Here is a 72,089-nt window from a genome sequence, read left to right on the forward strand (position 1 = left end):
GCTTTTAGGAGTTCTCTTGCCATTCTTTGGACCATTTTCCTGAATTGTATTATAGCTGTGAGAGGCTTTTTTATTTGTAATAACTATCTATTTGGAGGTATGATATACCTATTTTGGACATATTTTTAATAATTTGAAATTTTTTCATATAGTATTATATGACTTGAATGACAAGTGTTTCTTGATACTTTTGAGTATGTTTATTAGACTAGTTTATCATGCTTTAAATACGCTAATTTTTACATAGAATACAGGTTAACACCACAGAAGTGTTTATTTATATTTAACTTGGATAGATAATACAAATAACCATTTTTTCCATTTTTTATTTTTATTATAAATATTTAAGCATGATTTCTGCTCCAAAAAATAAGAGAGGACACGCGGAAATGGAAATGCATACCCTGCTCGTGGATTGGCAGGATTAACATCATCAAAATGGCAATACTCCCCAAGGCATTATACAGATTTAATGCCATCCCTCTAAAGATACCCATGACATTCTTCAAAGAAGTGGATCAGACACTTTTGAAATTCATTTGGAACAATAAACACCCAAAGCAATCATTGGGAAAAAGAATATGGGAGGAATTACTTTCCCCAACTTTAAACTGTACTACAAAGCAATAGTTATCAAAACAGCATGGTATTGGAATAAGGACAGGCCCTCCGATCAGTGGAATAGGCTTGAATACTCAGAAAATGTTCCCCAGACATACAATCACCTAATTTTTGATAAAGGAGCAAGAAATCCTAAATGGAGCAAAGAAAGCCTCTTCAACAAGTGGTGTTGGCACAATTGGATAGCTGCTTGCAAAAAATTGAACTTAGACCCCCAGCTATCATCAAGTACGAAGGTAAAATCCAAATGGATTAAAGACCTCGATATCAGCCCCAAAACCATAAGATATATAGAACAGCACATAGGCAAGACACTCCAGGACATTACAGGCATCTTCAAGGAGGAAACTGCACTCTCCAAGCAAGTGAAAGCAGAGATTAACAGATGGGAATATATTAAGCTGAGAAGCTTCTGCACCTCAAAGGAAATAGTGCCCAGGATACAAGAGCCACCCACTGAGTGGGAGAAACTATTCACCCAATACCCATCAGATAAGGGGCTAATCTCCAAAATATACAAGGCACTGACAGAACTTTACAAGAAAAAAACATCTAATCCCATCAAAAAATGGGGAGAAGAAATGAACAGACACTTCGACAAAAAAGAAATACAAATGGCCAAAAGACACATGAAAAAGTGCTCCACATCACTAATCATCAGGGAGATGCAAATCAAAACAACGATGAGATACCACCTCACACCACAGAGAATGGCACACATCACAAAGAATGAGAATAAACAGTGTTGGCGGGGATGTGCAGAGAAAGGAACTCTTATCCACTGCTGGTGGGAATGCCGTCTAGTTCAACCTTTATGGAAAGCAATATGGAGATTCCTCCAAAAACTTGAAATCGAGCTCCCATATGATCCAGCTATACCACTCCTAGGAATATACCCTAAGAACACAAAAATACAGTACAAAAACCCCTTCCTTACACCCATATTCATTGCAGCACTATTTACCATAGCAAGACTCTGGAAACAACCAAGATGCCCTTCAACAGATGAATGGCTAAAGAAACTGTGGTACATATACACAATGGAATATTATGCAGCTGTCAGGAGAGATGAAGTCATGAAATTTTCCTATACATGGATGTACACGGAATCTATTATGCTGAGTGAAATAAGTCAGAGAGAGAGAGAAAAACGCAGAATGGTCTCACTCATCTATGGGTTTTAAGAAAAATGAAAGACATTCTTGCAATAATAATTTTCAGACACTAAAGAGAAAAGAGCTGGAAGTTCCAGCTCACCTCAGGAAGCTCACCACAAAGAGTGATGAGTTTAGTTAGAGAAATAACTACATTCTGAACTTTCCTAATAATGAGAATATATGAGGGAAATGGAGAGCCTGTTTAGAGTACAGGCAGGGGTTAGGTGGGGAGGAGGGAGACTTGGGACATTGGTGGTGGGAATGTTGCACTGGTGATTGGTGGCGTTCTTTACATGACTGAAACCCAAACACAATCATGTATGTAATCAAGGTGTTTAAATAAAAAAAATTTAAGCATGATTTAAGCATGATTACAAGCATGTTTGTAGTTGGGTTTCAGTCATAAACAGGATACCCCCTTCACCAGTGTAACATTCCCACCTCCAATGCCCCACCCCCACACCTGTGCCTATATTCGCCAAAGCTTTCTACTTCTCTCATTTTTTAACATTGTCATGCTAGCATTTGGTGGTTATTTCCCTAAAAGCGTTCACCACTCTTTGTGGTTAGCTTCAAATTGTGAGCTAGTCCTTCCTGCATTTCCATCCCTTAACTCTATTGTCTCTAGACCTTATTACATTAATGTCTTTAATTTTTCTTAAAATACATAGATGAGTGAGAATATTCTGTGTCTATTTCTCTCCCTCTGACATATTTCACTCAACATAATAAAGTCCATATACATCCATCTATAGGAAAATTTCATGACATCATCTCTCCTGATGGCTGCATAGTATTCCATCATGTATATGTACCACAGTTTCTTTCGCCATTCATCTGTTGAAAGGCATCTTGGTTGTTACCAGAGTCTGGTTATTGTAAATAGAATGGCAATGAATATAGATGTGAGGAAGAGATATTTGTATTGTATTTTTGTGTTCCTAGGCTATATCCCTCGGAGTGGAATAGCTGGATTATATGGGAGCTCAATTTCCAGTTTTGTGAGGAATCTCCATATTGTTTTTTATAAAGGTTGGATTAAATGGCATTCCCACCAGCAGTGAATAAGAGTCCTTTTTCTCTGCATCCCCACCAGCACTGATTGTTCTTTTCTTTGTGATGTGTGCCAGTCTCTGTGGTGTGAAATGGCACCACATTGTAGTTTTGATTTGCATCTCCCTGATGATTAATGATGTGGAGCATTTTTTCATGTGTCTATTGGCCATTTGTATTTCTTCTTTGAGGAAGTGTCTGTTCATTTCTAACTTTACATTCTTTAGCTTTGAACATATACTTTATGAGTTTAAATGTAATTTGTATCTACAAAAACACAGGTGATAACAAAATTCCAGCATAAATAAATTATATAGAAAACAAGGAAACAATATAAGAGCTAATAAAACATGAAGTTATCTTGAAAGAGTAAACAATAGTAACATTCATTTGAGTCAGAAAAATGGACTTCTCATGTTAATAATAGCTGTTAATTATCTCATGTGTTCTATTTTGAAAATTATTCATGTTATTTTCTACTTTCTCTAGTAAAGTAAATAGCTAATTTGATCCATTTCTATCTTCAGCTGTGTATGTGTGAATAGCTATCAATGTTCTCCTTAGTATTACTTCTGCTATAACTCAAGTATATGGGAATGTATGTCTTTATTCTCTTTTTTTTTTTTGAGACATCTTTTGATTTCTGTGCTTTTCACTTTTATTCAACTGTCATTTAGTTGCATGTCCCTTAGTTTCCAAGTTTTTAATCATAGTTTCAGTTTCTTTTTATAGTTGATTGTATGTGTGTGTGTGTGTGTGTGTGTGTGTGTGTGTATGCTTTGTGGTTTGAGAAGTTCCTTGGTATGATTTCTATGTCTGAGAATTTTTATTTATGTTCTCATTATGTACAAGCAAGTTATGTGCAGTGGCTAATAATATGTGCTCAGTGTTTGGCAGGTCATGAATATGTCTATTAAACACATTTCTTCCAGTTCCTGATTTAGGTTTCACGCTTAATGATGTTTTGCATGGTGGATATATCTAACAGTGAGAGTGGAGTATTTAAGTTTTCTACCACTATTGTGTGGCTAATGATGTATTTCCTCAACAGTTATTTCCTTAATATTTATTTGATAAACTTTGCTGCCATTCATTTGGTTCATATATGTTGATCAGAGTTAAGTTCTCACGATGTATCTATATCAAATGCCCTTCCATATATTTTAATTATTTTTATTTTAATTTTATTTGAACTGAAACTAGGATGACTGTCTCAATCTATTTTAGCCTATATAAATGTTTTTCAATCACTGACCTTAAGCCTGTATTTATCATGAAGGTTAACTGTTTCTCCTGCAAACAACAAAAGTGTTGTTTTTTGTTTCCTGATGCATCCTGTTACTTTGTACATTATGGTGTAGTTAATTCCATTGCCATTTAGAAACTTATTAAAATGAAGTGTCATGTTTTCCTGTCTATATGTGTATTTTGGCTTCTTGTGCTATTTCCTTTGTATAAATTATTTACAGTACCTTTGACAGAATTAAATTCAAATATATCTTGAAATGCTGTTTCTTTGGGAATTTTTTTAGTCTGAATGACAATCTTACTGTGTAGAGGATTTTTGGTAGAAAAATGAATTTATTCATCTCTTTGTATATATTGTTCCATTCTTTATTTGCATGTACTACTTTGCTAGAGAAATCTACTGACAATCTGATGGTTTTCCCTTTACATGAGCATATTTACTCTGTATTGAGATTGTAAGGAATTTGTCCCTATTTTTGTTTCTTGTCATTTTAATTTTTTACAAACTGTCTTAGTGTACTCTGTGTTTGGGTTTACTGTGAATTATATTCTTTAGGCTTCAGGTTGGGAAATATCCCCAAATATCTTTTTAACTAGTTTTTTTCCCTCTCCCTTCTTCCTTTAAAATCCTTCTAAAATCCCTGTGATTAAAAGTTTTTAATTAACATTGTCAAAAATTTTATTATAGTTTCTTCATTTTATTTCTTTCTCTTTTCTATTTCCTCTTCTTTCTCGGTAGATTTGTTTATTATATCTTTGAGTATACTGATTCACTCTTTGGCTTCATCCATGTTGCATCTACTTTATTTTTATGTTTTATTAATTTAATTTGGGTGACATCTTTCACTGTTTCCAGTAAGATTGCTCAAGTTTAATGTTTCTTGGCTCCAAATGTCAGTTTTAGATCACTAAGCATAGTTGCATTTATAGTTCTAAAGGATTATTTGGTAATATTATCTAGGTTTTATGTCATTTGTGATTCCCCTTGACTTTTATAGCCTTCTTTTGCATCTCTGTATTCTTTTTTCCAAATATCTTTGATGTTAACACTCACCATAGGTGAGGGTTACACTGGGTCAGTTATGATTTATGATAGTTTTATGTTTATATGGTATTCCTTGCGTTGATGCTGGTAATAAACAATTGTGTGGAAGTTTCTAGAATCATTTTTCTACTCAGATTATGCTTATGTCTCACGTTTTTTTATTTTGATATCCTCATATTTTTAATAGTTTCTGGTATATTGTACATAGTATATATCTGAAAAAATGACCCTACGATTTAAGGGTTGTTTTTTATTTAGTAACTGCCCATATAAAAAATTTCCAAGTGATTCACTAAAGCTCTTAAATATAGTTGCAAACTGCATAGCTCAGAGAATGAGTATATTTTTAAAATAAAAATATAGTAATAAAAACAGTGTAGTACTTGACTAAAACAAGATTCTCAGACTAGGGAGTTGGAACAATAGAACAAAATGTCAATCACTTGTTTTAAATGTGACTGACCTAGGTTTTATCCCAGATATATAAGCCCTTGAGCTTTACAAAAGTGATCTCTGAATACAAAGATAGAAGTAAACCTTCAGAATCAGGGGTCTCAAACTCGCAGCCTGTGGGCTGTTTGAGGCCTTCCGTACAATATTTTGTGTTCCTGCCCTAGAGGAATCTTTTTTTGTTTTGTTTTATTTTAGTTGTTTGGGTCACACCCCCAAATGTTCAAGGCTTACAACTGACTTTGCACTCAAGGATCACCCCGACTTTGCCTCCTGTGGCCCCCAGGTAAATTGAGTTTGAGACCCCTGCACCCTCCAATTCAAAACAAAAATTATCAGACCAATGATCAGGGTTGAGAGTCTAAAATTTACCTCATATTAATATATAAAATATAATATATAGTATATATATGCACATGAATTTATGAGAAAGGATAAAGTTCATTTATAGGGTGAGGAAGTATAGCCTCATAGGAACCTCTTTTGTTGGGACCAGAGTGATAATAGAGGTACCATAATTCCTGGTATCAAGTACATAGAGCATGTCAGGAGTGTGTCCTATTTTAGACCTGGGGCAACCCATGTCTACTACTAGATGTGGCCACAAAATAAAACAAATCTTTATACTTTTATTTTAATTTTCTGCATACAAAATTTTTTTTATCATGGTTGAGTTTTTCATTCATTTTTATTTTCGTATTTGTTTTTGTTTTTTTGGGTCACCCCCGGCAGTGCTCAGGGGTTACTCCTGGCTCTATACTCAGAAATTGCTCCTGGCAGGCTCTAGGGACCATATGGGATGCCTTGATTAGAACCACCATTCCTCTGCATGCAAGGCAAATGCTCTACCTCCATGCTATTTCTCCAGCCCCCTTATTTTTATTTTCATTTCAAAAGAGTACTAGGATTGTTGTTGTTTATTTTTAATTCTTTACCAGACAGAAATAAAACTCTTTTTTGTTTTTGTATTTGTCTTCCCTGTGATAGTACATTCCTCTATATCTTCATGATGTATAAGTTTGGAATCTGCTATGTGGTTTAGCATTTACTGTGAAGAGAGATTTACTTTGTGAAAACCAGACAGATAAATGCCTGCGAAATTTTCTGGACTTTGGTAATCTTCTCAACAACAAGACTGGAAGTTTCTGAGTGGAGACCTTAGATTCATTACCTGTCAGTAACAATGATGTAAAAGACAACCATGTCTGATATTGATGTGGTTTTTTTTTTTTTATCATTATAGCTATTTGGTGTGGTCATGGCACCAAGTAGTCCTGGCCCTCAACTGGTACAGTTTCATATAAAAATAGCAATTGTGTTGCTGAGAAAAAAGGGGTATGTCTGAAAAGAGACAAAGTGCAAAGGTTGTACATGTCTAGAAAGATCTGTGCACCAAGTTTGAGTGGGTCTGTATTACAACTAAAATTTTAGTGTTGTGAGTAACTAACTTCTAGCATGTATCTGAAATTGTATGTCTACTTCTTGCACACATAAGCAATGATCAGATGTTGGAGATCTTAACTGTCTAAATATTACTTTTGCTCTATGTTCTAATGTTTCTGAATGGCATCAGGAGTTCAAAATTGTGACTTTCTCCAGACCTGTGAACCAAATTAAAAAATATTTATAATATTTCCAATGAGTACCCAAAAGTGCAAAGTGGCTGTGCACTGAGTTTTGAGAGTATGGGAAGTATCCAGCCATTCATACTTGGCAGTTTCTAGACTATCACAGTTAGGTAGATCTTGATAGTGAGGAAAATTAGTGTTGGGGAAGAATTAAAAGGAATTTGGAATATTTATCTTAGAGTATATTTTTATGTCTTATTTTATTATTTAGGTTTCTTCCTTTTATCTGTAAGCCTGGCTTACAATTTGATTATCTTATTTACTCTTTAAAAAAAAACCCAGCCTACTGATGACATCTTTACCTGCCACTGCTGCTGACATGAACCACCCACCCAAAAGAGATCTTGATGGCTCTACAATAGAGGTGAGCTTACCCTGCCCACAAAGAGAGGAACCTGACCCCTACTGTGTATATTTCCATACAGCTGCCATCATGACCAGCCACTACTGGTGCTGTGAACACCCCACCCAGAAAAGCTCCTGAAAAAACATTAACAAAGGTGAGCTGTCCCTCCCAGGAATGAAGAAACTAGGGAAGGCAGACCAATAGTAAATGAGCCCCAGGCACAACAAGTAGAAAACACAATATGACAAGCAGAACAATGGGGAAACAACTTAGGCATCCACCATCCATAAAGAATTAAGATGGCAGCTCTAATGACTTTAAAAGTGCCAAAAACTTAGTTAGCCTCATATAGGGACTTTAGGGATTTTAGAGAGGCAGTATGGGGGCATCATAAAATCAATGGAAATATGGAATGAGCTGAATGAATCACAAATAAGAATTAAAAAGGACATAAAAAGAGACATTATAAAACTACAAACTAAAATAACAGAAATGAAAAACTTGATAGGCAAAATGAAAGCCTCTCCAACAGAGTAACAGTGGCTGAGGACAGAATCAGTGAGCTGGTAGATGAGAGACATAGCAAGCCCATACAACAGAAGAGATTGGAAAAAAGCCTTAAAACAAACTATCAGGAAATGGAAAAACTACTCAAAGAATGTGAACAGATAAAAATAGAAGTCTTTAGTAAACAGAAACAAAATAAGAGTCATTGGAGTTCCAGAGACCAGGAGTAAAATACCAAAGAAGAATCAAAATTTAAGAACATGATGTTCTGAGAGCATAAAAACCGGCTAACCTTTGCAAAAGCTGGCTCCCTGTGTGTGACACCAGGCGGGGAAAATCCGCGAAAGTACACCGGCCCAGTGGGGCTCAGCTGTGAAAGACTGTGAGTGTGACCTGTCTATGTCTGTCTACTGTCCTCTTGCGTGAAACTCTTGCAAGTGGGGCAAAAAGAGCCTCCAGAAACCTCGATCGCCCAGACGCCATTTTCAGGGAGGGACTTCAGAGCATAAAAACCGGCTAACCTTTGCAAAAGCTGGCTCCCTGTGTGTGACACCAGGCGGGGAAAATCCGTGAAAGTACACCGGCCCAGTGGGGCTCAGCTGTGAAAGACTGTGAGTGTGACCTGTCTATGTCTGTCTACTGTCCTCTTGCGTGAAACTCTTGCGAGTGGGGCAAAAAGAGCCTCCAGAAACCTCGCTTGCCCAGACGCCATTTTCAGGGAGGGACTTCAGAGCATAAAAACCGGCTAACCTTTGCAAAAGCTGGCTCACTGTGTGTGACACCAGGCGGGGAAAATCCGCGAAAGTACACCGGCCCAGTGGGACTCAGCTGTGAAAGACTGTGAGTGTGACCTGTCTATGTCTGTCTACTGTCCTCTTGCGTGAAACTCTTGCGAGTGGGGCAAAAAGAGGCTCAGAGGAGCACGGCCGCTCCGCTTCGCTACGCGGCCGTGCACTCTTTCTAAGGAAAGAACTCCATTACAACAAGAAGGAAAAATCACACTAAGAACGGCGCTATATCACAGAAGCAAACATTTCTCTCTGGACTGTCTTCTCTGTTGCATGCTCGGGCCTAAGATTTGACCCAGTGTGAGGCCTCATCCACGGAGGACTCCCCTCCCTTAGAGGCAAGTCAGCCCATCCAGAAAGGGAGGAGCCAGAGGAGTGTGCTGCCTACATCATATAGACAATGAATACCACCACAACACGTAGAAAAACCCACAATACAAGTGTGACAATGGGGAAACAACGCAGGCCAGCATCAGACATAGAGAATGAAGATGACAATTCTGAGGACCAGATAATGACTGAACAACTAATCAACCTCTCAGATAAGGACTTTAGACTAGCAATATGGAAGGTGCTCAACAGACTCCAAGAAACCATGGATCGAGTTGAACAGAACACTAATAAGAACCAAGAAAATATGAAGGCAGAAATGACAAAACACCAAACTGAAATAACATGTCAACTAACAGGACTGAAAAAGTCAGTAAACGAAGTGAATGACAAAATGGATAAGCTCTGGGACAGGGTATCAGAAGCTGAGAATAGACTTGGTGCTGTGGAAGATGAGATACATAACAATTCCATACAGCAGGAGAGATTGGACAAAAAACTTAAAGCAAATGAGCAGACAATGGAAAAATTAGTCAAAGAATGGGAACAGACGAAAATAGAAGTCTATGATAAGATCAACAGAAACAACTTAAGAATCATTGGAGTCCCAGAGACCCAGGAAGAAAATTTCCAGGAAGAATCAATGGTCAAGAACATTATTAAAGAGAAACTTCCAGAGCTAAAGAATATATGTGATCAAATCCTGCATGCCCGAAGAGTACCAACCAAAAGAGACCCCAGAAAAACCACCCCAAGACACATCCTAGTCACAATGACAAATCCCACAGATAGAGACAGAATTCTGAAAACAGCAAGATCAAAAGGGGAAATCATGTTCAAGCAAGCTTCCCTGAGATTTACAGCAGACCTGTCACCAGAAACGTTCAATGCCAGAAAGCAGTGGTGGGATATTGTGACAAGACTGAATGAAATGAATGCTTCACCCAGAATACTATACCCAGCAAAACTCACTTTCCGGTTTGATGGAAGAATACATGGTTTCACAGACAAAAAACAGCTCAGAAACTTCACAGACACAAAACCAGTCTTAAGAGAAAAACTGAAAGACCTAATCTAAGACAAGACTACCCAAAAGACACACCAAATTTTGAAATAAAGATGGCGTTAAATCCCAGGACAATTCTTTCTCTCAACGTCAATGGACTAAATGCACCAGTTAAGAGACACAGAGTGGCTAAATGGATCAAAAAACTCAATCCAACCTTCTGCTGCCTACAAGAAACGCACCTGAATAGTCAGAACAAACATAGACTCAAAATAAAAGGCTGGAGAAAAGTTATCCAAGCAAAAACACCCATAAAAAAGCTGGAGTGGCCATACTAATATCAGATAATGCAAACTTTATACTCAGGAAGGTTGTAAGGGACAAAGACGGACATTTTATATTAATCAAGGGGTACGTAGAGCAGGAAGAATTCACTCTCCTAAACATATATGCACCGAATGAGGGGCCAGCAAAATATTTAATACAACTGTTGACAAATCTGAAAAATAATATCAACAACAACACAATAATTGTGGGGGACCTTAACACGGCTTTGTCAACACTGGACAGGTCAACCAGACTGAAATCCAACAAGAATATACTAGACCTGAGGAGAGAAATGGAAGAAAGAGGCCTAGTGGATATATATAGGACACTCCATCCCCAGAAACCTGGATACACATTCTTCTCCAATGTACATGGGACATTCTCCAGGATAGACTACATGCTGGCACATAAAACATACCTCCATAAGATCAAGAGGATAGAAATTTTGCAGACTACCTTCGCTGACCACAAGGCTCTGAAATTATTTGTGAACTCCAAAGGGACTCAGAAGAAACACTTTAACACCTGGAAGTTAAACAGCCTCATGCTCAATAACCAGTGGGTCCGAGATGAAATCAAGGAGGAAATCAAAAGGTTCCTGGAAACAAATGACAATAAAGACACAAACTCTCAGAACTTATGGGACACAGCAAAAGCAGTACTGAGAGGAAAATTTATAGCTTTGCAAGCACACATCAGGAAGGAAGAAGGAGCTTACCTGAGTAGCTTAATGACACAGCTAATAGAACTAGAAAATGCTCAACAAAAGGACCCAAGAATAGGAAGACAGAAGGAAATAACAAAGCTGAGAGCAGAAATCAACGAAGTGGAAACTCAAAAAACAATCCGAAAGATCAACGAAAGCAGAAGTTGGTTCTTTGAAAAAATAAACAAGATTGATAGACCATTGGCAAACCTAACAAAGAAAGAGAGAGAGAGAAACTTGATAACTCGTATCAGGAATGAAAAAGGAGAGATCACTACTGATATGACAGAGATTCAAAGGGTAATCAGAAACTACTTTGAAAAACTCTACGCCACTAAAAATGAGAACCTGGAAGAAATGGATAAATTCTTGGACTCTTATAATCTTCCACGGTTGAAGGAAGAGGATGTAGCATATCTAAACACCCCCATCACCATTGATGAAATTAAAACAGTAATCAAATGTCTGCCGAAAAACAAAAGCCCAGGTCCAGATGGATTCACTAATGAATTCTATCAAACTTTCCAAGAGGAACTACTGCCAATCTTGGCAAGACTCTTTCATGAAATTGAACAAACAGAAACACTTCCAAATAGCTTTTATGAAGCCAACATCACCTTGATACCTAAACCAGACAGAGACGCTACCAAAAAAGAAAATTACAGACCAATATCACTGATGAATGCAGATGCAAAGATCCTCAACAAAATCCTGGCAAATAGGATTCAATGCCTCGTTAAGAAGATCATCCACTACGATCAAGTAGGTTTCATCCCAGGAATGCAAGGCTGGTTTAACATCCGTAAATCTATCAACATAATACACAACATCAATAACAAGAAAAATAAAAACCACATGATCATATCAATAGATGCAGAGAAAGCATTTGATAAGGTCCAACACCCATTCTTGATCAAAACTCTCAGCAAGATGGGAATGGAGGGAACCTTTCTCAATATAGTGAAGGCCATCTACCACAAGCCAGTGGCAAATATTATCCTCAATGGAGAAAAACTGAAAGCCTTCCCTCTAAATTCTGGCACAAGACAAGGCTGTCCTCTCTCACCACTCCTATTCAACATAGCACTGGAAGTACTTGCTATAGCGATTAGGCAAGAAAAGGATATCAAGGGAATCCAGATAGGAAAGGAAGAAGTCAAGCTCTCACTATTTGCAGATGACATGATACTCTACTTAGAAAACCCTAAAGACTCTATCAAAAAGCTTCTAGAAACAATAGACTCATATAGCAAGGTGGCAGGCTACAAAATTAACACACAAAAATCAATGGCCTTTCTATATACCAATAGTAATAAGGATGAAATGGACATTAAGAAAACAACCCCATTCACAATAGTACCACACAAACTCAAATATCTTGGAATCAACTTGACTAAATATGTGAAGGACCTATACAAAGAAAACTATAAAACTCTGCTCCAAGAAATAAGAGAGGACACACGGAAATGGAAACACATACCCTGCTCATGGATTGGCAGGATTAACATCATCAAAATGTCAATACTCCCCAAGGCATTATACAGATTTAATGCCATCCCTCTAAAGATACCCATGACATTCTTCAAAGAAGTGGATCAGACACTTTTGAAATTCATTTGGAACAATAAACACCCTCGAATAGCTAAAGCAATCATTGGGAAAAAGAATATGGGAGGAATTACTTTTCCCAACTTTAAACTGTACTACAAAGCAACAGTTATCAAAACAGCATGGTATTGGAATAAGGATAGGTCCTCAGATCAGTGGAATAGGCTTGAATACTCAGAAAATGTTCCCCAGAGATACAACCATCTAATTTTTGATAAAGGAGCAGGAAATCCTAAATGGAGCAGGGAAAGCCTCTTCAACAAGTGGTGTTGGCACAATTGGATAGCCACTTGCAAAAAATTAAACTTAGACCCCCAGCTAACATCATGTACAAAGGTAAAATCCAAATGGATTAAAGACCTCGATATCAGCCCCCAAACCATAAGATATATAGAACAGCACATAGGCAAAACACTACAGGACATTACAGGCATCTTCAAGGAGGAAACTGCACTCTCCAAGCAAGTGAAAGCAGAGATTAACAGATGGGAATATATTAAGCTGAGAAGCTTCTGCACCTCAAAGGAAATAGTGCCCAGGATACAAGAGCCACCCACTGAGTGGGAGAAACTATTCACCCAATACCCATCAGATAAGGGGCTAATCTCCAAAATATACAAGGCACTGACAGAACTTTACAAGAAAAAAACATCTAACCTCATCAAAAAATGGGGAGAAGAAATGAACAGACACTTTGACAAAGAAGAAATACGCATGGCCAAAAGACACATGAAAAAATGTTCCACATCACTAATCATCAGGGAGATGCAAATCAAAACAACGAAGAGATACCACCTCACACCCCAGAGAATGGCACACATCACAAAGAATGAGAATAAACAGTGTTGGCGGGGATGTGGAGAGAAAGGAACTCTTATCCACTGCTGGTGGGAATGCTGTCTAGTTCAACCCTTATGGAAAGCGATATGGAGATTCCTCCAAAAACTGGAAATCGAGCTCCCATACGATCCAGCTATACCACTCCTAGGAATATACCCTAGGAACACAAAAATACAATACAAAAACCCCTTCCTTACACCTATATTCATTGCAGCTCTATTTACCATAGCAAGACTCTGGAAACAACCAAGATGCCCTTCGACAGACGAATGGCTAAAGAAACTGTGGTACATATACACAATGGAATATTATGCAGCTGTCAGGAGAGATGAAGTCATGAAATTTTCCTATACATGGATGTACATGGAATCTATTATGCTGAGTGAAATAAGTCAGAGAGAGAGAGAAAAACGCAGAATGGTCTCACTCATCTATGGGTTTTAAGAAAAATGAAAGACACCCTTGTAATAATAATTTTCAGACACAAAAGAGAAAAGAGCTGGAAGTTCCAGCTCACCTCAGGAAGCTCACCACAAAGAGTGATGAGTTTAGTTAGAGAAATAACTACATTTTGAACTGTCCTAATATTGAGAATGTATGAGGGAAATGAGCCTGTTTAGGGTACAGGCGGGGGTTGGGTGGGGAGGAGGGAGATTTGGGACATTGGTGATGGGAATGTTGCACTGGTGATGGGTGGTGTTCCTTTTATGACTGAAACCCAAACACAATCATGTATGTAATCAAGGTGTTTAAATAAAAAAAAAAAAAAAAAAAAGAACATGATGTTCTTAAATTTAAGTACAGAGTTTCTGCAGCAAAAGCCTGCATGCCAGAAGAGTACCCACAAAAGAAATCTGATAAAAAGCACCCCAAGACACAACTTGATCACAATGACAAATCCCACAGATAGGGATAGAATACTGAAAGCAGAAAATCAAAGAGGGAAATCACATTCAAAGGGCATCCTTAAGATTTATAGTAGATCTTTCACAAGAAACCCTCAATGCCTGGAGGGAGTTGTGGTATATAATGACAAAACTCAACAAATTGAGTGCTTTGCCTAGAATACTACATCTAGCTAAACTTACATTCAGGTTTGAATAAAAGACACATAGCTTCACAAATAAACAATAATTCAGCAACTTTACAGATTCAAAACAAGCCTTAAAAGTCTAACTAAAAAGCCCAACTTAAGACAAAACAGAACACAAGACATACCAAATTCCAACATAGATGACACTAAGTCCCATGACAATTTTCTTTATCAATATCAATGGACTAAATGCACTAGGTAAGAGACATAGTGACAAAATAGATCAAAAAACTGAATCCAACTTTTTGGTACCTAAAATAAACACATCTGAAGAGTGAAAAAAAACATACTCAAAATCAAAGGTTGGTGGACAAATATCCAAGCAACTAACTCCCTTAAAAGTGGCCATATTAAAAAAAAGTGGCCATATTAATATCTGATAACACAAACTTTAGATTATAGTTATAAGGGACAAAAACGGACTTTTCATAGTAATTAAATATATGTACAAGGGAGAGAAAACACACTCCTAAATATATATGCACCCAATTAGAGACTAGGAAAATATTTAATACTGAATGGGTCTTCTGGAAACATAAAGAAAGACTCTATCACAGGCTTCATCCTAAGATCAGTGCAATGCCCAGGACCACCAACTATAAAAGATTGATTAAAACGACAGTGAAAAAACAGAATTTCTAGAACTGTAAAGAAAGACTTCATTATAAGCTCCATTTCTTGACCTGTGCAGATACCAAGCTCTCTAGATACAGAGGTCTGATTTTATCACCCAAGATGGAGCAGAAGTCTTCCATACACCACAAAAGGACCTAGGGAAGAGTAAATAAACAAGCAAGGAGTGTGTAGTTATCCCCATGACAGTATACTTCAAGAGCCAAGGGAATTTCCTTTCTAATTTCCCAATATTTACTGTGCCTATGCAGAAAAAAAAAAAGAAGCAGCACCAAATAATCTTTTTTATTTATTTACTTATTTTTTGTTTTGTTATTGTTATTGTTTTCAATTTTTGTGCTGTTTTGTTTTTATTTCAGGATCAAGTTATTATGTGGTGCTTGTCTTTATTGCTGTAGGGCTCATAGGATTTTTTGTTTGATTTTTTTTGTATAGCTGTGGTGTTTCTCTTCCTTTTTCCCTTTCTTCTCTCAAACTGATGTTGCGAGCCTCTTAGGACTCTGCCCACTTTTGGCTTGTTTGATTTTTACCCCATTTCATTGCTTTTCTTTTCTTCAAACAGAATCACATAACTTGAACCACCTTGTTCTGCCTCTCAAATTGAGGCAGAAATAATGGAAGATACCAAGACCAAACAGTTGTAATAACACTAAGTAGTAACAAAAATGATTGGACTTAAACACCAAATCCAAAGCCAATGACAACAGAATCGATACCCAACCTACAACAAGCTAGACACAGAGGGGACCACTTATACTAGCACCCGGGGGGAGGGGGTGGCTAAAGGTGGGTGATATGGGATGCAAGCTTGGAATGGGGGTGGAGGGAGAACAACTTTGATGATGGGAATTCCCCTAATTCAATATTAATATGTACCTAAAATATTACTGTGTAAGATATGTAATTCACTTTGGTCAAAATAAAATGTGTTATTATAAAAAAGAAAAATATTTAATACAATTATTGACAAAATAAAGACATAAATAGCAATACAATAATAGTGGGAGACCTCAACATCTCCCTGTCACCTCTTGATAGAACAATTAGACTGAAACCCAACAGGAATGTACTAGCTAAAAGGAAGAAATGGAAGAAAGTGGCCTAGTAGATATATAGAACACTCCACTTCCAGGAAACTAGATACACATTCCTTTCCAATGCACCTGTGCTATTCTCCAGGAATGACCACATGCTGGAACACAAAACATACTTCCATAAAGTCAAGGAGATAGAAATTGTAGGGACTACCATCTCAGATCACAATGCCCTGAAATTAAAAGTGAAGTACAAATGTACACAGAGCAAAAACTTTAACATCTGGAAATCAAACAATCACTATGGAATAACCAGTGGGTCAAAGTTGAAATCAAAGAGGAAAAGAAAAGATTCCTAGAAGCAAATGAGAATGAAGAATATGCATATTATCAGAATTTGTGGTACACAGCAAAAACAGTATGATGAGAAAGATTTATAGTTTTGTAAGCACACATCAGAAATGAAGAAGGACCTACATAAATAGCTTAATGACACAGCTTATAAAATTAGAAAGTGTTCAACAAATTGAACCCAAAATAGGTAGGAAAAAGGAAATAACAAAGCTTAGAGCATAACTTATTAAAGTGGAAATTTAAAAGACAACCCAAATGATCAATGAAAGCAAAAGTTGCCTCATTAGAAAATACATTTTAAGTTTAATAATTGTAATTTGGGTCCCATATTTAGTAATGTTGTCTCTACTCTTATAGATGTATGCATAGTTTTTCCTCCATTGCTATATCCAAGGCTTCTGACATTTTCTGCTATGCTACATCCAGGTCATCTCTTCGCCCCCTTTATTTATCTCCCACTTTGGCCATGTGTGTAGCCTTGGTTCAAGGATTTGTACATCCTGACATCTTTCATTTTCCTAGATTAGTCTAAATACTACAGATACGTAATTTAACAGTTTTTCTTAAGAATATGTTTTACTGTGGATTTAGTTTAGTATTTATATCACTTACATGAGACATCAGAGTTCCAAAGTTAAATTCACACAATTAAATGAAGCCAAGAATTTTCTTTCTGCCCTTACCGATGCATAAGAATTTCAAACGTTACTTAAAATAGGGGTGGAGCGATAGTACAATTGGTAGGGCATTTATTTGCTATGCACGTGCTAACCCAGGTTTGATCCATGGCATCCCTTATGGTCCACTGAGCCTACCAGAAGCAATTTCTGAGTGCAAAGCCAAGAGTAACCCCTGAGCTCGGCTAAGTGTGGCCCCCAAACAAAACAAAATAGCTCTTTTGAGTGGGTAAGTACTTGCCTTGCAAGCAGTTGACCTGAATTTGATCCCTGGTATCCCATATGGTCTCCTGAACCTTTCAGGAGTTATTCCTGGTTGCAGAGACAGGAGTAATAGCAGAGTACTGCAGGGCGTGACTTTAAATTTTCCAAAATAGTTTGTTAGCAAGTTTGATCCTATTTTGCTTTCACCTTAAATTCTGTTCATATCCAGAGAAAGTGTTTTAATAAATTTACACTGCCTTTACTTTTTAGAAAACTAAGTCTATCCAGCTTCTCTCCCCTGATTTCACAATTCCTAAAAATGTATTTTAATCTGTAGACTATATAATCTATATAAGCCACAATTTAGCATAGGAAACTTATTTGTGGAATGAAAAGAATGAGGCAAAATAAAAGCTATTTACTTCCAATATTAGATTTTTACTTTTTCAGTTCTCTTAAATAGCAATAAAATGCATTATAAGAATAGTAAGAGGTAATCCATTTAAAACAATAGATAAAATATATTTTTTCTATTTTATGCATCCTTAGTTACAAACTATTAATAGGTTATAATTTTAAATTTACAAATATGAAAAGTATTTTAGATTTTTCCTATAAATAAGGGGATTAAAAATAACAAAGTAATCATAAATTAATTGAATTAAAAAGGATAAATTATTTTTTATAATTTCAAAATAAAATAATCTTTTAATCACTTTTGTTACTTGTACTAATGTGTCTAATTTATTTATTTTTTTATCTTGGAAGTTGCTACTTGCTAAAATTATAGGATATTGTGAAAAAGGATAGTAAATAATAAATGCCTTTATGTCCAGCCTGAAGTATCCCCACTAAATAAATAAAGACTATTTCACAGGAGGGCATCTCATGGTTATTCTTCCAAGACTAAATGCTGTATGCTTTCTTTTTATTGTCTTTTGAGATCCTGTTATTTACTTAAGGAATAGTAGCCCAACTGAAATGCTTAAAGGTGAAGGGTAAAATGGAATCACTATCCCTTTGATTCAATCATTAAACAGGTGTTTTAGTCACACTGGAAACTAAGAGACAAATTAATTTATTGAATTTTAAAATTGTAATATTTATGTCCAATTTACTTTTTCTTTATTTCATATATTACCGAATGATACCATGGCACTCAGAAACAATATTTCTTTCATGTTTCTATATTTTATGAAGTGGAAAAAGCTCACTGATGAATCTCCCAATATGATCAATTTCCCACTGCACAACACTGGTAAATTACAAAATGCATTTTTCAACAGATGAAATAATAGAAGGGAACTAATTTAAAAAAAAGATTAAATATTATCCTCTAGAATGCTCACATACATTTTCCAGGTTCACATTTATACACATTCATACTCAAAGGTATACTAAATCTAAAAGTAAATAAATAAGGCTGTCACATATACCCGGAAATATGCTGATTATATGAATGACAAGGACTTGGAAATTATGGTTTAGCTTCTGCAGAAGCATACACACATCATATAAACCATTGATTCTGAAGTTAATTATTTATTTAAAAGAGCAGGAGTTGCGAGTCTAGTTGTACAGCTAATTGAGATAAGGGTCATGCAGTCTGAACAAGACAGACATTTCTGTCCAATTCTTCAATTTTCTCTGAAAACTCAGAGGCTGACAAATTGTCCTCTCAGTTTTTATATCCATTATATTTAAATGAATAATGTATTGTACTGTTTTCTAAGTTACAAGCAAAGAACTCATTTTAAGACTGAAAATAAGGTCAGAAAATAATATAAAATTAGCCACCAGTAAGCAATTAGCTACTATATCTAAAAATATTATTACCAGTAACACTTTATTGTGTTCATAATCATTGTTTTCCTGCAAAGATTTATCATTTTAGGTTTTCTTCTATATCTAATAATAGCATGGACCATGGTCAATTCCTGAGCAGCTAAGCTGGGCAAATATAAATAATGAACCATAGGTGTAGCATACTGAACAACTTCCTGCAATTGTTTTATATCAAGTAAAGATAAAGTGAAAAGTACATTTTCTTGTACAGAATAGAGTATAAAACTTCTAAGAACATATAAGTAAATATTGGGAATGCTTTGTACACTCTTTCCCAATGTGCTTCCCATCTTTTTTTTAGTGGTTTTGCTTCAATAATAGCAAAGTTTAAAATGAGTTTTGTCTGGAACTTCACTTACATAGACTAAATGATTCACTGGATTTTTAAAGCATGCAAATTTGTAAATTACATAATATTCCTACCATATTTCTCTTATTCTTAAATTTAATTTATGAATTTCATAACAAACATTTAGTATATTAGGTATGAACATTTAAAAACAGTAAAAAAAAAAGAGGAGGCTTCTCAATTAACTGATAGTCTCAGCTGGCTAGAAAAATATATAAATACAGAAGAAATTAAAATTAAATAAAATAACTAGGAGTCCGAAGATAGCATGGATAAGGCATTTGCCTTGCATGCAGAAAGATGATGGTTCGAATTCCAGCATCCCATATGATCCCCAGTGACTGCCAGGGGTGATTTCTGAGCACAAAGCAAGAGTAACCCCTGAGCACTGCCAGGTATGATCCAAAAAAAAAAAAAAAAAAACAAAAAATAAAATAACTAAAGAACATTTAAAAATATAAATAAATTTTTATGTAATTGTGTAATCGTTGCTGAAGTTAATTAGTTAAGTAGGCTTAATCATTGAAACATAATGATAAAAATTTAGAGAAAAACGTTAGAATAAGTAAACAACATATGAAAACTTAAAATTGAGAACACAGTGTACACTACTTTCTTGGCTTTTTGTTTGTTTGTATGTTTTTGAGCAATAGACATGATCCTAAGGTTTTACTTTCAGCTCCTTACTCGGAGATCACTCTTGGTAGTGCTCAGAGAACTATATGAGGCATGGGAGATTTAAATGCAGGTTGGCTGCAATCAAGGCTAGCACATGTCCCCAGTACTGTTACTATTGGCCAGAATTTACATTTTTGAATAATAAATGACAGAACCCTTGGTAAATAGAGAGTATGTAATAATGCAAAAATATTAAAATATTAAGTCTAATAGAGGAAAAAATTAAGGTCCAATAGAGTTTGATGAACTTGAAGCACAGTTAAGATTCAAATATTGTGGGCAGAGAAATAGCACAGCAGCAGGGTGTTTGCCTTGCATGTTGCCAATCCTGGATGAAAGGTGGCTTGAATCTCTGCATCCTAGATGGTCCCTGTGCCTGCCATAAGCTATTTCGAGCACAGAGCCAGGAGTAACTACTGAGCACTGCAGGGTTGACCCCGCCAAAAAAGATTCGGATATTATGAATAGCAATAAATAAACTAAAACAAATAACAATAAAATAATTAAGTAACCAGTGAGTATGTCCAGTTTTCAGGTTGTGAACTATGTGTAAAAATTATTCAGCAGGTGAAGAGATGAATATTGGAAATTGTAAGCTGAAACTCAATCATGAAGAACGTTATCATTATGTAAATTATAGTTATTCAATTAAAATAATTATTAAAGTAAAACACAGAAAAAATACACAGTAAGACCAGATAAGTAGTACAATACATAAGGCACTGGCCTTCATTAGAGTGAATGCAGTTCACTTCCATATATTCACTTCACTTCCACATATTTACTTCCATATAGTGAAATCAATTCTACCTTCTGCATTGATATGATCCCCCAAGCTCTACCGGGAATGATCCCCTGAGCATAGAGTTAAGAGTAAACCAAAAGTAAACACTACCAGATGTGGCTCAAAAGCAAAATCAAATAAATAAATAAATAAATAAATAAATAAATAAATAAATACTCAAGTTGGCACCAGTTGTAAAAGAAACATAAAAATTCCAGAATAATCATTCACATAAATTACTACAATCTTGGACTGTTGAGTTTCTGAGTAGATTCTGCTCTTTCTACTCTTTAAGTTATTACAAGGGGTTGGAAACAGTATCCAGGTTCAATTTCTTTCACCACATATGCTTCCCTGATAACTTCGAAAATGATCCTTTAGCACAGAGCCATCAGCAATCACTGAGCTCAGTTAGCTCTGATATATCAAAGAAAATAAATAAAATTTTTAAAAATAATGGGAGTGAGTAAGAAATGGTTGACTGTGGGGACTGCTGGGTAAAGTGCTGATTGCTCCACCTGCAGAGTCTCTGCCATGCTGTGCTTCTTCTGAGGAAACTGAGGATCTAAAGAGAACCTTGTCCTGTGCTCCTCTCTCTTTCCTGAATCCTTCAAGCTCTCCTCAGAGCCCTGGGAAGCAAAACCCAAAAAAACTGCATTCTGAAGCTACCTAGCAAGCCCAGAAAAGGGGCCTGGAGAGATAGCACAGTGGCGTTTGCCTTGCAAGCAGCCGATCCAGGACCAAAGGTGGTTGGTTCAAATCCCGGTGTCCCATATGGTCCCCTGTGCCTGCCAGGAGCTATTTCTGAGCAGACATCCAGGAGTAACCCCTGAGCAATGCCAGGTGTGGCCCAAAAACCACAAAAAAAAAAATCCCAGAAAGGGAAATCCCATGAATTCTGCTGGAACTAAGATGCCAGCATCCCTGTCTGCCTGTCTTCTGTGCTGTGCCCCATTTTCGGCCTGATTTTATCCTGTGTGTGGCTCATCTGCAGACTGCTTGCCTTCCCTGGAGCCTTCTCTGGAGGTGAGCTTACACACCCAGAAAGGGGAAGCTGCTGAACTCTGCTGGAACTCAGATGCCAGCACTCCTATCTGCCTGTCTTCTGTGCTGTGCCCCATTTTGGGCCTGATTTCATTCTGTGTGTGGCTCATCTGTGGACAGCTTGCCTTCCCTGAAGCCTTCCCTGGAGGTGAGTTTATAATCCCAGAAAGGAGAAGCCACTGAACTCTGCTGGAACTCAGATGCCAGCACCCCTATCTTCCTCTCTTCTGTGCTGTGCTTCATCTTCAGCCTGATTTCATCCTATGTGTGGCCCATCTTCAGACGGCTCTCCTTCCCTGGAGCCTTCCCTGGAGGTGAGTTTACAAGCCCAGAAAGGGTGGAGCCAGAGAAGCAAGGCTGCTCCACTTCACTTTCCGGCTGTGCACATCATTTAGCCAATGAATACAACCAAAACACGTAGAAAAAAACAACAAAGTGTGACAATGCGGAAACAACACAGACCAGCGCCAGACATAGAGAATGACAATGGCAACTCTGATGACTTGAACATGACCAACCAGCTACTCAGTCTCTCAGGTAAGGAGTTTAGAATCACATTATGGAAGATGTTCAAAGAACTCAAAGAAAGTATAGAAGAGAACACTAATAAGAATCAAGAGAATATGAAAATAGAAATCAGAAAACTCCAAAGTGAAATTTCAGGTCAAATAACAGGTCTGAAAACCTCAGTAGATGAATTGAAGAAAACAGAAGAAATTGGAAAAAAAGCCTTAGCAAGCAATCAAACATGGAAAAATTACTCAAAGAATGGGAACAGATGAAAATAGAAGTCTATGATAAGCTCAACAGAAACAACGTAAGAATCATTGGAGTCCCAGAGACCCAGGAAGAAAATCTCCAGGAAGAATCAACAGTCAACAACATCATTAAAGAGAAACTACCAGAGATAATGAATACATGCGATCAAATCCTGCATGCCTGAAGAGTACCAACTAAAAGAGACCCCAGAAATAATACCCCAAGACACATCCTAGTTACAATGATGAATCCCACAGATAGAGACAGAATTCTGAAAGCAGCAAGATCAAAAAGAGAAATTACATTCAAGGGAACGTCATTGAGATTTACTGCAGACCTGTCACTGAAAACACTCAAGGCCAGAAGGCAGTGGTGGGACATAGTGACAAAACTCAATGAAATAAATGCTTCGCCTAGAATACTGCACCCAGAAAAACTCACTTTCAGGTTTGAATGAACAATATATGGCTTCACAGCAAACAACAGTTCAGAAACTTCACAGACTCAAAACCAGTCTTAAAAGAAAAACTGAAAGACCTACTTTAAGACAAGACTGACCAACAGACACACCAAACTTTGATATAAAGATGGCACTAACTCCCAGGACAATTCTTTCTCTCAATGTCAATGGACTAAATTCACCAGTTAAGAGACACAGAGTGGCTAAATGGATCAAAAAACTCAATCCAACCTTCTGCTGCCTACAAGAAATGCACTTGAATAGTCAGAACAAACATAGACTCAAAATAATAGGCTGGAGGAAAATCATCCAAGCAAACAATACCCTTATAAAAGCTGGAGTGGCCATACTAATATCAGATGATGCAAACTTTATACTTAGGAAAGTTTTAAGGGACAAAGATGGACATTTTGTATTAATCAAGGGGTATGTACAGCAGGAAGAAATCACTCTCCTAAACATATATGCACTGAATGAGGGGCCAGCAAAATATTTAATAAAATTGTTGACAAAACTGAAAAATAATATCAATAACAACACAATAATTGTGGGAGACCTCAATACGGCATTGTCAACACTTGACAGGTCAACCAGACTGAAACCCAACAAGAATATAATAGACCTAAAAAGAGAAATGGAAGAAAGAGGCCTAGTAGATGTAAACAGGACACTCTACCCCCAGAAGCCCGGATACACATTCTTCTCTAATGTACATGGGACATTCTCCAGGTTAGACTACATACTAGCAAATAAAACATACCTCCATAATATCAAGAGGATAGATATTTTGCAGGCTACGTTCACTGACCACAGTGCCCTGAAATTATATGTGAACGACAAAGGGACACAGAAGAAAAACTTTAATACCTGAAAGTTAAACAGCCTAATACTGAATAACCAGTGGGTCCTAGATGAAATCAAAGAGGAAATCAAAACCTTCCTAGAAACAAATGACAATGGAGACACAAACTATCAAAACCTATGGGAACAGCAAAAGTGGTACTGAGAGGAAAATTTATAGCTTTGCAAGCACACATCAGGAAACAAGAAGAAGCATACCTGAATAGCTTAATGAAGCAGCTCATAGAATTAGAAAGTATTCAACAAAAGGAACCAAAAATAGGGAGACAGAAGGAAATAACAAAGCTGAGAGCAGAAATCAATGAAGTGGAAACGCGGAAAAACAAAACAAAAGATCAACATAAGCAGAAGTTAGTTCTTTGAAAAAATAAACAAAATTGATAGACCACTGGAAAAATTAACAAAGAAAAATAGAGAGAGAAACTTGATAACTCATATTAGGAATGAAAAAGGAGACAATGCTAATGATATGGTAGAGATCTAAAGGGTAATCAAAAACTACTTTGAGAAAAACTATGCCACTAAAAATGAAAACCTAGAAGAAATGGATATATTTTTGGACTCATATAATCTTCCACGGTTGAATGAAGAGAATGTAGCATATCTAAACACACCCATCACTATTGAGGAAATTAAGACAGTAATCAACTGTCTGCCCAAAAAAAAATGTCCAGGCCCAGATGGATTTACTAAAGAATTCTTTCAAATGTTTCAAGAGGAAATTCTACCAATCCTGGCAAGACTCTCATGAAATTGAGAAAACAGGAACAATTCCAAATAGCTTTTATGGAGCCAACACCACCTTGATACCTAAACCAGATAAACCTAAAACAGAGATGCTACGAAAAAAGATAATTACAGACGAATAACGTTGATGAATGCAGATGCAAAGATCCTCAACAAAATCCTGGCAAAAAGGATTCAATGCCTCATTAAGATCATCCACTATGATCAAGTATGTTTCATCCCAGGAATGCAAGGCTGTTTTAACATCCATAAATCTATCAACATAATACACAACATCAACAACAAGAAAAATAAAAATCAAATGATCATATCAATAGACACAGATAAAGCATTTAATAAGGTCCAACATCCATTCTTGATCAAAACTCTCAGCTAGATGGGAATGGAAGGAACCTTTCACAATATAGTTAAGGCCATCTACCACAAGCCAGAGGCAAATGTTGTCCTCAATGAAAAAAAACTAAAAGCCTTTCCTCTAAATTCTGGCACAAGACAAGGCTGTCTTCTCTCACCACTCCTATTCAACATATCACTGGAAGTACTTGCTATAGTGATTAGGCAAGAAAAAGATATCAAGGGAATCCAGATAGGAAAGGAAGAAGTCAAGCTCTCGCTGTTTGCAGATGACATGATTCTCTACCTAGAAAACCCAAAGTCTCTACGAAAAAGCTTCTAAAAACAATAGACTCATAAAGCAAGTTGGCAGGCTTCAAAATTAACACACAAAAATTAATGGCCTTTCTATACACCAATAGTAATAAGGAAGAAAAGGACTTTAAGAAAACAACCCCATTCATAATAGTGCCACACAAACTCAAATATCTTGAAATCAACCTGACTAAAAGTGTAAAGGACCTATACAAAGAAAACTATAAAACTGTGCTCCAAGAAATAAAAGAGGACACGTGGAAATGGAAGCATATACCCTGCTCATGGATTGGCAGGAATAACATCATTAAAATGGCAATACTCCCCAAAGCATTGTAAAGATTTAATGTGATCCCACTAAACATACCCATGACATTCTTCAAAGAAGTGGATCAGGCACTTTTCAAATTTATTTGGAAAAATAAACACCCTAGAATAGCTAAAGAAACCATTGAAAAAAAGAATATGGGAGGAATTACTTTCCCCAACATTAAACTACTACAAAGATTATTTATCAAAACAGCATGGTATTGAATAAATACAGGCCCTCATATCAGTGAAATAGGCTTGAATATGCAGAGAATGTTCCCCAGACATACAATCACGTAATTTTTGATAAAGGAGCAATAAATCCTAAATGGAGCAAAAAAAGCCTCTTCAATAAGTGGTGTTGGCACAACTTAGACTCCCAGCTAACATCATGTACAAAGGTTAATTGAAATGGATGAAAGAACTTGATATGCAGTTTCTTCAAGGAGGAAACTGCACTCTCAAAGCAAGTGAAAGCAGAGATTAACAGATGGGAATATATTAAACTGAGAAGCTTCTGCACTTCAAAGGAAATAGCGCCCAGGATACAAGAGCCCCCACTGAGTGGGAGAAACTATTCAACCAATACCCATCAGACAAGGGGCTAATCTCCAAAATATACAAGGCACTGATAGAAATTTAGAAGAAAAAAACGTCTAATCCTATGAAAAAAATGGGAAGAAATGGATAGACACTTAGACAAAGAAGAAATACAAATGGCCAAAAGACACATGAAAAAATGTTCCACATCAGTAATCAACAGGGAGGTGCAAATCAAAACAACTATGAGGTACCACCTCACCCCCCAGAGATTGGCATCTATCACAAATAATGAGAACAAGCAGTGTTGGTGGGGTGTGGAGAGAAAGGAACTCTTACCCACTGCTGGTGGGAATGCCGTCTAGTTCAACCTTTATGGAAAGCAATATGGAGATTCCTCCAAAAACTGGAAATCGAGCTTGCATATGACCCAGCTATACCACTCTTGGGAATATACCCTAGGAACACAAAAATACAATACAAAAATTTCTTCCTTACACCTATATTCATTGCAGCACTATTTACCATAGCAAGACTCTGGAAACAGCCAAGATACCCTTCAACAGATGAATGGCTAAAGAAACTGTGGTATATGTATCCAATGGCATATTATGCAGCTGTCAGGAGACCTGAAGTCATGAAATTTTCCTATACATGGATGTACATGGAATCTATTATGCTGAGTGAAATAAGTCAGAGAGAAAGACACAGAATGGTCTCACTCATCTATGGGTTTTTAGAAAAATGAAAGACATTCTTGCAATAATAATTTTCAGACACAAAAGAGAAAAGAGCTGGAAGTTACAGCTCACCTCATGAAGCTCACCACAAACAGAAATAACTAAGTTTCGAACTGTCCTAATAAAGAGAATGTACGAGGGAAATAGAAAGCCTGTCTAGAGTACAGGCAGGAGTTGGGTGGGGAGGAGGGAGATTTGAGACATTGGTGATGGGAACGTTGCACTGGTGATGGGTGGTGTTCTTTACATGACTGAAACTCAAACACAATCATGTATGTAATAAATTTTTTAAATAAAAAATTAAAAAAATATAATAGTAGACATATAAGGATTTTCACTAAATATTTTTGGATATATAAAAATCAATGCATTTACACAATTGAGTTTTTTGCAAATATTCATAAATTTAAAGAGGTTATATATCACAACATCAAAAGAAATCAAACATTTATTTCTTTACAACTAAAGCAAGTTTTAGAAAATTTTCTATTTTGGTAGATACTATGAGAGTGGAATGACACCCGCACTTGAGTTTGGAGACCTGATTGCTCCTTGGGATCCCAAACCTGGCAGTTCAATTCTAACATTTTAGTTCTAGAATTGTTCAATATCGTGTTGCTCAATCAGACTCATATGAGCTAGGGTGCCACTGTGGTGGTACCAAATAAGTGTTCAAACCATGCCAGTGTGGTGGCACTCAGGTAATGCAAAGGCTTTATCCAGTGTGTTCAAGTTATACAGCACAATGAATGGACAAAAATTCTATTAGTATTTTTGCAATACGGTATGATTGTAGACTGTAATAGTGAAGATGTGAGATAAAATCAAGTGCCCAATAAGAAATGAGTAAATAAAGGAATTGTGGTGTATAAACAACTGAAAGTCTAGTTGACTATTAAAAATATCAATTTGTATGGAAGTGGTGAATGAATGCCATGTTAAGTAGCAAAATAAAGATAGGAAAACAATAGGATCGCATCTATAGTTATTATATAAAACAGTGCAAGGAACAGAGAATGTATTAGAGGGACTATACATAAAATAACGGATATAATGTAGTAATGTACCTGTAAAACATCTGGTGAAATAGTAAAGACTTTCATAATATAGTTATTATGAGTTCCATCCTTAGAACCACGTGTGGTTCCAAGTGATCCATCTGAATAATTTCCGAGTGCAGAGTTAGGAGTAAGACTTGACCACTGCTTGTGTGCCCCCCACCTACCCCGCAAAAATAAAAAAAATACAATTTGGCTAAAAACATTAATAATATAAATATTAGAATAACAAATTTCAAAGCTATGTCTGTCAGTTGATGTTCTATATTTAACTAAAATTCTCTTCTATTGTCACTAATACAATTTGATTATTCTTAATGATCAAAATAGTAAATTATATCCTTAAATATTTTGATAGGTAAGATATATGATTTAGGGCAGAATGCATGCCTTGAAATTAAAAATTATAATAAACATTTATAGATGATATATATATAAAGATAGATGGGAAAGATATATATATATATATGGGGATAAAGAGATACTAGATGGATTGATAGGTATATACATACATAAATAGATTGATATTAGAGAGATAGATAATTGGTAGATAAATATATAGATAGATAAAGTCAGAAGAATATCAGAGAAACTCATAGCACCAGCCTTAAATTATATGTGCATTAGTCAATTTCCCAGAGTCCTACAAATTTTAAGTGTAAACTAGGTAATTCTCTGAACCTATCAGCCTTAGAAACTGCAATACTCAGTAATCTAATAATTTCTTAGTGTGTGAGCATACATAAGAAGTTATATTATGAAAAATAAATATGTATAAATCATAAAATCAACAGGGCTTTTTCCCTGAGAATATTCATTAAACATTAGTTTTATGATATATGTATATTTAGAATAATCATAAAATATGTTAATAATGTCACTCCTATAAAATGTTAGGGTAGGTATATAAAAAGAAGAGGAATGACTTTAAGAATTTCTATTTTGCTTTATGAAGTATTTATTATGAAAAAATATTATGATCAAATAAAAATAAATTATAAACCAACATTTCAAGATATGTCTTATTATATTATTTTAAACTTATCTCAGATTAATAATACTATAGAATTTTAAATTTTAATTTTATATCTCCATAATATGCCTGAGTTATAGCATGACTACTTAAGTTGAGTGTCATTCTATCACAAAAAAGTGTTCAAACCATGCCACATACAAAATACTAAAAATAGGGCACAAACATTTTACATAAAATTTAACCTCAAATGAGTTAAAGATTAAATATTAGACTTGAATTAAAAGCATATAAAATAAACATAAGTAATACTCTTTAGGATCTCAGCATTAAAAAAGCGTTTGGAAGTACTTTCAATTTGAACACTTAATCAGGAACATATAATGAAGATAAAAAGTCACTCTATAGACTTTGTCATGAAGGGGCCGAAGAGATAGCATGGAGGTAAGGCATTTGCCTTTCATGCAGAAGGTCATAAGTTCGAATCCCGGTGTCCCATATGGTCCCCCGGGCCTGCCAGGAGCAATTTTTGAGCATGAAGCCAGGAGGGGTGTGACCCCCCCAAAAAAAACACACACACAAAAAAAAAAACTTTGTCATGAAAATAATTTAATCTCAAATGCAATATTCTCACTTTTTTATTTACTGAAAGTATTAAAATTAATCGTGTTTTAAATTAATTTACCTGGAACTACATGCTTTAATTCTAATTGGATAATACTTACATTCATGTAGTCAAGAGTGAAAAAAAGTTCACTATGACTTTCTCACACTCTGAGTCTCCAAAACTATCCTTAGCTTCTGGTAGTCTAATTCCAACCATAGTGCTCAACAATTTTACTTTTTTTGTTTACTAGAAATTCCCTAGACATCAGCTGTTAATAATCAAATAAAATATTTGTTTTTTCTTGAAGCTGGAATAATAGTACACAAGGTGGAGCAATTTCTTTACACATATTAATCTAGGAAGCACATATAATCCCCTGAGCTTCACCACCCCCAATAGTGATCCCTGAGTGCAAGTCAGAAGTAAGTCCTGAAATATGGGGTATGTCAAAAGCAATTTTCTTCCATTTCCAAAACTGCTGATAACAAACAATTCCTAAAATCTACCTGATTATTTCCTTGGCAAAGACTTGATTAAATACTCAAAATAGAATTTTTATATGAAATCATGCTTAGGATGATGGGGTTTCCTGTATGTCACCATTTATGGTGCTGTCATTCAGGTCACACATAGCTCAGGTAACCTCCTGGGCAGAGCATTAAATCTTTTGTCATGTTGTTTCACAAAACAACTCAAGTGATTTCACACAGAATTGGTGAATAATCTTAATTCTTGAATCCCCAGAAAAATAATAGGAGTTGTAATAGACACGATGATTTTATATTTTGATAAGTCAATCCTTCATTCATTTTATGATATATTTTATGTCTATACTTACTATGTTTAGACAAAGATATTATGCATAATATGAATGATAAAATTCCAATATTCTAATTTGTTTAACTGTCTTAATAAAATTTACCAGTTATCCAACACAAAAGAGATCTGGCATATATGTATAATCTATTACATATTATACTACTTATCATATAGCTTATGTGACATCATTTGTTAATATTTTTACAAATAAAGATAAATTAGAATAGTTATAAATATAACTATGTAATTAGAATACAGATTTATATATATTCTGTGGTAATCATACTATAATGACTGTACTGAGAATATAGGATAGAAACCAAGTAATTTATGAAGTCAAAACTATTTATTTCCTTTTTTTTTATATTCCCAACTCTATGCAAGGAGACATTATGACACTCTCTACCTGCATACAAATCACTGAAATTTCTTAGGGGTCTCAAACTCGCGGCCCTCATACAACATAGTGTGGTCCTGCCCTAGAGGAATCTTTTTTTGTTTTCTATTGTTTTAGTTGTTTGGGTCACACACCCCAATGTTCAAGGCTTACTACTGATTTTGCACTCAAGGATCACCCCGACTTTGCCTCCTGTGGCCCCCAGGTAAATTGAGTTTGAGACCCCTGATAAAACTTTTTATATATTTTTTTATTTAAACACCTTGATTATATAAATGATTGTGTTTGGGTTTCAGTCATGTAAAGAACACTACCTATCACTAGTGCAACATTCCCATCACCAATGTCCCAAATCTCCCTCCTCCCCATCAACCCCCAGCCTGTACTCTAGACAGGCTTTCTATTTCCCTCATACATTCTTATTTCTCTAACTAAACTCATTCCTGTTTTTTGTAAGCTTCATGAGGTTAGTTGTAACTTCCAGCCCTTCTCTCTTTTCTATCTGATAATTATTATTGCAAGAACGTCTTTCATTTTACTTAAAACCCATAGATGAGTGAGACCATTCTGCGTGTTTTTCTCTCTCTCTGACTTATTTCACTCAGCATAATAGATTCCATGTACATCCATGTATAGGTAAATTTCATAACTTCATTTCTCCTGTCAGCTGCTTAATATTCCATTGGTATATGTACCACAGTTTCTTTAGCCATTCATCTGTTGAAGGGCATCTTGGTTGTTTCCAGAGTCTTGCTATGGTAAATAGAGCTACAATGAATATAGGTGTAAGGAAGGGATTTTTTGTAATGTATTTTCATGTTCCTAGCGAATATTTCTAGGAGTGGTATATAGCTGGATCGTATGGGAGCTCGATTTCCAGTTTTTGCAGGAATCTCCATATCGCTTTCCATAAACGTTGAACTAGACGACATTCCCACCAGCAGTGAATAAGAATTCCTTTCTCTCCACATCCCCGCCAACACTCATTCTCATTATATTATTATTCTCATTCTTTGTGATGTGTGCCAGTCTCTCTCGTGTGAGGTGGTGTAGCAGGTCAGCCCCTGAAGAGGTTGACTGATGGAGGGATGGAGAATGAGGCCCTTTTCTTCCAGCTCGGAGCACGCGTCTGCCACCCTGTCTAGCCCACGGTTCTGAGGTGAAATGGCGGGTAAACAGCTCGCAGACAATCAGGCTCGTGGAAATATTTGCTTTATTCGCATGGACAAAACTGAAGTCCAAAGACTCAGATTCAGTTCCAGCCAGCAAAAGGCCCTCGCCTTCCACAGACCCTTGCTCTTATAGTCCAGAGTCAGGTCCCACCCAATGGTGGGATCAGATACCAACCAATGGTGGAAGCAGAATCAGGTCCTACCCTAGGGTGGGGGCAGAATGCCAGGTCACACCCTAGGGTAGGGCACAATCACCTAATCAGATTAGGGTGAGCAACATAGTAATCCCCCAAAATATTTACATACACAACAATTCCCCCTTTTGTTTTTAGTAAACAAACAATATTGTCTACAATTATTAAAAGAAAAATTAGTCACTAATAAAAGAGCGGCTGTTTGCATAAGCGCATCACAGGAAAATGTAAAGAAAAACTTCTAACCTAAGCACAGGGTGTCTAAAACCAGAAACATGTATCAAGGAATCAACTACAAGCTCCTGACAAGATAAATCTAAGACGTACATAGATCTTTCGAAGAGACACCAGAAAGGTTGTGTAGCAGGCAAGGAGAAGCACCTTTTCTTTATTTGTTGTTGTTGTTGTTGTTGGTTTTTGGGTCACACCTGGCAGTGCTCAGGAGTTACTCCTGACTCCACGTTCAGAAATCGCTCCTGGCAGATACCGGCATTTGAACCAATGACCTTCTGCATGAAAGGCCAACGCCTCACCTCCATGCTATATCTCCAGCTCCATTTTCATTCAAGTTCAGGTAGACCAGAAAGCCCATCTTTGAGGGCATTGAACTAGGCCTTTATTTCAGAAGAAGAGGCTCATACACCCTCTGCACTGTGGGGAGCCACTGCAATGATGATCAATAGGTATCTGAACTTAGTCCAAGTTCTTAATCCTGTCTGAAGTCCATAAGATGTCTGAAATTGATGTCGACTATTTATAGATGGTAGCTTAAGTCACAAACCAAAACAAAATGTTTAAGGCAGAGACCCTCCCTGTGTAAATAAACAACTTGAGGGCCCATCCAAAATGGATGGAACCTTCTATAAACCTAGTATTTTGCCTATGATGCGCCCAGCAAAAAACCCTGAGAACAGACAAAAATATCATTTAGGAAATTATAGACAATAATATCTAACTCACAAACCTAAAGTCAAGAAAGCAAAACATTAATGTAATACAACATCGATTCCTAATATTAAAAACTAAAATAGAAAAACATTAATTACGATAGTCAAAAGAAGTGTAGTACCAAACATAACTTTAAAGGATTACAGTTATAGGAAAAACAACAGATGTAATTTCTACAGAGTTCAATACCAATCTGTAAATATGAGGGGTCTGGAACTCCAAAAAGACCGGCAGAAGACACTTGATGGGTCTGGAAAAGCGGGTTGAAGCCTTGTACAGGAGATAACATCAAGCTGAATGAAGAAGGAAGGCCAGTACAGTCATCCATGTGTTGGGGCATCCCCAAGCGTTACATCATTACATCATAAGTTGGTTGGGCTTCTGTATTTCCTTTGGGATCGGTGCAATCTTGGGGTAGCCATTGTAGAAACGGTCAACAATAGCATTTTGTATGTGGATGGAAAACCAGAAATTCAGATAGCACAGTTTAACTGGGATCCAGAGACTGTGGGTCTTGTCCATGGATCTTTTCTCTGGTGTTACATTGTGACACAAATCCCAGGTGGCTTCATTTCCAACAAGTTTGCAGCATATATGGTGTAAAACTCCAACAGTCATGGATTTCTTCTTCCCGCCGAGATCAGGAAGCTTGTAGTTGTGGGTGAAGGAGATGGGTTGCACATGTGAAATCCTGAAAATTAAAATGTTAAGGACTAGGAAGAGAGAAGGAAGGATAAGGAAGACTAATTTGGGGAAGATAAAGTTAGGAAAAAGGAAACTATATACAAAATATGCAGAACAGACAGACACTAAACAAGACATACATACACAGACTTCACAAAAAATATGGCCATAACACTCACTCATACTAAAAAATATTTGTTGGAAAGGATCCAAAATAGAGCAAAAGAAAAGAGAATTCAGCTGAATCAATTAAAAGCTCCTTAAAATGTAATAGCCAGCAATTGTTTAGATAAATCATTTCAAATTCACTAAAAATTTTTTTTTTGCCTAGCAGATCTGAAAGAGAATTTCATGCATAATACAAACATGGACAACTCTACTATACGTGTATATCAGTATATATACAAAGTTATTGTATAACAGTAACTTTATGATAATCAATCATAGGCAAGAAGCACTGTGAAGAAAGTCCACCTAAAATTATCATTATGTAAGCGTCTTAAAACCTAAATTGAGGGAAATAAAGCAATGATGTTAAAATAAAAAGAGTGAAAGTCGTTAAATGAGTATACCTAGAAAGAAAAACAACATTAATATGATGAGAAATTTCTCTTTCAGGTGAACCTTGACTAAATTAATTTGTAAAATTTTATGATTAACTGAGACCTAGAGCAATAATGAAATTAAGACATAAATCCATCCTACAAGGAAACACATTGGGGATTCATGATTTTCAATCTATATTCATTGATCATGCTGTGGAAAGAATCCTAGAGCATTAATAGCAACTGATAAGGAAGTAAAATGATTATCTGGTGTTCATTGTAGATCTCTAAGAAGTATAAAACAGGATGTATGCTGCTGTGGATTTCACCAATGTATTAGGGACTTTTTTGATCTTCTTGTCATCAAAATTGATCCAGTGTTGTTTTGCAGCAATTTTACAGTATGAAGTACAGTGTCCATAGTGAACTTTACCATAATGGTTTGACACCGATGATAAGTTGTATTTCTTAATCTTGCTTTTATTCTCTGAAGTGAATTCCTCTAAATTGAGGTCTTCTAAAGGAAAATCTACATAAGTATGCAATTTTTTTATTTGTTTGCCATCAAAAGCAAAACGTTTCAAGTGTATTATAAGTACTGGTGGCAGTTTCCATAAGTACGTTTTCTTTGAAAAATCCCTTCTATTTTTGCAACTGTTGCACAGAACTTTGTTGTCATTTCTTAATTCTTCTTCTTTAAAAAATTCAGAGAGGCATTCCTGTAATGTACATTTATCTGTAGATGTAACAGCCAAAGACAAATGAACAAATGTCTCATAAACCTCGGACTTTTGGTGGCAAGTGAGACACTGGAGTATAGATTTGAATTGTCCTTGAAAGAGATCATAAATAATAGATTTATGAGCCTTTTGGTGTTCTGGACTAAATTGTTCATAATTTTCATTTCCCATGAGATGTGTAGTTTTGTCTGTCATTAGATTTACAGTAAGCAAGTCCTGATGTAATCCCTCTATTAGGAACATCAGTAGTTCGTGAGGATCCTGCTGATTGTGTCCAGCAAACTGGTCATTAAGTAAACCAATTGTTACTTTGAAGCTTTCAGGGTTAATATATCTATGAAATCCATTTCCCATGGTTTTGATGAGCCGACCAAATTCTTCGGCTAATTTACCTTCATGCCCCATCGGATTTTTCTTGTTAATATCCTTTTTATAATGATCTTTATAAAAATGCTGAGTTAAGTCTGAAATATTATACAAGCATTGCAATATTGAGTTCATGTAGCAAGAGTTTCCTATATTTTGGAGCCCAGTTAAGACAGGTTCCTGTCTTTCCTTTTGCATCTCGGAGTGTAAGGGTTTATCACTACCATCAGTCTCACTCATTGTATGGTGTGTGACAGCTAAATCGTTCCCTGCCCCAGAGACCTTAGTAATATTACTGCTGTTAGTGTCTGAAGTATTCTGTTTTTTCTCTGAAGGGGAGTTTGTAGTCTGAACCTGATCATTTGTGCTAGCCCGATTTCTAACAAGACGTAATGGAACCCAAAATTTCTTGGGAGGGTCATAATTTATAGAAACATAGGCATAACCCCTTCCTCTTAGGAGAAGATAGTCAGCTATCCATTTTTCATCCTCCTTGATCCAAATAGGTTTATGGGTTGTTTCTTGTCTCTGAATATCTTCTTTAAAATGTCTTTCCGCTGCAGTGTAGCTTTCCCCTTGGGGTAAGTTAAAGTAATTTAGTGTGATAAGAGTCAAAGATAGCAAATCCGTTGGTGGTAAACCTCTTTTTCTATTTTTTTGCAATTGAGTTTTTAAGGTTCTGTGAGTCCTTTCTACAATGGCCTGTCCCCTACAATTGTAAGGAATTCCTCTGAGATGTCTTATCTGCCATTCCTTACAAAAAAATTCAAAAGTTTTGCTAACATAGGCTGGCCCATTATCAGTTTTTATAGAATATGGAATACCCATCACAGAGAAACATTGTAAAAGAAAACTACAAGCAGCCTTAGATTTTTGAGAAGACATGGGAATTGCCCACATAAACCGAGAATAAGTGTCCACCACAACATGAAGATAAGGTTTCCTTGTAAATAAATCTGTTTGAGTTATATCCATTTGCCAAAGTTCGTTAGACTGTAAGCCTCTTGGGGTTGCTCCTGCTATGTGAGTCTTTTTTGTTAACGGTGCACATACGTTGCAGTTTTCTACAATTTCTCTAGCTTTCCTCCATGGAATTTGGTAATTCACATGTAAACAGCGAGCATTTGTGTGTAGGGCTGAATGTTCCTCTATAGGTGATTTAAATATAGGCATTGCTAGCAAGTCAGCAGTTTTATTTCCTTGAGCCATAGGTCCTGGAAGACCTGAGTGGGCTCTAATATGTGTGATGAAGATGGGCTCAGTTCGTTTTTGAAGAAACTGCTGTAATTGTTTAAGTAAGTCCTGTATGATCGGGTTATTAGCATTAAGGGATGCAGTGGCTATCACATGACATAAATTTACCACATACAAAGAATCAGAAACTATATTCATGGCTTCAGATACATTTTCTAACAGGTAAATTAACGTTGCTAATTCAACTTTCTGTGCAGATTTATATTTGGTATCTATGGTCATATTAATGTTGTCTCCAGTTATTCCTCCTTTTCCATTTTGGGATCCATCAATGTAAAAAACCTTGGCATTGGGGATAGGGGAATCCCGAACAATTGAAGAAATAACAAACTGAGTTTTCTTTAAAAAGTCCCAAATTTTTCCTGCTGGATAATGGGAGGATATTTCTCCTGTGAAATCTGAGAGGGCCCTTTGTAGAGATTCATTAATTGGCAATATTGACTCAATTTCCTTTTTTGGTACTGGCAAAACTATTATATCTGGATCAAAACCTAGTAAAGATATAGATCTGAGTCTTGCCTTGATAATAATCTCTGAAATCAGTTGTAAGTAGGGGACAACTGAGCGAGGTTGTTTGTTATGTAAATACACCCATTCCAAAGGTCCTGACTGTTGCATCAAGGCCCCTGTGGGTGTTTCTATAGTAGGGAAGATTAACAGTAATACCTTTTCTCCTGGGATGAATCTTGAGAGAAACGATTTTTGTAATCTGCTCAAGAAGATGTCCAATTCATTTTTGGCAGCTGTTGTTAAATTTCTCGGGCTATCTAAAGCAGGATCACCCTCCAACGTTTTAAACAGATTAGATAACTCTGCATTTGGGATTCCTAGTGCAGGGCGGAGCCAATTTACGTCACCTAAAAGTCTCTGAAAATCATTAAGCGTTCTGAGGTTTTCTTTTTTGATAGAAAATTTTTGTGGATGTATAGACGTCCGGTCCAAAATAAAACCCAAATATTGATACGGTGGCATTATCTGTATTTTTTCTAAAGCTATTTTCAGTCCTGATGTTTGTAAACAGTCAGTAACATAAGAGTATAATTCCTGTAAATCTGTTTCGTTGTTCATTGTGAGCAAGATATCATCTGTATAATGAAATATCATGGCTTGAGGAAATTTTTCACGAGCAGGGCTCAAAACCTTATCTACAAAAAACTGACACATGGTTGGTGAATTCAGCATGCCTTGGGGGAGAACAGTCCATTGGAAACGTCTGCAGGGATGGGTATTATTGAGAGAAGGAACTGAGAATGCAAAACGTTTTTTATCATCTGGGTGGATAGGAATATGGTAGAAGCAGTCTTTCAGATCAATTATAATTAGTGGCCATTCCTTTGGAATAACTACAGGTGATGGTAAACCAGTCTGCAATTTGCCGATAGGTATCATGGATAAATTTATAGCTCTAAGATCCATCAAAAGTCTCCATTTACCGGATTTCTTTTTTATAGTGAATATAGGTGAATTCCATTGAGAAAAAGATGGTTCAATATGTCCTAAACTTAGCTTTTCCTCCACTAATTCTGTCAGCACCTTTAATTTATCAGTTTTAAGGGGCCACTGACCTGTCCAAATTGGTTCATCAGATTTCCATTTTATTTTTATTGGTGCTGGTGTTTTTACGGCAGTGGCCCCCACTAAAAATTTTTGGTTTTTAAATCAAAAGAAGGTTCGGGCTCTTCTGGAGCTAATGGGATGTGGAATTCTGCTTTCCACTGTTTGTGTAGGTCACGGCCCCACAAGGATGGTGAAAATGGGCCCACGTGAGGTCTGATTATTGCTTTTTGATTTTCTGGGCCGTAAAATAGTATAGTCCTCGTACTCAACAGACAGGAACTCAGGCCTCCTATTCCTTCTAGGGAATACGGGATTTCCTGAAGAGGCCAATTTTCTGGCCATTCTTTATCAGAAATTACGGTAACCTGAGCACCCGTATCTATCATTCCATCAAAGGGTTTGCCTTCCAAGTGAAGTTTGATCATTGGGTGTTCATCTTTACATTTAGTAACCAGAGCCACGATTGGGTTTTGAGCAGCACCCGGATCTGTGCTTCCAAAACCTCCAATTCTAGTCTTATCTGAAGTCCCAAATTTGACATAAGGCACTATTACTATCTGGGCAATCGCTTCTCCTTTTTTAAAGGTCCATGTAACTGGTACAGTAATAACTACAATGATTTCTCCCATGGAATCTGAGTCAATGACACCAGTGATTACTGATATACCCTTTATGTTGAGGAAACTTCTGCCAAGAATCAAACCCATGGTATCTGGGGGTGGCGGGCCTACAATGCCAGTTTCTAACATGTAAGGGCATGCTCCTGGGTAAATTGTAATGTCCTCTTGGCATAATATGTCTAATCCGGCACTCCCTGAAGTAGAGTGGATTAATTCCCTTATCGTGATGAATTTTCTTGGGCTGGGCTTGGAAGGATTATTGTCTGTGAACTTTGCCCCTGATTTGGAAGGGCCTGTGGGGAGGCCCTGTGGGCGTTTCCCTGCATCTTGTATGTGTGTTCTTGGGGAGCTGAATTTATAAGGAGACGACAATTTCTTTTGATATGTCCCTGTTTTCCACAATGGTAGCAGGCGATTTGCCTCCTGGGGACTGTGTTGAAACCTCTACTTAGGTTATTATTAATGAGGTTTCTGGATCTGCAATCTTTCGCCCAGTGGCGACCCCTTTTGCATTTTGGGCAAAGACCTGGTTTCCGGAAAGTGTTCTGTCCCGGAGGGAAGTAAGTCATTGTTCCCTTGGTAACTGGGAAGGTTTGTACTGAGTCTAAGTGGGGTGGGGGTTGGGGTTCCACATAGACATTCCGGCAGGCATAAAGGTAATCATTCAGATCTGACTTTTCATTTAATGTATTCAATACTAATCTACAGGCTGAATTTGCATTATGATAGGCCAAAGATTTTACTAGGAAGTTTCTAATCTCCTCATCTTCCACCTGTAACTTCAGAGCATCTTTAATCTTACCTACAAACTCTGCAAATGACTCATAAGGGCCTTGGGTAATTTTTAAAAAGTTTCCTCTACCAATGCTGTTAGAATCAATTTTTTCCCATGCTGACAATGCAATCTCCCTGATTAAATTTAAGATTTCCTTAGGTAAAGCTGCTTGTGTCTGAATATTTGCAAATTGATTTTCTGCCATCAATAATTCATACAATAGAGTAACACCTGCCACTTGCTTTTTCATACCATCCGGACTATATAATTTAGCTTTTACGCCTTCTGAATAGTACATTTCCCATTCAGTTCGCTGTTTAGATGACAGGCATATTTCAGCGATTCTTTTAAAATCATACAAAGTCCAAGATGAGTTATGACTCCAAAGTCTTAATAACTCCACACTGTATGGCGATTTTGGCCCATTTTCTTTACATGATCTTTTAAACCGATCTAATTCTTCCATCTGATAGGGTACATAGTTAGAAACATTTACCCCGTCTATAGGGGATAAGGCCTGATTAGCAAAATTATTCTGAATAGAGCTCTGAGACCGAGCATGTGGTTCATCGTTTGAATCTGCTCTGCTCTGCGATTCAATTTTGTGACTAGAAGGAGGCATACTTCGTGGAGTTAGCACTGGAGGTAGATCATTATCTGAGTCACTACTGTCAAGCAATTCACTAGAATCAGGCTTAACATTCTGAGTTGTTTTTCTTCCAGCAAAAATTTCTATATTGTTGATGGTGGGGCTGGATTCGTCAGCCTGCACCTTGGTCTGAGTTTTCGTCAGATAAATTTCCTTATTATCTATACTGGTTTTAGCCTCACCATTTCTACACTTTCTATTTCCTAAATAGAAATAACAGCAAATAACTATGCTCATAATAATAACGTTAGTCAACACAGAAATTCCACAAACTATGATGGCTAGAGACACTACACTTTTCATTTGAAATATAGACCACAACCATCCAACTGCAGTGATTGTCCTTAGATCAAAACCAATTAGTTTTAAACAAAATGGAATGATCCACTTGTATACTAGAGCACCAATGCGTAAGACTAAGGGTGGTAAAATCCACATGACTAACCATAGAAACCATTTGATGGTCAGCATAGGAAATTTCCAATGAAATATTTCACTTACAGTTCTGAGGGTCCAGGGTTCAGGTCCCTGTCCGGGCGTCATTATGTAGCAGGTCAGCCCCTGAAGAGGTTGACTGATGGAGGGATGGAGAATGAGGCCCTTTTCTTCCAGCTCGGAGCACGCGTCTGCCACCCTGTCTAGCCCATGGTTCTGAGGTGAAATGGCGGGTAAACAGCTCACAGACAATCAGGCTCGTGGAAATATTTGCTTTATTCGGATGGACAAAACTGAAGTCCAAAGACTCAGATTCAGTTCCAGCCAGCAAAAGGCCCTCGCCTTCCACAGACCCTTGCTCTTATAGTCCAGAGTCAGGTCCCACCCAATGGTGGGATCAGATACCAACCAATGGTGGAAGCAGAATCAGGTCCTACCCTAGGGTGGGGGCAGAATGCCAGGTCACACCCTAGGGTAGGGCACAATCACCTAATCAGATTAGGGTGAGCAACATAGTAATCCCCCAAAATATTTACATACACAACAAGGTGGTACTTCATAATTGTTTTCATTTGCATCTCCCTGATGTTTAGTGATGTGGAGCATTTTTTCATGTGTCTTTTGGCCATTTGTATTTCCTCTTTGTCAAAGTGTCTGTCCATTTCTTCTCCCAATTTTTGATGGGATTAGATTTTTTTTCTTGTAAAATTCTGTCAGTGCCTTGTATATTTTGGAGATTAGCCCCTTATCTGATGAGTATTGGGTGAATAGTTTCTCCCACTCAGTGGGTGGCTCTTGTATCCTGGCCCTATTTCCTTTGAGATGCAGAAGCTTCTCAGTTTAATATATTCCCATCTGTTAATCTGTTTTCACTTGCTTGCAGAGTGCAGTTTCCTCCTTGAAGATGCCTGTAATCTCAATGTCCTAGAGTGTTTTGCCTACGTTCTATATATCTTAGGGTTTCAGGTCTGATATCGAGGTCTTTCATCCATTTGGATTTAACTCCCATATTCTTTTTCCCAATGATTGCTTTAGCTATTCTAGGGTGTTTATTTTTCCAAATAAATTTCAAAAGTGCCTGATTCACTTCTTTGAAGAATGTCACGGGTATATTTAGAGGGATCACATTAAGTCTGTACAATGCTTTGGGGAGTATTGCCATTTCGATGATGTTAATCCTGCCAATTCATGAGCAGGGTTCTGTTTTCATTTTCAGGTATCCTCTCTTATTGCTCGGAGCAGAGTTTTATAGATATCTTTGTATAGGTCCTTTGCATTTTTAGTCAAGTTGATTCCAAGATATTTGAGTTTGTGTGGCACTATTGTGAATGGGGTTGTTTTCTTAAAGTCCTTTTATTCCTTTTTACTTTGGTGTATATAAATGCCATTGATTTTTGTGTGTTAATTTTGTAGCCTGCCACCTTGCTATATGAGTCTATTGTTTCTAGAAGCTTTTTGGTAGAGTCTTTAGGGTTTTCTAAGTAGAATATCATATCATTTGCAAACAGCAAAACTTGACTTCTTCCTTTCCTATCTGGATTCCCTTGATGTCTTTTTCGTGTCTAATCGCTATAGTGAGTAATTTCAGTGCTATGTTGAATAGGAATGATGAGTGAGGACAGCCTTGTCTTGTGACAGAATTTAGAGAAAAGGCTTTTAGTTTTTCTCCAATATTAACCATTAACTTGTGGTAGATGGTCTTAACTATATTGAGACAGTTTCCTTTAATTCCCAGCTTGCTGAGAGTTTTGATCAAGAAGGGTGTTGGGCCTTATTAAATGCTTTCTCTGCATCTATTGATATGCTCATGAAATTTTTATTTTTCTTATTGTTGATGTTGTGTATTATATTGATAGATTTATAAATGTTAAACCAGCCTTGCATTCCTGGGATGAAACATACTTGATTGTAGTGGATGATATTCTTAATGAGGCATTGAATCCTATTTGCCAGGATTTTGTTGTAGATCTTTGCATCTGCATTCATCAATGATATTGATCTGTAATTTTCTTTTTTGGTAGCATCTCTGTCTGGTTTAGGTATCAAGGTGATGTTGGCTTCATAAAAGCTATTTGGAAGTGTTCCCGTTTTTTCAATTTCATGAAAGAGTCTTGCCAGGATTGGTAGTAGTAGTTCCTCTTGGAAAGTTTGAAAGTATTCAATAGTGAATCCATCTGGCCCTGGGCTTTTGTTTTTGGGCAGACATTTGATTACCGTTTTAATTTTATCAATATTGATGGGGTGTTTAAATATGCTACATCCTCTTCATTCATCCGTGGAATATTAGTGTCCAAGAATTTATCCATTTCTTCAAGGTTCCTATTTTTAGTGGCATAGTTTCTCACAGTAGTTTCTGATTACCCTTTGAATCTCTGCCATATCAGTAGTGATCTATCCTTTTTCATTCCTAATACGAGTTATCAAATTTCTCTCTCTCTCTTTCTTTGTTAATTTTGCCAGTGGTCTATCAATCTTGTTTATTTTTTCGAAGAACCAACTTCTGCTTTTATTGATCTTTCGGATTATTTTTTGGGTTTCCACTTCATTGATTTCTGCTCTCAGCTTTGTTATTTCCTTCTGTCTTCCTATTTTTGGGTCCTTTTGTTGAGCACTTTCTAATTCTATGAGCTGCGTCATTAAGCTATTCAGGTAGGCCCCTTCTTCCTTCCTAATGTGTGCTTGCAAAGCTGTAATTTTTTCTCTTAGTACTGCTTTTGCTGTGTCCCATAAGTTCTGATAGATTATTATCATTTGTTTCCAGGAAAGTTTTTATTTCCCCTTGATTTTATGTCAGACCCACTGTTTATTCAGTATGAGGCTGTTTAACTTCCAGGTGTTAAAGTTTTTCTTCTGTGTCTTTTTAGAATTCACATATAATATCAGAGTCTTGTGGTCAATGAATGATTTCTATCCTTTTGATATTATGGAGGTATGTTTTATGTGCCAGGATGTAGTCTATTCAGGAGAAAGTCATGTACATTGGAGAAAAATGTGTATCCAGGTTTCTGGGGTTGGACTGTTCTATATATATCTATAAGGCCTCTTTCTTTCATTTCTCTTCTCAGGTCTAGTATATTCTTGTAGGGTTTCAGTCTGGTTACCTATCCAGTGTTGACAATGTTGTGTTGAGGTCCCCCACAATTATTGTGTTTTATTAATATTATTTTTCATGTTTGTCAACAATTGTATTCAATATTTTGCTGGCCCCTCATTCGGTGCATATATGTTTAGGAGAGTGATTTTTTCCTGCTGTACATACCCCTTGATTAATACAAAATGTCCATCTTTGTCCCTTAAAACTTTCCTAAGTATAAAGTTTGCATCATCTGATATTAGTATGACCACTTCAGCTTTTTTATGGGTGTTGTTTGCTTGGATGATTTTCTCCAGCCTTTGATTTTGAGTCTATGTTTGTTCTGCTTATTCAGGTGCACTTTTTGTAGGCAGCAGAAGGTTGGATTGAGTTTTTTGATCCACTTAGCCACTCTGTGTCTCTTAACAGGTGCATTTAGTCCATTGATATTGAGAGAAAAAATTTTCCTGGGATTTAATGCCATCTTTAAATTGAAATTTGGTGTGTCTTTTGGTCAGTCTTGTCTTAAATTAGGTCTTTCAGTTTTTCTCTTACGACTGGTTTTGAGTCTGTAAAGTTTCTGAGCTTTTGGTTGTGTGTGAAACCATGTATTCTTCCTTCAAACTTCAAAGTGAGTTTTGCTGGGCACAGTATTCTAGGCGAAGCATTCATTTCTTTGAGTTTTGTCACTATGTACCACCACTGCTTTCTGGCCTTGAGTGTTTCTGGTCATAGGTCTGCTGTAAATATCAAGGATGTTCCCTTGAATATAATTTCCCTTTTTGATCTTGCTGCTTTCAGAATTCTGTCTCTATCTGTGGGATTCATCGTTGTGACTAGGATGTGTCTTGGGGTATTTTTTCTGTGGTCTCTTTTCGTTGGTACTCTTCGGGCATGCAAGATTTGATCACATATATTCTTTAGCTCTGGAAGTTTCTTTTTAATGATGTTCTTGACCGTTGATTCTTCCTGGAAATTTTCTTCCTGGGTCTCTGGGACTTTAATGATTCTTAAATTGTTTTTGTTGAGCTTATCGTAGACTTCTATTTTCATCTGTTCACATTCTTTGACTAATTTTTCCATTGTCTGTTCATTTCCTTTAAGTTTTTTTCCCAATCTCTCTCACTGTATGGAGTTGTTATTTATCTTATCTTCCACAGCACCAATTATCTTCTTAGCTTCTGTTACCCTTTCGGAGAGCTTATCCATTGTGTCATTCAATTTGTTTACTGAGTTTTTCAGGTCTGTTATTTGACCTGTTATTTCAATTTGGAGTTTTGTGATTTTTGTCTTCATATTTTCTTAGTTCTTATTAGTGTTCTATTCAACTAGATCCATGGTTTCTTTGAGTTCTTTTAGCATCTTCCATATTTTTTGTCTAAAATCCTTATCTTAGAGATTGATTAGTTGGTTGGCCATTTTCTGGTCATCAGAATTGTCATCTTCATTCTCTATGTCTGATGCTGGCCTGTGTTGTTTCCCCATTGTCACCCATGTATTGTGGGTTTTTTCTATGTGCTGTGGTGGTATTCATTGGCTAAATGATGTGCGTAGCCACGCCGCTCTGACTCCATCCTTTCTGGGTAGACTGACTTGCCTCCAAGGAAGGGGAGCCCTCCACGGATGAAGCCTCACACAGGATCAAATCTTAGGCCTGAGCACGCAGCAGAGAAGACAGTCCAGGGAGTAATGCCTGGCTTCAGTAATCGAGCCCAGTTCTTAGTGTAATTTTTTCTTCTTGTTGCAGTGGCGTTCTTTCATTAGAAAGAATGCATGGCCGCTCTGCTTCGCTGAGAACTTCTGGGATTGACCACATTCTTTCAAATTCTGCCAGCAACAGATAACAACATCAATCACTACTATGGAAAGACAGTCTCACTTCTTTCAGTGTAAGAGTTTACTAAAATTCTCCTGTAGATTTCTTACTAATCACAATAGAACCTATTTCCAAGCAAAAAATGTTTGGACCAGCATTGGAAATCCTGATTAAACAGCAGACAATAGATTTTGGCAAATAATGTCAATTGATGAGATCATTAATATTTAAGGCATATTTTAATATCTCAATGGAGCACATGGAAACATGATTGTGGTTTGTGGTTTTTATTATGTATGCACTAAAAGGAACATGATAACAGCACAATGAAAAACTAGCTCTGTTAAGTAGTTCTAAGTATTATCTACTTAAGGAAATATAAGAATGTTTTATTACCCAATCAAAAATATTTTGATTTCTTTTACATTACAAGAATAAAAAAAATGGCAGTTCAAAAATATAAGAAATCAGTAATTGTATTAACTACTAATGGAATAATAGTGTTATAATTTAAAAAATTAAATTATGAATAAAGATTAAACTGCCTTATAAGACATATTACATATAAATAGTAAAAATAATGTGAGAATATGACTATAGAAAACAATATGCAGGGGCCGGAGAAATAGCATGGAGGTAAGGCTTTTGCCTTTCATGCAGAATGTCAGTGGTTCGAATCCTGGCATCCCATATGGTGCCCTGTGCCTGCCAGGAGCGATTTCTGAGCATAGAGCCACGAATAACCCCTGAGCAATGCTGGGTGTGACCCAAAACCAAAAACCAAAAAAAAAAAAAAAAAAAACCACCAATATGCAAATTAATGCAAACACAACTCAAAGCAAACTTAAAGCAACATCTTGTATTTTGAAAAAACTTTATTTCTCTCACATGTTGAGTCTCATATACAGTGAATTCTTAGACTTAAGTTTTAAAAGAAGTTATTATTGTTCTGTGGTTTATCATGTTTTCATAATACAGTTGATTCAGGCATTAAAAATCTACCACCAGTGTGTGATTTTTCCTCCATAAGTGTTTCCAGTTTTCCACCCACCATTCTAGACTGTCCCCAAGTAGAACTAACAAATTCATTTCATATCGCTTGTTACAACACAAAATAAATGGATTAACAAAAAAAAAAAAAAAAACCAACATGGGCCAATTGCTAGATCTCTTAATGTCACTACATTCATTGTCTAAATATTAAATAGTCTGTGGTTGATGCTAGTTGAGTCATTGGTGTTACAGTTTAGGTTCACAGAGCTTAGTTACCTATGAGTTAACACTATATATACCTGTGAGTTAACACTATATCAAAATTTGAAGATATATGTGGCAATTTATATCTGCATTGTCCACTATCGAATAATTTGGAACAGATTTGTGGCTTGGTAGTTTGATAAGATTAAAGTTAGACCTTTTCTAAATTTTCAGAGGGTGATCAAAATTTGAGATTTGGCTGTAAGTTTCTGTGCCTTCAGTCATGAAGAAGAATCATCTCACCCCCATTTTGAGAGCCTGAGCCTTTTCAGCTCAAACCAAACTACCTGGAAAGAGTGAACAGCCATCATTATTTTTGGAAATTAATACAGATAATTTTAGATCATTTATATTTAATAATTTTGCGTGAGTCTCAATAGTTCCTATCTGTGATGGTTCTGCTCTGTAGTTAGTAAATGTCTGATGGAAGAAATTTATCATGTTTTTTCCTAAAATTTTTCTAGCTATTATATATACACAAAGATAGTATAAATATAAAATATGTAGTATTTTTGTGTTTATATGTAAATTGACTAAGGTTTTTTGTTTACTTCTGATATCCAGATGTTGTTTTGGCTTCAAAAATTTATTTTGTTTCTTCTTTGGTTTGGATGTTTTCAAATATTATGTCTCAGATACAACAGAAAAAATCAGTTCCCTTACTCTTCTGTTTCCCTTATGGGAAGTCCATAATTCTTATATTGTCTTTCCTAATGAAGTTTGATAGCTTTTGTAATGCTTAATCATTTTTCATACCTTATTTCTATTTTTCTGTATTGATTATTTCTAGCTCTCTGTATTTGAAATTGTTGACATTTCTCCATTACATTTATTCTATTTCCATCTATTCTATTTCTGTGGCATTTTAATGAAGTTGTTGAGTTCTTCACATTATTAATCACAGATAGTTTCTTATTTAAAGTTTTATATTCTCTCTATATTTTTATTACTGACAAGTTCATTAAATTCCTTTTTAGTTTTACTCATTTCTAAATGATTTTTTCTTTTTCTATAAAATGTTCTTTTGATTAAAAATATTTGAGTTTCCTCATAATAATTTATTTTTAAATCCTCAGTCCTCTAGAAGGTGGCTTTGTCTATTTCAGTTTCATTTATAAGCAATTATTTTCCTTTTTGTGACTCTATTTTATATTGGAGTATCAAAGTGCCTGGTGTAATATTTTTCTAATAGTTATAATATCTTGTCATTTTTTTAATTTTTCTTGATTTTGTAAAAATATCAAAAGTAACAAAAACTTTACTGTTTATCTGTGACTCTTACATTAAGATCTTGACCTGGTATTTTTCTATTGTTATTTTTGTTAACTGTAGAGTTCAAAAATACTCAGGGGAAGATAGAAAGAGAACACTGTAGACAATAAAAATTGTGAATATACTGGGAGTATTTTGATGTATTATGGGCATACATATACTTTTATATTGTAGTTTCAGATGTGAGACTCAGTAAACATATGCTATGAGTATTCATCAAGAAAAAAAATAGGGGTCTGAGCTATAGTGCAGCGGTAGGGCATTTGCTTTGCAAGAGGCTGACCCAGGATGGACCTTGATTCAATTCCCATAGTCCCACATGGTCCCCCATAATTCTGAGCATATAGCCAGGAGTAACTTCTGAGCATCACTGGGTGTGGCCCAAAACAAAAAAAATGAAAAATAAAAAAATAAAAACTGGAGGGTGGATGGCAGGTCTGTGTTTTAGGCCATTTACTGCTGCCCTATTTGTTAGGGCTCTGACTAACATAGATAATCTTTTTCTAGAATAGGCCAATGTAGTACCTCTGCTCTCTCTCTTCTTCAGGGACTTTGAGATAGAGTCCTGACATCTTAGTATCCAGCCACCCACTCTACTAGTAAGTCGCCAGATAATTCTCCAGCTAATTTTTTTTCAACTTAGAAATATGTTGGCTAGGTTCTGGAGACATAGCACAGTGGTAGGGCATTCACCATGCCTACAGCTGAACAGTGGTGGTTCGAATCCTGGCTTCACATATGGGAACTAGGATTAACTCTTGAGTGCCGCTGGGTGTGACCCAAAAACAAACAAACAAAAATATGTTGGCCTACTACTTGCTTTTTCTACCAGCCTTAAAGGAAAAACTGACAGGTCTACTCTAAGACAAGAGAGACCAACAAACACAGCAAACTTATCTACAAAAATGACATTAAATCCTATGACAATCATCTCCCTCAATGTCAATGGACTAAATTCACCAATTAAAAGACACAGAGTGGCAAAATGGGTCAAAAAGATGAATCCAACCTTCTGCTGCCTACAAGAAACACATCTGAATAGTCAGAACAAACATAGACTCAAAATCAAAGGTTGGAAGAAAATTATCCAAGCAAACAACACCCTAAAAAAAGCTGGGGTGGCCATATTAATATCAGATGACACCAACTTTATACTCAGAAAAGTGGTAAGGGACAAAGATGGACACTATGTACTAATCAAGGGATATGTGCAACAGGAAGAAATCAGACTATTAAACATATATGCACCCAATGAGAGACCAGCAAATTATCTAATACAATTACTGACAAATCTGAAAGAAGAAATCAATAATAACACAATCATTGTGGGAGACTTCAACACAGCCCTATCAACACTTGATAGGTCAACCAGACTGAAACCCAACAAAAACATACTAGCCCTGAAAAGAGTTATGGAAGAAAGAGGACTAGTAGATATATACAGGACACTCCATCCCAAAAAACCTGGATACACATTCTTTTCCAATGTACATGGGTCATTCTCCAGAATAGACTACATGCTGACACATAAAACATACCTCCATAAAATCAAGAGGATAGAAATCTTGCAGGCAACCTTTGCTGACCACAAGGCTCTGAAATTAGATGTGAACTACAAAGCCACACAGAAGAAAAACTTTAACAATTGGAAATTAAACACCCTGCTACTGAACAACCAGTGGGTCCGAGATGAAATCAAAAAGGAAATCAAAACTTTCCTGGAAACAAATGATAATGAAGACTACTTGCTTTTTCTAGTAATTCATTCTTTATTAATCTTTGGGTTCAGAGGGTATTTGATTAACAACACATTGTCCTGTGATTCTCTCAAAGGTGTACCATTCAGGATAAATTTCAATTCTTTTTTCATAAGTAAAGCAATGAATATCAATATTCTATGATCTCTCATCCAGACCTAGAGAATTATGTCCAAAAGTAAAGCAATGTATTAAAATGACAGCATTATATTAAATTGAAATGAAATAATAACAAAAGAGTAAAATAACAATTTATTCTTTTAAATTTTCCAATTTTTGGAAACCATTAGCAAGACATTATGATAGAAAAAAGGCAGGGTAAAGGTAATAGCTAAAAAAGCAGTTCTGCATGATTTGAATACAAAAAGCCTAAATCCAATCTCCCAATAATCAATAGTAGTGACTAGAAATCTGGATGTACCCTCTTAAAATTTTGTAACAGTGACCCAACCTCCTCATTTAATTATAATATAATCAGGAGATAAAAACAATTAGCAATTCAAGGATGAAATAAAGTCTATGTCTCAGGACAACATATATAAAATAATACAATTATGTTTCTAGTCACGTATTAGTTACCTATCAGATATTGCCAAAATTTTATATGCTATGAATATTTATTTTATATAAATTAAATAACAAGGGGCCGGCGAGGTGGCGCTAGAGGTAAGGTGTCTGCCTTGCAAGCGCTAGCCAAGGAACGGACTGCAGTTTGATCCCCGGTGTCCCATGTGGTCCGTCCCACCAAGCCAGGGGTGATTTCTGAGCGCTTAGCCAGGAGTAATCCCTGAGCATCAAATGGGTGTGGCCCGAAAAAAACAATAAAATAACAAAATATTACAAGGAGATATCTTACAATAAAAGTAAATGGCACATAACAGAAAATTATAAACAACTTGTGTTGAAGGAAATGTAGAGAAAATGAAACTTCATTTATTTTGGTGGAAATATTTGCCAAATCAACTTGTGAAAAACATATGGAGATTTGTCAGAGAAGTAGAGTAATGTTGTCTTTTTATTTTATTTTATTTTATTTTATTTATTTTTTTTTGGTTTTTGGGTCACACCCGGCAGTGCTCAGGGGTTATTCCTGGCTCCAGGCTCAGAAATTGCTCCTGGCAGGCACGGGGGACCATATGGGGTGCCAGGATTCGAACCGATGACCTCCTGCATGAAAGGCAAACGCCTTACCTCCATGCTATTTCTCTGGCCCCAATGTTGTCTTTTTAAGCATATATTTCACATCTGGATATATAATCCTAGGGAAAAAGCACCTTAATTTAGAGGACATGATCACAGAAGTATTCACTGCAGCAATTAGCATAAACACTAGGATATGGAATCAAGTAAAATGTCTAACAACAAAAGAGTGAATAAGGAGGCTATGGTATACACACATGCATGCACACACACACAATAGAATACAATATTATGCAGTAGCAAAGAAGGATAAAATCAGGCAGTGCATTGCAACTTTGATGAGTTAAAGTATTATGTTGAGTAAAAGAATTCAGAATAATATTGCAAATATTAACATATTATTTATATTGCATATAGTTATTGGACAAGTCAAAGTAAAGCATCAAAGGGTAGATACCTATATTTTCCTGAAAAATGGACTATTGAACTAAAGATATGGAACAGAGAAACTGGAAGTAGGAAAGCAAGAAAAGTCAGAGGAAAAAGATGCAGTGAGCAGGAGTCCTGGACACTGGAGGTGTTATTTAAATAATTAATTAAATATATAGTTGAATCAAGTACAACAAAACTGAAAGCATAAAACCCAAACTACCACAAAAAGTCCTTAAAAACCTACCTGGCAAAGAAAAACACTAGGAACTGAGAAGGCAAATAGAGACATTGGTGAGAAAAGTTGACATTGTTGATAGAATAGGTGTGAAAATAAATGTATACCCATAAGTCTACTGAATAACTTTGTATAAATAAAAGTGACTAAATTAAAACATATAATTAAAATGAGAGAAAATGATTCCCTAAAGTAAAAATATTAACCAATTTTTATCTCAGGATCCTGTAAGTTATAGAGTAAATCAAAATATTGAACATTATGAATTGCATATCAAGTATTACAGCTTTTTTCCAGACTGAAGTATTTTCTTTTACAGAAAAGTGCATTGGCTATTTAATTGGGTGCACAGGGTTGAATATTTTGTTTGTAGCATCACACATTAAAATTCTAAGCCTATACAACTCTATCAATAAATTCACTTTGCTATTATTCTTATGACTTTACCGTATTCAAGAGATAATGGTCTACAATCTGATTGCATAAATCTGATTATATTTCTTACTCAGCAAAATGAGAGTCATCTTCAACATAGATGGGAACATTGTTAAAATTAAATTTTATAAAATTAAACTAGTGATATTTAATTAATAAAATAATTTTCTATGCACCTGGGTAATAAAACCTATAGCTTAATTCATACAAAACATGAGCTTTATCCATTAATTATATCCCTAAAATAATTCACTATAAACAGGATAGCAAATAAAGTCCTGCTCTAAAGTTTTCTGTCTTGAGGGATATCTCCTTGAAGGCAAAGGACTGAAATTAAAACACAGCCAATGTGATTGAGTCCTCTCTGATAAGTGAAAATATTTACATTGGGATATATGGTGAAAAAATTACCAAGTCCTTAACCATATTGTATTTTTTATCTCTAATCTCTTAAACCAAAGGTCAGAACTGATATTGTAGACTCAGAATCAAGATTGAAATATATTTATGGAATTCCTCTCTTACTCAACAAGTAAGAAAATATTTTCTTAAAAGTATTACTGAGCCGGAGAGATAGCACAGCACATTTGCCTTACAAGTGCTAACCCAGGACCAATGGTGGTTCGAACCCCGGCATCCCATATGGTCCCCCTTGCCTGCCAGAAGTTATTTCTGAGCAGAGAGCCAGGATAACCCCTGAGATCTCCGGGTGTGGCCCAAAACCCCCCAAAAAAAAAAAAAGCATTACACAATAGGAATTCATGGTTAACAAGCTGCTGTGGGGAAAAAAAATAAAAGGAAAAAATACCACCAAAATTTAACTAGGATTTATGATTACAAAAAGTTATGTAATCAAAGCATGTCCACCATCTATTAAGTTGGACTTTTAGAATAGTTTCCTAATCAATTTCTTTTATTTAAGATTATCTTAGATAATTCGTTTTTAGCATAGAAAAACATTTGAGAATATTTAAAGGGAAATCACAACTGAAATTAAGAAGAAAACAGTACTTCCTTTTTTAAAACTAAAATATTTATTTAAAACTCGGAGTGTGAGGAGCCAAGTGAAAGGCCCAAAAAGAAGAAAAAGAAAAAAACCCGGGAGGTGCCTCAAGAGAACGGGATGGATGAAGAACCCTCTGCCTCCAAACCCAAGAAGAAAAAGGCATTTTCCATGGAGGAGCAAATTAATAGTGATGATCTTGAAGAGACAACTGTCACTGTAAGTCTTCCTAAGAGGAAGAGGTCACCAGCTAGTGATCAGGAAGAAGCTGAAAACAAGGTTTCCAAGAAAAAGAAGTGGAAATTCTCCCTTAAGGTGGAGCCACTCAGCAGCCCTGAAGAAACTGGGTGCAGCATTAAGAGTAATGGCAGTGCCAAGAAAAAGAAAAAGTCACAAAAAACAATCTCAGGAAGACTAAAAGGACACTTGGGTGACACCCTGTACCCCCAATAAAGACATTTAAATTCCACCAAGAAAAAAAAAACTCTTACTAGAATAATTTAAGCAGTGCATATGTTGCCATAAAAACATAGGGGGATACTTGTGATCAACAGTTATAGCATCAGATAAAGTAGAGCAAAAGTACCAAATTCAAAGTTAGTCTTAGTAATTGATCAACATCATAGAGATCTCAAAGAAATTGAAAACAGAGTCAACATTGCAATGAATACATCAAAATTCTTGTACAATAAACTGGAAGAAAACTTCAAAGTTTCATTGGCATATACTAACATAAAATGGAATTTATATACTGCCTTAATGCATTTATTATACATTCCCAACTTCAAAATTCACTGCCTATGTGATATTTCTAATTGGATATTTAATATCTACTCAATTTTCTTAACAAAATCATTACCTTGTAAGAAGGAACATCAAGTTTCCCAATCTTACCTATTTTTCTCAATACATGAAAAATATCAGGTAATTTTACAGTAACTTATGAAGAGTCATCTGGCATCTTTATTTCCTTTATATTGTATATGTTATATGATAAATCATTTTGTTCCCTGCATAAAATAAGTGCTGATTGAATAGTTCTCCTAGTTACATTATAATATCACTAAGCCATCAAATATGCATTTGATAAAATCCACTTTTCCTAAATTTAGTTTTCTTCTCTCTTTAGTTAATTTTCCACTATGCAATTAATATGGTCAGTTTAATATTTGACTAGATATTAGTTTCAGTAGTTTCCATAACAATCAGAGCAAAATCTTAATTCCACCTTGGCCATACAACACCAGTAACAATAGTTTATGCTTACCTTTCCAATTTCATTTCTTATCATGATCCCCCCACTCATCCCCATCCACAACTGCCAGACACACACTCTCCCTAGATACCTGCCTAATTTTCTACTTCACAAAGCTCCTTGAAATAACAAAATAGGTGAATTTTCATTTTCTCTTTCAAGCTCCTAATTAACTAGAGAGGCCAGGCTTGACACTGTCTCAGAAGATTGAATTACCTGTTGTATTTTTATCGATACTAGTTTAAGCACACATTGAAGAGACTGGTGCAGATTTTATCCTAATTTTTTATATTTGTCTTCAACATAAAGATTATTAAACAATCACTTTATTAGCTTTGCTTAGAATTTCACATGAAATTCACAGTCACAACTAGTTTGCTGACAGTAGTTAACATATCTCACTGTGATTACAAGTACACATTATTTTAAGTAGCATATTTAAAATTACAAATGGTAAATTAAATTATACTTAAAAAAGTTTCAAGTGCCAATGTAATGTTAGATGTATTAAATACCCAACAGGGCTGGAAGATAGTAAAATGTTCATGGTTTAATTTCTGGAGCCTCTTGGACTATCATGTTATCTATCATTAGATACTATCTTGAGATTCCAGAGCACCACCAGGAAATATATGGTTGGCCCTAGAATGGTAGGGCCTGAGAACCACCCATCACACATCGAGTGTGAAGCTACTACAGATTTATGGGGCCCAAATACTTGCTGACTGGGCTCCAAGCCTCCTGATAAGTGTTCTGGATGATTCTCCTAGCCCTGTCCCAAGACAAATCTTTTAGTACTATACAGCTTGTATAGAATCATTATCATTCTTATTTATTGATTGTTAGCATGTATAGTTAAGGATTATAAAATAAAGGTGATGATATCTGTTTTCCAACTCAAATAATGAAAAATATTTCTTTGTGGTTATTAAGGTGTGGAACAGAAGGAGCGCATGATTTCTAAAGTTAAATGATTGGTTTTCAATCTTGTTACAGATGCTGTGTTTTTCCATGCAGTTAAGAGAGTTCTTTTGCTTTGGGGATAATTAAATAATGTTAAAGAATTGTGTTTAGAGTTGTGAGGTTTTCAATCCATGCACAGTTAAATACCTGATTTTTTAATATTTTGAAAAGCTTACAGATATAAAATTGGTGTACATTCAGTAGAAAATGTATAATGTTTTCACCTCCTTTGAAAGTTAAATCTATGCTTAACATAGATGTCTTAAGAATTTTTTTGTATTGAAACAACTTCAAAGGTCAGTCCCCAAGAAACCACACATTATAATTACTGTAAACAGTTTTTTTTTTCTTAGTCTCATAATTTAGACAAAAATTATTCTAATAAAATAAATCCGAGATAGCAAATTTAACTTCTGTGTTTACAATCTTCTGGGCTGTTTCCTACCCCTCATACTTAATGACTTTTACCATGCAAACAATATTGGCTCTTTATACAAATAAGTTATTTTTTTACCTTACATTTCAGGTACACTTAACATCTACAAAATAAAAAATGTAGCCTGAAGATAAAGATAATGGAAAAATATTTGAGAGAAGTAATTTCTTTTCCAAATATCATTCAACAAAATCAGTTATTTTTGCAGGAAATAAGGCATTGTCTTCCTAATATTTAAATAGAAAAAAATTCCAGACATTTGTTTTTTCAACAACACTGAGAATCCTAAAAGTTTAAATAAGCCTCTTTTAAAAAAGATTATTGAAACTTGGGGCCCAGAGCAGTGGCACAAGCAGTAGGGATTTGCCTTACATGCACTAAGATAGGACAAACTGCAGTTTGATCCCCTCACTTCACTATATGGTCCCCCAAGCAAGGGTGATTTCTGAGAGCATAGCTAGGAGTAATCTCTGAACAATACCCCATGTGTGGCCCAAAAACCAAAAAAAAAAAAAAAAACATATTGAAACCTATTGTGATGTACAAAGCCCCTTCATAGTTGAGTTTCAGGCATACAACTGATCAATCCTTCAACAATGTTCCCAACCTAGCTTTGCCCCCCAGCATGCCAGCATAAAAGTCCCATTTTAGTTTTATACCTATTTGAGTCTCAACTATTCCATTGTTGTTGTCTTTGTCTTGGATATTTAAGTTGTGTCCTTTTTAACAGTGCACCTGAAACCACTTGAAAATACTTTGTGTTTCATCTCTTCCACTCTAGTTCTTCTTCCTTCTCCTCACTATACTCTGGAAACCATTGTGTGAGAGACAACTGCCATTTAAACCATTGTGTTTCTTCATATGGTTATTTAAATACCACATATAAGTGATATCATTGTGTAACTTATCCTTTTTCTTCTGACTTTATTTTGTATTAATATATCTTCCCAGTTTCACCCATGTAACTGCAAATTGCATCCATTCCTTAAAGCTATGTTGTATTCTATTATATATAGACATACCATATATTCTTGTTCTGTTGTTGAACATCTAGGTGTTTAACATCCAAGTCCTAGCTATGTACTGAGTGCTAGTCATGAATAGTGTGATGTGCATATACTATTTTGGACGAATTATTTTTCCTAGTCCCTCAAAGAGGGATCTGCTAGGTCATATGGCAGTTCAACTTTTGAGTTTAGTGATAACCCTCCTTATTGCTTTCCCATCAACAATGGATGAGAGTTCCCTTTCCCAATACATCTCTATCAATAAGAAGTTGTTCTCAGTATTTTTAGGTATGTGTCATCCTTTACTGATATCTCATTCTTGTTTTGATTTGAACCTTTCCTAATGTAAATGATAATGAGAAAATTTTTCATGTGTCTGTTGGCCATCTGCTGGCCTTCCTCAGAGAAGTCTTTGTTCATTTCCTCTCCCCATTTTTTGTTGGGATTTTTAGGTTTTGTGGAGATAACCTGTGTGAGTAATTTGTATACCCTCGATATCAAAACTTTATCTGATGTGTTGAATGCAAAAATGTTCTCCCATTCAGTTAGTTGTCTTATAATTTTAGCCTGTGTTTCTTTTGCCATACAGAAACTTTTTAGTTTTATGCTTGTCCTATTTATTCAGATTTGGATGCTACAAGTCTTGCCATTGGCATCCTACTATCTCATGTTTTTCTGAGATCTGAGTCTCGGAGTTTTATACTTTATGATTTCCCTCAGTTAAAACTCATAGATTCAAGTACTAATAACAATGTCTTTAATACACTTTATATTGACTTTTGTGTAAGGTGTGAGAAAAGAATCAATCTTTAATGTACATTAAACTTGGGGTTTGTCACTGGATATTCTATTTTAAACCATAGGTCTGAAACGCATGTCTCTCTCTTTTAATACCATGATGTTATGATCACCATGACTTCTGTAGTACCAGCTTCAAATTAGGAAATAAAATGCCTCTCAGTTTCTTGTTTTTTTTTTAATTATGATCTTGGTTATCCTAGGTTTTTTATGGTTCCCACACAAACTTTATATAACTGACTTGTCTAAGTTCTTAAAAAGTTTTCTGAATTTGAATAGATATTGCAATTGAACCTATATAGTATTTTGAGTAAGATGGTCATTTTGATCTATATCTGACTTTTTTTAAATCCAATGATCATGAAGTGTTCCTTCAATTTTTTTAGGTCTTCTTCTATTTTATTTTGAAATGTCTTGAAGTTTTTCATGATCTAGGTCCTCTCACCTCTCTTGTTTGTTGATTCCAAAGTACTTGATAGTTTGAACACTATTTTTAAATGGTATCAGACTCTTTGATCACTTCTACTATGATTCATTATTTGTATAAAGGAATGCAACTGTATTTTGTATATTGACATTGTAGCCAGCCATTTTGCTACTATTGGTTTCTTGTTTGTAGCTTTCTTCTGGACTCTTTCTGTCTTTGATGTAAATTATCATGACCTGTAAAATATAGTTTATCTACCTCATTTTCAATGTGGATTCCCTTTGATTTTCTTCTCTTGTCTGATTTTTATGTTTTGGACTTCTAATACTATGTTGAATAAGAATGGACATAGTGGACATCCTTGCCTAGCCCCTGACCTTAGTAGAATTGCTTTCAGTTTTTTCGCCATTAAAAATAATGTTGGAGGCCAAAGATTGGTAGCACAAGCTGTAGGACGTTTGCCTTGAAAGAGGCTGACCCAGGACAGACAGCAATTTGATCCACCATTATCCCATATGGTCCCCCAAGCCTAGGAATGTCATATGGGTGTGTCCCCTCCCAAAAAATAACGTACATGTTACCTATGTTGAAGATTAGTTTATTATTATTATATTTACTATATATAATTATATATATTATCTTCTTTTTAAAAACATGTACTATATGAATTGATACGAAATATTTCATTTTATAAATTGCTTACCACATCTGTATATAAGTGCTAACTGAACAAGTGATCACAGGTTTTTCACTTAATTCTTCTTAAATATAGACAAACACATGTTTATATATATAAATAACATGTTATTTATAAGGGCATAGATGAGAGATAGATTATATATAACATTCTAGTAAAAGTTTATAGAGCTATAAGATAAAGAACATCAAAAAGAATTATAAGATGGAAGATAACAGGCTAATTTATTCTGTAGAATAGCACCATCTATGTAGATTTACAGTTGAGTTGGAGACTGATAAGAAAGGCAATCTCAATGATTTATGCGTCTCTGTTTTATATATTTAGTAAAGCTGATACTGCATGTTTCATTACAACACATTTCCTTATTAAGTATTAATGCAGAAGTGTCTGAATGTTAATCATTTTACTATATCTCATAATAGTTTATGAATTATTCTAGAGTGAACTCTTTTCTTCAAAGATTTTTCTCTATGAAGGGCTTTTAGTCTAGAAGTCAGAAAATACAGCATATGATCAGTGTCTGAGAGGAAATAATATATATTTCTCCCATAAAAACGGTGTCCTCAAACATTAGGCGCATAGAGAATGAACAGTGCAAAAGTACAATAGGACAGCTACACAGTGCTTATTAGTCATAATTTCCTTTACTAAAAAGAATGAAATAAACTTTGACATGACTTTTGACAGTGAATTATAATGCTAACAAGTTTCTCTAGTTTGGGTAGGTCCATTAATTCCTGTCCACTTATTATTGTAATTTAAAAACCATTTCCTTGAGAGATTTTAATGACGAACCATTAAAACAATAAATGTCAACACCCTCATATAAATTTGAGATGATTTATTTCTTTACTACATCAAAACAGATAATTGCTTTTAAAGCCTAAGGGGTGACAAAACTGGAATTCAAGGTAACTAAATCAGTACAGTTCTCTAACCCATATGTGTAGTTACATATTTAAAACAAAAGAGAATTAAAGACATTTTTACTGCTATAAAATTTTTTAACTTTGAGTTTATTGTTAACACATCTCTAAACACAATTAAAACCTCTTGTGTAAACAAACATATCTTCAAAGAAAACAAAAGAAAGAAATATATTTTAAATGGAATCAAAATGTTAGCTGATGAGCTATAATACATGCTTTGCATGCTTACGGCTGGATTTTGATCCCACAACCATCCCCTACCTATGCACAAAGTAGTCACTGATCACAGACAGTTGTGACCCAGCCTCCACACCAAAGGATAATATCATTGCCTCTATCCCAAAGACGCTTTACAAAGCGATCAAGTGTAAGGTCATGAAATGAGTTTCACTAGGTTTGGGCAACCCTGATAGTACCACTATCTGAATCCCACAAAGAATAATTAGGTAATTAAATTGATTAATTGATTTTGTATTGTCAGAGAAATAATATTGCTGCCTGCTTGACCATATAACTTTTTGTTTTGTTTTGTTTTGGGGGGCACACCCGTTTGATGCTCAGGGGTTACTCCTGGCTAAGCTTTCAGAAATTGCCCCTGGTTTGGGCGGACCATATGGGATGCCGGGGGATCGAACCACGGTCCTTCCTTGGCTAATGCTTGCAAGGCAGACACCTTACCTCTAGTGCCACCTCACCGGCCCTGACTATATAACTCTTAAGGTCTAAATATATATATCCACATAGACATCTAGTTCTAGACTCATTTTAAAGTCCCAAATATCAAAACTTCTCATTAAAAGTTAAATATATCTCTAATGTTTAAGTTAACTGTAAATTATTTACTGAAATGCACTTAATAGATTCTCATAAAACTGTCTGTTTATAAATGTATGTACATAAATGTGTATTTATTCAGGTAACTGTGTATAGGGCCAAGGAGATAGATTAAGGATCGTAATGCAAGCTTTATTTTCTGGTTCAGCCCCCAGATGAGTTCCGGACCTGGTCTGATGCTAAGGTAGAGCATCACAGCAGGAGCAATGCCTGGGTTTGCTAACAAAACCCTCTGGAAGCCTCTACAGGAAGTGGCTCATTTACTGAGTGAGGTCAAAGTTCTCTATATACACTGTCAGACAATTTTTGGAAGGGTTGAGTGTAAGAACAAAGTAGCTGTTGGTGTCACAGGTCAGAGGTCTGTATTGGTGGAGGTATTTTGACTGATGACTTACTGTGACTGCCTGTCCTTCACTTCTGGACACACGTACATTGTCGTACCAGCGGATGAAATATTATAGCATGGGGCTGGGGGTGAATTCTTCCAGAAGCTTCTGTAACAGCCAGGAAAAACAATTGCACATAGAGCCCTATGGAAGAGCTCTCTAGCAAGTCGTCTTTGACATAACACTGTTAGCATAATATTTCACAGTCTGGGTGGGAAAGCATCAGTGCTGTTTCCTCACTGCATGATGTTTCAGCAGATTGTATTTAGGTTATGAACAGATTTAATTGAAATATTCCCAAAGAAACTTGGCCTTATGAGAAAGTTAGATTAAATAAAGGAGCGATAACACAGAGGTAGGGTATTTGCCTTGCATGTGACTGACCCAGGACGGACCTGGGTTCGATCCCTGGCATCCCATATGGTCCCCTGAGCCAGGAGCAATTTCCGAGTACATAGCCAGGAGTAACCCCTGAGCGTCACCGGGTGTGGCCCAAAAACCAAGAAAAACAATTAAAAAAAGAAGGGATTCATTGAAAGCAAAGCATTACTAAACCCTCCTCTTTTGGAGTAAGACTCCAACTAAGGAAGATTTATGAATTTACAATTCTGTTTTTTAATTTTTCAATTTACTTCAAATATTTGCTAAATAATGCTAAGGAAGTACTTAATACACACATGCACACATAACTGCACCTACACAAAACTAGAACCAATAAAGGAAAACTCTAATGAAGTTTCAAGGAATTGCCTATAAATTGTATGAATCTAGCCAAAAAAATGAAGGCTAAGTTTTTGACAGTAAGATCATTATGTTCTTATTTTAAAATGTCTGTAAGAACATAGGGCACCGTTGCCATGCTAATTTGGTAATATAAATATTTGAAAGTAATGTGCATATGATTCAAAATAATAAGCAAGTAGAAGCAACTCCACTTCAAGTCTATATTTACCTAGCATGTAACATAAATCGACTTGTGATTGGTAGAAATCTCATTTCTTGTACTCATATGTCATCAATCTTTAAAGTTCTGTTCTTTGATGTAAAAAGACAATGAAGAAAAGAGGAAGGAAGAAAAGAGGGAGGGAAGGAGTAGGGAGGGAGGGGACAGAGGATGAGAGGAAGGGTGGGAGGAGGGAGGAAGAAGGGGAAAGAGAAAGGGAAAAGAAACAAGGAAAAGAAAAGGAAATGTAAAGGAAAGAAAGAGAAGTAAAAAGTGGTGGAGGATAAATATGTTTATCACATAAGGTAAAACATACGCAACGTTAGTTATCTAGGTTAAACACATAAATTTTTATCCAGATGAATATGTGTAAAAACTATAAGCTCCTATATTTGGTATCAGCTTGTCATCAGACTGTCAATTCTTGCTTGGGAGATTTGCTCAAAGTTTTATTCTGAATCTGAGTAAAAGTTAAGTATAAAAATCCCTTACAGAATTTTGTTCTTTCATAGTGGAAATTATTTACATAAGTAGCCTAAGTTTAAAATGACAATACGTAGCATTAATCTATATTGTCATTCAAATTAGTATTTGTATTGTTCACGTAAAAATATAGAGCTTTAAAATAATTCGATTGCAGCAACCCTTGAAAAGACAGGAGAAATTAAAATTGTTAATTGTATCTAAAAATTTTCAACATAAAATATTATCTTTCTTTCTTAACCAAAATGTATTTGCAGGTGTTTTCTTCTAATTCAAAGAACAATATTTACGAAAGTATCAATACTTGAGTTTTAGGCATCCACTGTTTCAATACCAGTCCCGTCACCAGTGTCAACCTCTCTTTAAGTTTCCTTCTCTTTAACTCTCTACAAGCAGTTTGAGAGGAACATTTCATTTTGGTAGCTGCAGATTAGATCTTATGTTTTCATTGTTTTGACTCTGTGCTTTGGGTGTGTACAGGTGTGTGTATATTTATATAAACATATATTGATATATAATTGATAGTGTAATGTGTAACTTTATTTCAATTTAGAAATCAATGTTTGTCTTAAACTAATTAGCATAATTAGTTAGCAATTAGCATATTTGAGATAAAAAACAAAGAGAAGCTTGTTATTTTTTGCAATAAATACTGAAAATTTAACCAATAGTTTTAATAAGGTGAAGCAATAATCATTGCCAGCTCAGTATTAGTCCTATTACTGTAATGTTCTACCTTTTGATCACATTCATGCACCTTTTACATTTAGTATTGAATAAGATCTGTCTAGATTTGGATATTTGTTTGTTTTGAGTTATTTTAGATTCCATCTACATGTGAGATCATACATGATCTCTCATTGTATAGCATTTCATTTAACATAATGTCAAGAAATATCTGGATCCAGAGTGATCGAAATACAGTAAGACGTTTGTTTGCCTTACATGCGACCAATCCCAAAGAGACTGGGCTCAATTCCCTGCACCCCTTATTGTCCTCCAATCCTGCCAACAACAATATCTGAGTTCCACCGGGTGTGACCCAAAAACAAAACAAAAAAAAAGCAGAAAAAGAAATTTCACGATTTTGTACCAAATATGCAATTTCCTTATTTTTTTTTATGACTGAGTAATTTAATGTGTGTCCCACTGGGTTTTCAATTCCCTAACTTATTATTTTATGAATGGATACATAGGATGTTTTCTTCTTAATAGAATATTGTATTAAGGAATGGAAGTAATGATGCTACATATATAAGATAGATATATTTATTCTAATAAATGTGTGTGTCCCAGGAATAAAATTGATTGATTATAGACATTTTTGCTTATTTGAAGGTATTTATTATTTTATGTATTAATTTATTTAACTTTTAGTATTTAAGTGTTGGCTAATGATCCTACCCTAATCAATATTTGTACTCCACCCAAGGGTGTGATCTGGTGATGGTATATTGGATTAGTCCCTATTTGAGTACCCTAGGGTGGTACCTGATTTTTGTCAATAAAAGCAGAGATCTGAGGAAGGCAAAGACTCATTCTTTGGTCTTCATCCACTGAGCTGCATTCCATTTTAGGAGCAGAAAGCTTGGATGATTGAATTCCTTGCTTAAAAACTAGATTTTCTGAACCCATTCTTATACCTCTCTTCACTGTGTGGATTATTTCCTGCATTGACGTTTGCTTCCAGATCTTCATCTACCAGATTCTCATTTTGGAGCCATAGGCTCCAAACCAGGGGTGGTGAACAAGTTCAACACAAAGAGCCAAAATTTTAAACTGTGAGAGTCAGAGAGCCACACCACGCAGTGACCTGCCAAAACAGACGAACACTCACACAAAAGCATATAATTTGAACACTAATCTATTAAACACATATTGCATTTTGCCATTTTGAGTGAGGGTCAAAATCCTGTTCGCCACCCCTGCTCCAAACTAACAGAGGCTCCACTAACATTTAAGGGAATACTGGCCTTTTTTATGCTGGTGTTTTAATTTTAGTCTCATCAAACTGCATTAGTGTTTCCCATTCTTTATATAAATACCAGCATAATCTATCTCTTCTTTTCCAACCTAATCACTCTAAAACTCATGAGATGATCACTAAATTGTGTTTTTTATTTGGTTTCCATAACTACTGATGTATTTACTATTCATTTATAGATCAATTGGGTGGTTGTAGTAACTGTCTATTCAGTATCTTAGGCAAATACAGTTTGGTTGAATCAGATAAGTTATTACAAATTATAAATTTTTACATTGATCTATTAGTAAATATCCCTCTATCTTAACGACTTTTTTCTTTGCTTTTCCATAATTTTGTTTTATCTTTCTCTCTCTCTCCCTCTCTCTCTCCCTCTCTCTCTCCCTCTCTCTTCCTCTCTCTTCCTCTCGCTCTTCCTCTCTCTCTTCCTCTCTCTCCTCTCTCTCTCCTCTCTCTCTCCTCTCTCTCTCCTCTCTCTCTCCTCTCTCTCTCCTCTCTCTCTCCTCTCTCTCTCCTCTCTCTCTCCTCTCTCTCTCCTCTCTCTCCCTCTCTCTCTCCCTTCTCTCTCTCCTCTCTCTCTCCTCTCTCTCTCCTCTCTCTCTCTCACCTCTCTCTCCCCTCTCTCTCCCCTCTCTCTGCCCTCTCTCTCCTCTCTCTCTCCTCTCTCTCCTCTCTCTCTCCTCTCTCCTCTCTCTCTTCTCTCTCTCTTCTCTCTCTCTCTCTCTCCGTCTCTCTCTCTCTGGCTGTTTTGGGGCATAACTGGAAAAGCTCAGGGGGTTACTCCTGAGGCTGAGCTCAAAAATCATTTTTGGCAGGTTCGTGAGACCCTGTGGGATACTGAGAATCGGACCTGGGTCCATTCTGGGTCATCTGAATGCAAAGCAAACACCCTAATACTGTGCTCTCTCTCACCATTCCTGTTTTTTTTCTTGTTTTCTATCTATCTATCTATCTATCTATCTATCTATCTATCTATCTATCTATCTATCTATCTATCATCTCTTTCTTTCTCTTTTTCTTTCTTTCTTTCTTGCTTTCTTTTTCTTTCTTGCTTTCTTTTTCTTTCTATCTTTCTCTTTCTTTCTCTTTCTTTCTTTCTTTCTTTCTTTCTTTCTTTCTTTTTCTTTCTTTCTTTCGTTCTTCTTTCTTTCTTTCTTTCTTTCTTTCTTTCTTTCTTTCTTTCTTTCTTTCTTTCTTTCTTTTTCTTGTTGTTTTTGGGCCACATCTGGCAATACTTGGGTTATTCCTGGTTCTGCACTTAGAAATTGCTCATGGCAGACAGTAGTTTTGTTTTTTACTTTGACATAATCCTACCTCTTTTTTGTTGTTATTGCTTATACTTATCCAAAATAACTAGAAATAATGCCCACACTATGTTAAGTTTCCTTTGTGCTATCTAGGAGTTTCATAATATCTAGTCTTATATTTATCTTTGGTCTATTCTGAGTTGATTTTTGTGAGTAGTAAGTTTTAGTAAGTTCTAGTCTTATGGTTTTATATGTAAATCTTCAATTTTGTTAAAAATGCTGCATAACTTTTCAAATAATGTGCTGGTTGTTATAAAATTAGTGTTTCTATTAAAATTTAAATCAAAATTTTGGGCAAAATGGTGGCTCAAGGGGCTAGAATATTCACCATACATGCATATGTCTCTAGTTCTGCCATTTACTGCATTTTTCCTGAACATATCTGAAATTATTGCCTGTAAATAGTTGTGGATTAAATCTCCAAAAGAGTAATTAGAAGTTTATATCCAAAATAGTATTACCTCAATCAATATGTGCTCAAATATATTAAAAATATTTTATTGTACATATGTGATCATGCTAAAACTTTTACGTTTTGTATAACTTTGGGGGGAAAAACATAGGGGTCGGAGCAATAGCGCAGTGGTAAGGCATTTGCCTTGCATGCAACTGACCCAGGACAGACCTCAGGTTTAAGGTTTCCTCTCAACTTATGGTCTTTGGCTGTATGAATACCTGACTGGTATCTATACTTTCATAACGTGATCCATGTTGTATTTACCACAACTTAAGATTTTATACTTTGCTTAATTATGTTTTTAATTCTTTTTTTTCAGAGTACTCTTTAATTGACAATAACTATTAATATTTTTCTTCCTCTTTTTATCATAAATTCAACATTATAACTAAAAACATGTGTTGAATTTTTCTTCTGGAATTAAAATTTTATGTATTGTCTGGCTTATTGTAGATAGTAAATTTGCATTCCAGGAATAAAAGAAAATGTGTTTAATACCTGTTTATGCTAAGAGTTATCAAAAATTTTATCATAAATTTATAATAGTATAGCTAAAATAAATTTCCTAAATGGATTAATCATACAATAACTGTAATATATAATACTTTAGCAATATTATTTAGGACTCATTAAACAACAGGTCTTATTGGTCAAGACTCTATATTAAAGTTCCTAATATAATTTATATGTGATCCAGAGTCTCATGGAGGAAGACTTAAGACATTTCCAAATTTGTTTCTGTGGGAAATTTTATACTTATACTTTTAAAAATCAAATTTTATCAGAATGCAGAGCAATCATTACATTCATGAAATTTGGAGCCTTATATGGAGCCTTGAGCTGTAGGAGCTGAAATAATTGATTGGCTTCAAGGCTTGGTAAGATTAAGTTAAGGAGCTGGGCTGTGTCAATGCCAGAAAAGGTTGAGTATGGGCTTCTTGGACATCTTGCTGGGTGTGGCGTGGGGCTAGGGAATATGCCTTCCCATTTTGAGAAAACCTGAAAGTTCTCATCCCAGATAGGTGTTTCTGCCTTGGAGATGTGGCAGCTTGGCCATCAAACACTCTGTTTTTTTATTTGGCAAATATATTGCAAAAGGACATATAGAGGCATTATAAAAATATATACACAATCAGAATAAATAATTTTGATTTTATTAGAAGCAAATAAAGACAATTTTTCATTATTTACAAATTATCAGATAATACCCAGTAGTCCTAGAGTACTCAGTTGGTTACAGAGATCAAAGATAGCACACCTCTATACAAACATACATCCCAGCCTTCTCAGCCATTCACATATTCCCAGAATAGATATTTTTAAATTTATGTATTTAGTAATACCAGTATCCAAGACTGATGAAACATGGTGAAGATCATTTTGAAGGTCATTTATTTTATATCTATGAATATACCTATTAATTAATATATCATATATACATATCTTATCCATCTATAAGTATTTGAATGATTTTAATTAATTTGAATACACTTTGATTTTACCTTAAAAACTAAGCAGTATGATGAAAACATAAAGAAAATTAATATGTTCGATTCTTTAATTATCACATCAATCAAACATAATTGTGATTAGGTTTCAGTCATGTAAAGAACACCCCCCTTTCACCAGTGCAACATTCCCACCACCAATGTCCCAAATCTTCCTCTTCCCCACCCTACCCACACCTGTACTCCCAAATCTCCCTCCTCCTCACCCCACCCCCACCGGTACTTTAGACATGTTTTCCAGTTCCCTCATTCATTCACATGGTTATGGAGTTCTCAGTGTAGTTATTTCTATAACTGCACTCAACACTCTTTGTGGTGAGCTTCTTGAAGTGAGCTGGAAGTTCCAGCCCTCCTCTCATTGTCTCTGAGGATTGTTGGAAAAGTGACTGTTATTTTTCTTAAAACCCATAGAAGAGTGGGACTATTCTGCGTCTATCTCTCTCCCTCTGACTTATTTCACTCAGCATGATAGATTCCATGTACATCCATGTATAGGAAAATTTCATGACTTCATCTCTCCTGACGGCTACATAATATTCCCTTGTGTATATGTACCACTGTTTCTTTAGCCATTCATCTGTTGAAGGGCATCTTGGTTGTTTCCAGAGTCTGGCTATTGTGAATAGTGCTGCAATAAATATAGGTGTGAGGAAGGGATTTTTGTATTGTATTCTTGTGTTCCTAGGCTATATCCCTAGGAGTGGAATAGCTGGGTCGATTGGAAGCTCAATTTTCAATTTTTGGAGGAATCTCCATATCGCTTTCCATAGAGGTTGAACTAGATGGCATTCCCACCAGCTGTGGATAAGAGTTCCTTTCTCTCCACATCCCTGCCAGCACTGATTGTTCTCATTCTTTGTGATGTGTGCCAATCTCTGTGGTGTGAGATGGTATCTCATCATTGTTTTTATTTGCATCTCCCTGATGATTAGTGATGAGGAGTATTTTTTCATGTGCCATTTGTATTTCTTTTTTATCAGTGTCTGTTTATTTCTTCTCTCCATTTTTTGATGGGATTAGGTGCTTTTTGTTGCAAGTCAGCCCTTGAAGAGTTTGACTAATGGAGGGATGGCGGATGAGGTCTTTCCCCTCCAGCTCAGAGCACGCTTCTGCCACCTGTCCAGCCGACGGTTCTGAGGTGAAACAGTGGGTAAACAGCTCGCAGGCTTGCAGAAATATTAGCTTTATTCGGTGGATAAGACTGAAGTCCAAAGTCTCAGCCTCAGTTCCAGCCAAAAGCCCCTCGCCTTCCACAGACCCTTGTTTTTATCCCCCAGAATCAGATACCACCCAATGGTGGGATCAGATACCACCCAATGGTGGAAGCAGAATCAGGTACCACCCTAGGGTGGGGGCAGAATGCCAGGTCACACCCTAGGGTAGGGCACAATCACCGATCAGGGTAGGGTCAGTAACATAATAATCCCACAAAATGTTTACATACACAACAGTTTTTTTCTTGTAAAGTTCTGTCAGTGCCCTGTATATTTTGGATCTTAGCCCCTTATCTGATGGGTATTAGGTGAACAATTTCTCCCACAGGGTCGGTGGCTCTTGTGTTCTGGGCACTATGTCTTTGTTTTGTAAAAGAAAAATCAATCATATAGGAATTTAGTAACATTTTAATAAGATATGTTGCTACTAATGTGAGAGTTTTTACCAGGAAGAATAATTAATTTATGTCATAATTATTTCACAGTTAGTATCTAATGCAAAGTTTAAATAAGTCTCAAATATAATGATTACTTTGTTAGAAAGCAATAATAGTCTTCTTATAATAAATTTCAGAAAGTAAAATAATGTCCTACATTTCTGTTTCTTATGATCAGTTCTAACAATTTTCAACATCTTAAGCACAGTGATTGATTTAAATTTTGTTATTTTTTCAAAACTGGACTATTGTTTCATCTTACCCTGTTGTTTAATTGGACATGATCTATACTTAGAGAAGACTGCCAATGATTCCAAGTCTTTATGAATCTACTGTGAAAACAACTGTGTGAATCAACTCCAGCTGTATAAGTAATAATTAAATTCCATGTAGACTTCAATGTTTTCTAAGGCATAAACAATAAAAAATGCTAATCTGAAGCTTACATATATACCATAAAAAGTCAATAATAATTGTATCAATTGTTCAATGATTAAAACAGCAGTCATACTTTTTTCTGGAAGGAAAAATTTATCATTGACTCTAAGCTTGATTCTATTTCAAATGCAGACCAGCTTTACTCAAGTTATATTACTATTTTTGACTTTCTTCAGGCAATGAAACTCAGAAAATGTCTATCTATAATATAGCATATATTTCTCTCACTGATTTATTCTTAAATTTCCTTTAAAATAATGACACTTTTTCTATACTTGAGAAGGAATTTAAGATTAAACTAGCTTTTTTGTTTGTTTGTTTGGTTTTGCTTTGGGGGCCACACCTAGCAGTGCTCAAAGGTTACTTCTGGCTCTGTACTCACAAATAGCTCCTGGAAGGCTCAGAGGACCATATTGGATGCCAGGGATCGAACCTGGGATGGACCACATGCAAGGCAAATGCCCTACCATTGTGCTATCACTACAGCCCTAAAAATCACTAGTTTTTAAATTAATTTCCAACTGATAATATATCCAAGTAGTACAATGTGAGAGGCTCATTTCTCTTTTAAATTATTCCTCTATTGAATATTTTATTGCAATGATTACATGAGCAAAACTTAAATTAATGGAACAGGTATGTTTAGAATGGGAAGATTTATTACAATTTAGAAGCTTAGTGATAATCTCACTTTAAGTACTTATCAATTATTGAATTAGGAACATTTTTATGTTTAGAATAGCAGATGAATACTATAAAGAGTTCATTTCCCTCACTGGAAACTTCAACAAGCATTCCAGTCTTAATAAAAATAAAATACCCTGGGTATTTTATAGCTTACAAAACTATGGAACATTGGCATGTAAATATACATGTGAACCAAACACACTTGTGCTTTTATGCTGTTGTCAGAGTAAAGATGTCACTGTTTCTGTTTTCTGCCAACGAACCATTGATTTTAAGAACAATAACAATTTGTCAGAGTTAACATATTTTATTAACTCAACACATATTGATTTAGTCCCTATATGCCAAGGGCTATGTGAAAAAAATGAGAACAAAACTGGTCCCATGCATAACCGTTACCCTCAAAAGTTTTGAAAAATGCTATTGTGTCTAAGCTTGAAATTGACTGGAGATTTTGAATGAACTCTTGGCTTATTGCTGTCACCACTACATACTGACTGCCTAAATCTCAATTAGTAAAGAAAGATGTAATATTCCAGCAATTCTGTGTTCAAAATAAAGAATATCATGCAAATTACATATTTTATATTTCAGCAGATTCATGTCCATGCCTTTCTGGTTTTAAGCTCCTGCCAAAGTAATTAATGCAGTTCACTATACCTACTTATTGTTTAAGTCAAAAAAGCTGCAGAAAAATGCAAGCTGTGTCTCTAAAATGCAGAATATCAGAATGCATGAAAAAATGTGCTAAGGTATCTTTATTTCTTCTTACAAAAAAGCAAATTCAAGGGGGAAATAACTTTAATGATTACAATTACATTGAAATTTGTTGCCATTGCTATTGTCAAAACATATGTACCTTTTTTTCTTAGACAATTTTTATTATAAAAATGATAACATTTTTAACATTCTGGCATTCTAGAAGAAAAATCTGAATGCAATTGCTATAGTTACTACTTTTAATAGCCTAGTAAGTTTTATATTTGTACCTTTATACAATCAAATTATTGTCTAATAAAAATTAATCATTATAATCAGGTGAATAAAGGAAAATGGACAAGATTATCTTTACACATCATAAAAATTAAGGAAAAGTAGATAACACAGGGTTAAGGCATTGCCTTGCATGGAAACTAGTTTGGTCCCAAATATCACTTGGTCCTCAGAGAAGAAACAGGTGTAGCCCTAAAGGCTGCAAGTAACTGAGGACCCAAAAATAGCTAATCCTCTAAACTGCTTGGTCAGAATCTTTCAGAACAAGCCC

Source organism: Suncus etruscus, chromosome 2 (genome assembly GCF_024139225.1).
Source record: "Suncus etruscus isolate mSunEtr1 chromosome 2, mSunEtr1.pri.cur, whole genome shotgun sequence".
Taxonomy (NCBI): domain Eukaryota; kingdom Metazoa; phylum Chordata; class Mammalia; order Eulipotyphla; family Soricidae; genus Suncus; species Suncus etruscus.